Source organism: Pinus tabuliformis, chromosome 1_2 (genome assembly GCF_031772625.1).
Source record: "Pinus tabuliformis cultivar Carrire ecotype Pingquan chromosome 1_2, CPIR1, whole genome shotgun sequence".
In the NCBI taxonomy this organism is placed as follows: domain Eukaryota; kingdom Viridiplantae; phylum Streptophyta; class Pinopsida; order Pinales; family Pinaceae; genus Pinus; species Pinus tabuliformis.
Window position 1 is genome coordinate 721,432,471 of NC_142298.1, and position 72,089 is coordinate 721,504,559.

General features: G+C 38.0%; 1 pseudogene; it reads left to right on the forward strand.

Moving 5' to 3' along the window:
* The first annotated feature begins 20,127 nt into the window (after positions 1-20,127).
* Positions 20,128-52,433, forward strand: LOC149207784 (protease Do-like 7 pseudogene; annotated as a pseudogene).
* The last annotated feature ends 19,656 nt before the right edge of the window (positions 52,434-72,089 follow it).

The window sequence follows — 72,089 nt, forward strand, 5'->3', positions numbered from 1 at the left end:
ATATAAGCTTGCCTAAGGAGGGAGGAATTTGACGTGGAGTGGAGCGATGGCGAAGGCGATGTGTAGGGTTTTGAACAGCGGTCTGGGTGCTGCCACAACGAGGGCCGAGAGCGCTTCAGGGGATGGGGCTTCACGTTGGCAAACGGTTACCATAGCAGAGTGGAAAGAAGAGGGGTTTCTGCTCATGCGAAGGTATGAGGCCACAGTCTGCGGCCCTGAACAAAGAAGTATGTTTAGCGTTTGGCGTTTAGAGGCTAGGATCTGTCCAACCTTTGTTTTTAGCAGTCAAGCGCCTCAACCCTATTCAGATCTGTGCAAATATGTACCTGTGGGGGACGCAGTCATAAGGATCCAAGCGATCTTGGAGCGGGGCCGAGGAAAAGGATACCAGCGAGGCCATGAGGCGAAGGAGGAAGGCCCCTTCTCTGCGTGGATATATGTGGAGGGGTCTCTCTTGCGAAAGGAAGAGATCTTGAACTGCGCCCTCGAACAAAGGAGACTTTGGGGCGTATGGCGCTTAGAGAATAGACCCCGGCAATTCAAGAACGCTCAGAGGAACGGCAGAAGGGGACTGATCGATGCAGATCCGCTCACCCCTTTATTGCATGGATCCAGATATTGCAGTATTGGCTCAGATCTACACGATCTAGCCTATACTCGAGTCCAGATTGACCCCAGGCCTCAGATCGAAGGAAAAAACCATAGATCGTGCAGAGTTTCTGCAGATCTGGACATGACAGGGCCAGATCGGGAGGTATGCTTGCAGCCAGAGCAGGTAAAATCTAACTGTTTTCAGATTCTGATAAAACCCCCTGAGGGGAAATCTCGTCTAGTGTGGGTTCATCCCTACCAAAGTAAGAATACTCAGAGAAACGACAGAGGGGGACTGCTAGATGCAGATCCGCTCTCTCTTTCACCGCATGGATCCAGCTATTGCAGCGTTGGCTTCGATCTACTCGATCAAGCCTTTACCAGAGTATTGTTTGTCCCCAGGCCTCAGATCGAGGGCAAAAATCACAGACCGTCCGGAGTTTCTGCAGATCCGGGCATGCACAAGGAGGTACGAACGAGATCAGGGCTAGATCTGGAGTATAGCATGCCACCAGAGCAGGTAAAAACAAATAGTTTTCAGATTCTGATAAAACCCCCTCAGGGGAAACTTTGTCTAGTATGGGTTCATGCAGGAATTACTGTTATGCAGCTGAAATATCAAATATGGGAAAAAATGGGATACCCTGTTCAGATCCAACATCTGATCAGTGGTAGGCGGTCTCTCCAGGACTGCAGATCGATGGAAAGCTATGAGATCGAACCAGGATCGATCATTATCTTAAATTTTAGACTGAGAGGAGGGGCTCTGCCCCAGGGACAGACAAGCTCCTCAGGAGAAGACAAAGGGAAAAAAGCAGCAGCCCAGGACCTACCAAAGGGATCATACAAAAACATTTTACAGGGCAGCAGGAATTCAGGTTTCTCTCCAGATCAAGGAGGACATATGCCCAGGCCATACATAGTAGATCAGGCAGAGCAAACCCCAGCATTAAACCTAGATACTTCAGGGATTGATGAGTACGTCAGTTCCTATGAAACGAAAGCCCTAATCTGTCGTTTCAACAGCTTTTGGCCTAAACCTATGGATCTGTTCCATTGGATCTTCAACAACTGGACCATGGAATGCGACATTAATTTATGTGCAAAGGGTTTCTTCATAGTAAGATTCACATCCGAGGAGGTTAGAGATACAGTCATCGGTGCCGGACCATGGTTCTGGGGAACATCGGGGCTGTTTGTGACCCCATGGTTCCCAGATTTTGACCCAAATAAAATGACTATAACCAAAATGCCAGTATGGGTTAGACTACACAATCTTCCTTTGCATTTTTGGGACGAACGAGTGCTGGAAGGAATTGGGAACAGCATAGGAAAATACATCAAAACAGATCTGGCAAGGATCGATGAAAGGATCTACACATTGGCACGAATCTGTGTGGAAGTAGATTTAAGTAAGGGGCTGCCTGAAAGTATAAGGTTGATCTACAAACAGCAGAACTGGCTGCAGGTACTAGATTATGAAAACACGGCTTTCAGATGTAGGATCTGTAGACAGACAGGACACTTACAAAGTTCATGTCCAGAAGCCAAGAATAAAAAGAAGCAGCAAGGGAAGCCGAGGAAAGGATGGCACTTTCCTCCTCCAGATTCAGATGACGAAGAATCAGAAGCAGCAGAGGAAGATCTCCCAGCAGAGAAAACAGAGGTAGGCCAAGAAATGGAGAATCAGAAAGAAACCTCATCAGACAACAAGGCAAGGGAGACAAGCATGCAACCTAGTACGGGCGGCATAAAACGACACCACCTCTCGGATACTTCAGATTCAGACAAAGAACCTGGGCCACAGAATTCAGAAACACAGATAGTCATTGCTTCGATCGAGCCCTCTCAAGGAGTGTGGCGAAAGGTCGAAAAGAAAAAGGGGCGAAAAACTTGATGCGGGTGTTTACTCACTGCAGGATTCCAGTTTTTGTCTCACATTCTCTCTCCTCTTCTCTCTTTTCTTATTCTTTGTGCACGTTAGTTTACTAATGTTGCGTGGGGTGCGAAAGCACCCGGGCCCTTGCGGCAGCATACGGATTGCTTCAATGCATTTGTAGCTTTTTTATTTTCTTCTTTGATTAATAGAAAAGCGCGGTATTTTTCCTCGGAAAAAAAAAATAAGTACAATACTTAACAAACTTATTTGAGCACTTTGATTGTATAGACTATACCAGTAAATTTACAATTCCGAAAAAAAAAATTATAAAGTCAAAATAATAGAATTCCTTAAAAGATTTTAAGTATGAGCACTTGTTTTTTATTGCTTTATTATTTTTTATATGTGTGTGTGTTTTAACATTGAAATATTTCAATTAAGATATACATGAAATATTTAATTTGTGCAATACATTTTTTTTGTTATTAATATATTTTTAAATACATATTAGTTATTTTTTTAATCAAGAAAATTGAATATTTTTTTTATTATTAATATTTTATTTTAAGAATTGAATGCATAACACATTTCCTTAAAAAAAATATCAAATTATTTTTTTTTAATCGCTTTCTTATTCTCTATTTATATATACAAAGGTTTGAAGTCCATATTAAAATATATAAGATAATATAGTTAATAGTTTATTTAGATGTGATGTAGAAATATTCATGAGGTAAATATAACTTTATTTAATTATTTTAACTTTTAATTATTTTATTTGGAAACTTCATATAAAATTATATTATTTAGAAAAGAGATTGTAATATTTTATTTATGAATGAGAGTGAAAGTGAAATATATAAATTTTAATTTAGATTATATTTTATTTCTATCTTAAAAGGGACACGTTTCAATTCTAGATTGACCATAAGCTCAACATTACTCTCATATTGGCTTGTAAAATGTGTCTCCTAGTGCAAAAATAAAATTAATTTATGTTGTTATTTATTTTTTATTAAAATATTATAAAAAATATGATTGAACCCCGTCTTTAAAATGTAGTCATAGTTAGTTTCTTAGGACTCTACCAATTCAAACCCTTGGCGTTATGGTCTTAGTTACTTATTATTCCTTTATTTTTATTTTTATATGGATTATTAAATATTTGATTATTTATTTTGTATGAGGCTAAAATGGATCGATTAGCTTGAAAGACTCATTTTATTAATAAGTTTTAGTTGGAAATTTTTGGGTCTATAAACTTCCCAAGCCATTTTAAGGCATCAAATTAACATGTTTAGAAGGGTAGACATTATGATTGTTGTTTATAGCATCTTGACATTGCTTTATACACCACCAATTTTTCACTATGCAAAAATCGTCTTAATAGCTAATATGTGAAAGTTATTCCTCTCACAAATTCACCAACCCTAGTGACCACCATGATACAAGTGGATGCCATATCAATTTCCCTTACTTAGAATTATGTTTAAAGAAATATGTAAAGTTTCAAGAATTTTATAGAGGGTGTAAAAACTTATTTGTAATTAAAGGTTGAGGATGTAAAATCTTTAAATATTAATGACTATTGGGCTCCATTAAATACCACTCAACTAGTAAGAGAAATGCTTCCATAATTTAGCACTGCACATGTTACATAGTTGAGAATAGCATCTATGAGTTGGATATGAGAGCATAGTAGATAAGGAAAATTATTTTGTAGTAGTCACTGATGCTATAGAGTCCTGAGAAACAAGGTAAAGAGTGTCCCTTTCATTCTATTTGCATATCATAATTAAAGGCAATAAAGTAGATCATATGCGTCACCTTCTAGTAGGTTCTTCTCCCATATTGTGTTTCCAAAGATAAATCTTATGCTCATTTGTGTGGAAGGTGTGTTTTTGTAAACATTTTCTTCATTTCAATATTTTAGCTATTTTCAGCAATTTTAATTATATTCTAAAATCTACAACAACAATAATCTAAGGTTTCACAATATTATATAAGATATAATGTGGAAAACTATTTTTTTTGGAGTATCCACAATAATTTATAGATCATATTGGTATTATTGTAAGTTTATTGGTCAAGTCCCATTAGCACAACTAGTTCAGGATGGTCCTCATTAGTAAGGCGACCTAGGATCAAACCTCATGGGAGGTGGCTGTGCCATGCATTAGGGGGAGGAGACATGCTAAAAATATAGTCAAATAAGGGTTGGTGTGGTTCAGACTAAGTGAAATCTCCGGGTGACTTTGATGGCTTAGATGCCCCTGGGTCGCAGCTCCTTAAGTAATAGGGAGGATCACAAAAGAAAATTGTAGTTTTATCCAGGGCATATGTGGAAATCTATAATACCTAGGACTTACATTAAGAAAAGTCATAGAACCATAACCATGTTGGCCAATTGTGTTTATAAATCATTTAGGATGCATAAAAGCGAGATTCTTGATTATAGAAAGGGAAGTCATTGATACCTCCTAAAGGAGGGCTCTCATCATTGAATCTTTAGCAAATACATTTGGAAATTTTTGGGATGTTATTGGATTTAACTCAAGAGTTCCTTCAGATAACAAATCAATAGATAGTGAAGACCCATAAATGGAGTTAAAGGAAGGGCTTGAGAAAATGAGGCCAATATCTAATGCAATCACTCATTCACAACCACTATTTAGAATGGAAGAAGAAATGGACATAAACATTTTTAAAGGTGAGATTAATGCTATTAAGATCAATTATTTGTTAAAAATATCTAAAAATTTGATTTCCAAAATTAAGATGAATGGTAGAAAGTTTCATTTTCTCAAATGAAATTGAACTGCTATGCACTAACATGGTTAAAGGATTAAATTATTTTTTGGAAGTGTTAAAACTATTTACATAGTAAGAAGCATATCTTAAATAATCAAAAAGCACAACATCCACTAAAATTATATTAACCACTAAAATGATATAACCAAATTTAGAGAAAAATTAAAATACAAAATATTAAAAATCTTTTTGCTAAATGTTTTCCTCCCCTATTTAGTGATATAAAATGGGGATAAATCCTTTTAGTGTAGAAAATGATGAAACTATTTAATTAATAGATATAAATGATTTATTTCCCTTAAAATCCTTATAATTTAGAAGACATTAACGAATTCAGTACAATGAAAAGACTAAAAACAAAAATCCTTTATAAGTCAAACACTCCAAACTTATAACTTTTAATAATCTCTACTATATTTTAAACAGAATCTAACAAAAATGAACCCAAAATAATTGACAGTGTTAAAGGATAATTACTAGGAGAATTATAACAAGCATTTCCTGTAATCAACATGCCATACCTGCAATCTGGTTGTTCATGTGTAGGTCATTCATGTGGAGGAGCACATGGGGATGGATGACTTGGGAGCTAAGGTTAAACATGATGAAAATATAAGTAGTTATTACGTTAAAAGCTGAGGGACAAAACAAGCATAAATTCAGAGTCGGCATAGAGTATGGACTTCGGGATGTTTTCGAGATTTGTGTGTAAAATCTAGATTTTTCTTCAATAACTTAACCTACAATGCCAAGGAAACAACTACGAGTATTAGAATTCTAAAATATATATATATATAAATAGAGAATGAAATTTCTCCAATAGAATTCATAAATAATAGAGTTGTTAGTGTTAGCACTCGAGGAAGATTTCCTAGGTCATAGCTTGGAGATCCCTAGAAACATATAAATCTTCAATATTGTTCTATGAACTATTGGAATTGATTGGGCTTTGGATCAAGTTAGATGACCGTTTCAACTGTATTTCACTCAAAACATGCATGAACACCCTTAGCTAGACAAGGCTTTCAACCACTAATGCTCAATAGATTATAGATTCAGTGGATAGATGGAGAATACTGACTGTAGTAGCAGATGCATACATAATCACATATGAATGGCTAGCTACAGAAAGAAAATGAAGCTTACAAATCTAATTTATCAATGTAGAGATAAGATGACAGTTATCTGGCATTCGACACAGAAGAAAACTTGAATAACCCATTCAAGTGCAAGCTTAGAATAGACGGAAAGATGGGGATTGAACATATAATAGCAAAAGAACGTTGTATTACTAGAATGAATATGAGACACTGAGAGGAGAAGAGTCTCCACACTATCCAAAAGTTGAGCCCTTGATACTTCTAACTTTTAGCCATTTATAGGCTTTTTACAATGCTCTCGAACCCTCTAAGGATCGAGAGGTCTTTCTTCCTAACAATAGAGTAACCACATTCTAGTATTTTTGCCATGCTGTTAGGTAGCTCGCTCATGCCATCGATGCTCCATGACCATTTCTGTTGGTTCGACTGTGTTGCGCTATTGTTTTTCCCCTTATGGCAATATATTCCATTATTTCAGCTCACCTGTTGACTGTTAAAAATATGAACAGAGCCAAAACAGAGCTATCAGGTCCTTTCCCAATCACTGTCACATGTCGCAAATGACTTGTCCCTTCGCTTTTTAGAAATACATCAAAACATTGGAAATACATTAAAAAATGGCTCATGACAGACTTCAAATATTATGTATTTTCATTTCCAAGCTCCTTTGGGTCTGGGTTTGATCTCATCAACATTGTTTCTTTGTATTTCGTTAAATAATGAAAATATGCAAAATACATAGGAAAATTCCTTTCGACGGATCTCAAATCTTATACAATATTGGTTATATAGCCATGGGGTCCGGCTAATTGCATCGCATATATATATATATATATATATATATATATATATATATATATATATATATATATATATCCCGCTCCTCTGTGAAGTTCCGATGTAATTAATCACAATTGCATATCGTGATAACCCCAGGCCATTTGGTGAGCGCTCTGTTGTGTTGGCAAAGTGCGATTCTATTAATCAAATCTAGACCTTTGATCGTCCAGATCTAACGGTTGCTATGCATTCATTGTTCAATCCTCCACTGCTCTATTTTCCTCTATTTTCACTTCTCGATGGTGTTTTTCTGCCTTTTGGAGGGTTTTCTCTTGCCATTATTTTGATCTTTTAAATGATTTTTAAAGACTCAAAGAGTGTTTTGGATTTGTTTGGATCAACGCCTCAGGGCTAACACCTTATGGCCAAAGTGGAGCAATAGGAGGCATGGCTGTCGGAGCTAAAATAGGGGACACTTCTGCTAAAATTAGTAGCACTGCACCTCAGGCGCTAACACTGGCTCCTTCTGGGGATGAAAGCCTCCCTGTGAGGTTTCAAGAACTGTACACCACTACCTTTCCAATAACAACAAAAACAAACTTATCTCTTAGTGTTCCATTAGGCATGGAGTTTATTTGCATAAAAACAAAAACTAAAAACCCTATTACAATATTAAGGCCTTAAAGCCTCATATGAAGTAAAATTTCAAAAACTGCCCATTGACTAGGCCATCAAAAACACCTTCCCCCTCCAAATTGTGCAGAATGAAAGTATTGTTCATTTGAACTTGAGCAATGACAAACTGTCTTGTCCATAAGGCATCAAATTTACCATGGTTGCCCTTCTTTTCCTTCGCTGCATCCCATTTGAGAACCCAGTCACCAACCTGAAAACTGTCTACCTTTTCCTTTCTATCAAAGGTTTCTTTGATCTTCTTATGATGAATTCTTTACTTCTCAACCAGTTGTTCTCTAATCTATTGTAATTCAACCAAGTTACTCATTCTCCTCACTATGTCATTCTCTTCATCCTATTCTTCTTGCAAGAAGTTGGCCACAAGGAGAATCAGCTAGATAGGAAAAACAACATCCACGCCATAAACCAGCTTAAATGGAGAATTTCTGATGGAATTCTTGTTAGTAACTCTGTCAGCCCATAGTGCAAACTTCAACTTGGAATCCCAATTCCTTTTTTTTCCTCCAGTAGTTTTTTGTTTATCCTTACAAGAATCTTGTTAGATGATTCTTCCAGGCCATTTCCTTGAGGGTAATATGAGGTAGAATGCACCAATTGAATGCCCATGGATTCACACGTGTCCACCAATTCTTTTGCCCTGAAAGCTATTGCATTATCAGTGACTAGTTTGTTGGGCAACCAAATCTAGTGAAAATACTCTCATTCAAGAACTTCATGATAACCTGATGATTAGCATTTTTATTGGGTATGACCTCAGTCCATTTGGTGAAATAATCAGTGGCTACCAAGATCCATTTGTGATGGCCACTGGAATGTGGATTGGTCCAACCTATGAAGTCCAAGCCCCACTGCTAGAAGGGACCATTGACGTGTACTGGCTTCAAGGGAAGAGATTTTAGTTGTTTTCTTCCTGCAAAACTCTGGCATTTGTCACAAGATTTCACAAAATAAAACACATCAGAGAATAGAGTAGGCCAATAATACTCAGCTCTCAGGATCTTGTGGGCCGTAGTTTTCCAATAATGATGCCCTCCACAAATGCTAGAATGGAACTGGTGTGTGACTTCCACAGATTGTCCTTTCTCTAGACATCTCAAGAGGATCGCTGATGGGTCTTTCCAATAGAGCAGGTTTTCATTAATGCAGAATTTCGTTGATCTGAGATTAATGGCCCAGGCTTGAGTTGAGCTATGGCTTGGACGAATTTCTAGGTTCCACGAAAAATTAACTACACTGGAATATCATTCACAAGTGGCTAGATTTTTAGCCAACGGCTGATTCTCCTCTCGCTCTACTGCTACTTCCTCTGTCCGCTCACCACCTAAATTCCAACCCATGCAATTGATGTCTAACAAAATGCAATTTTCCTCAGCCATAAGCTTAGCCAAGCCCTGCCCTTTGACAAGCTTGGTGGGCTTCACCTCTATGTTGAACTCTATGAATTTTGCAATCCATTTAGCTCTCTTTCCATCAATATCTGGCTTACTTATAACATCCTTTACTGAGCTTGATGGTACATATGCAGCCAGTTTGGAATGCAGAATATAAATTTTGAATGCCTTTAAAGATTTTATGAGAGCATAAGCTTGTTTTTCAATAAGGTCATACCTTAGTTCAGCATCCCTTAGAATTTTTCTGAAAAGGCCACAGGTTATTCTACACCTTCATTGTTTTTCTGTAATAGAACTGCTGCAAGTGTATCATAAGATGCAAAAGAGAAGATATAAAACTCCCTTGTATAATCTGGGCTGATTAGAGTGTGAGCTTCCATGATTGCTTGTTTGATGGCTTCAAAAGAGCTTCTTGCACCTTCTGTCCATTTTATTTTTGATCCTTTCTTTGGCATGGAAGTGATGTGCTTCACTAGCTCTGCGAAGTTTGGAATAAACCTCCTGACAAAGTTAATCTTTCCTAGGAAGGATTGAATTTCCCTTTTTGACCTTGGATTGACAATATCTGAATTTCTTGAACTCTTGCTGGATCGATCTTCACACCTTTAGCAGAAACAACATGTCCCAGAAATTTGCTTTCTTCTACATAAAACTATGACTTCTTTGGGTTGACGGAAATTCCAAACTGTCTGCACTTTAGATGCACCTTCTTCAAATGCTGCCAATGGTCCTTGTGACTGCTGGCAAAGACTGTTATGTGATCAAGGTAAATAGGGACAAACTTGTTCTTCTCTCCCACAATGGCTATTTCCATGTCCCTCTGAAAAGTAGCCCTAGCATTCATCAGTCCAAAAGGCATTTTGGAGTACATGAAAGTGCCCCAAGGAGTAGTGAAGGCGGTCTTTTCCTGATCTTCTCGATGTAAAACAATCTAATTGTAACTTGAAAATCCATCTAAGAAAGAAATGACTCTAGCCCCTGAAACTTTTTGCAGCAAGTGTTCCATCTTAGGCTGGGGGTAGTTGTCTTTTTTAGAGCATTTGTTCAGATTCCTAAATTCAACATAAAGACCAATTTCTCCATTCTTCTTTCTTACTACCACAAGGTTAGCTATCCACTTTTAATACCTTAGGGGAACTATGATCCTGGCATCCAGCAGCTTCTTGATTTCCTTTTCAATCAAAGGCAATAAGAGAGGGCTGATAGGTCTTAATTTCTGCTTAAAAGGGATGGTGTTCTCTAGCGAAATCTTATGCTAAATGATGTTGGCGTCATAGGTCTTAAGATCATTATATTCCCAAGAAAAAATATCAGTAAATTGTTTCATCAGGGTGTAATACTTGGAACTTTGGGAAAAAGACAAGCCAGTCGATAGATTTATGTACTTTGCATGGGCTAGACTCCATACATTATGTCTATCAACAACATACTCATTTTCTTTTTTGGCAGGATTATAAGGTATATCATTATGATCAAACAACTTCTCTAGGGGCACCAATCCTTTGGGTATATAGTTACTAGGTAGATGGACCATGCTTTCCCGGCTAATCTCATCCTTTAGCTTGTATTTGTTGCATTCTTCATTGGTTTCGTTTTCTTCGTCAATGTGAATTTCATAAAATTCATCAATGACTTGTAAAAACCTATTAATTTCATCGTCATATTGAAAAACTTTCAAATATTTGAAATTGTATGGCAGAGATGGTCTATATTTCACCTGAACTCATAAGTCAATTTAGGAGGCAAAGGAGGAACAAATGTGATGGCAGAGACACAGTAAGGGAATAAACAAGCTGGTCGTTCATTCTAGGGATGTAAGAAATGCTAAAACTATTAAAAGAATCCTTGAGTTTCCATACCTCATCTCTGTATGCTTTCGTCCTTGGATGCTTTGCTTGGAAAGCTTTGTTGACCTGCTGAATGATAAGGTATGCATCTCCAAACCTTTGATGCCCATTTCTTTAGCATCGTTTAAGCCCAATATCAAGGCTTTGTACTTTGCTATGTTATTCGTGACCTGAAAAGTAAATTTGAAAGATAAATGAATGCATTCCTGTGTGGGGGATACAAGGACTAAACCTGCCCCTGCAACTTCCTTAGAGAAAGCTCCATTAAAGACATTGTCCCAAATTTGTGGGGCTTCTTCTTCTGCGATCTAGCAAACTGGTTTCTTATGCTGTGTGGAGGCCAAGTGGGATTCTTCAATACGAACAATATAGGCTCCAAAATTAGTGTTGACAGCATAGATGGGATGATTAGTGGGATTCCTTTCATCACTGATGATGTAAGGGAGTTGAGCTTCTCTGTATAATCTTCTACTCTCACCAAAAAAAATTGGGACAGTAGCATAGGATAGGTCATTTTTCAATGTTCCACCTAATCACTTGATCCAACCTCTAGAGAGCAACATGCCAAACTTGCGGGGTTCATATGCTACCACAATCTCCGTCATCATGCTCTTCATGGGCAGCTAAGACAAGGTGATGGCCAGGTCTTTGATTAATCCCAAACATTTCACTTTTCAAGAGTCAAAAGAAAACATGTCATGATAAGACTTGGTAATGTCAAGACCCAACTCATCCATGACAACCTTGGGCATTAAATTATAGCTGGCTCCTGTGTCTAGAAGGCAGTTGTGAAGGATTTTGTCATGAATAGTCAAAGAGACATAGACTGATGGGGAGTTGTCATCAGAATTTTTAATCATTGGGCTGCGAACAACAGCTCGTTTGTTGTCTTGCAGATTTACATAGTCAGTGGAGGCTTGTATGGATTTAGGCTCAAAGGCCTCAAGGATAGATCTCTTGAAAGACTCATTTTTAACTAATTCATTCAGAGGTATAGGTACACTTAGCTTCTGAATTTCTGATTTAAAACTGAAAGGATAAGGAGACTTATCAAGGCCTCTTACCTCGTGAGCTGGAGCTTTGAGGATGATGGGATCAACTGCCGGTTGTTTCTACTTTTTAGCTTGTTGTACTACAGGAACAACAGCTCTTTGAACAAGAGTTTCCTTGGCATTATTCATCTTCGACCTCAGATCATATCTATGCCCATCTTCAGTTTGTAGAACAGCTTCACCATCCCATTCTTGGTTGATCTGGTCATTGAATAATGACTTTTCATAGGCATCTGAGGTAAAAATGGAGGAACTTCCTTTGTCTTCCAGACAATGGATCTCATCATCTTCTTCAAACTTCTCTTCTTCCATGACTACACTTTGGAAAGAGGTCTTCACCCTTTGGTCTTCATTGGCATCTTTGCTTCTTTGCAGAATCTGCAACTTCTCATTAGCTCTTTTATATGGATTTGGATTTCTAGGAGCAAAGGTATTAGGAACTCTTCCTTTCACAAGGTGCTGCTCAACCTTTAATTTGGATATTTTAGAGGCTAATGACTCTATCATATTGGTCATTTTATCTATCTTGGGATCTAAAGATGATGAAGATTCACCCCCCTGTCTCCTTCTATCAACATTCCCCTTGAGGTTCTCTACAGCCATGATGTTTGATTCTTCTTCCAAGGTTGCATCCTGCATATCAAGCAAGGTAGCACACCGTCTCTCCCTCAATAGTAGACAAAAGTTAGAATCAAAGGCACTGACATAGGTGAGTTTAGCAGAGGTAGTGGTGGGTTTTACTTCAGCTGGTATCTTGTTGTACATGCAGTTAAACCTCTTATTAAAATCAGATACAACTCACCATTTTCCCTCTTTAAGTTCCCAAACTCGGTGTGGTAGGAGAGTAGATCCTTCTTATCCCCCAATGCTTTAGGAATGCATCATCTAAAGCCTCAATATTTTCTATAAACCTTGGGGTCAGTTCTCCGAACCATTTTCTAGCCTCTCCATCTAGACTTTGGACAAAGACACTCATCCATACATCATCTTCACTAATGTACAGGTTATCAACATAGCTACATAATGATTCAAGATGTTCCTCAGCTGTAACACCTTCAGTCCCAGTGAACTTAGGTCTATACTTATGATATTCTCCAGTAGGCATGACATTCAAAGGAGTGGACAATACTAGAGGTCCATACCTAGCAGCTATGATTATTTCCATTTTGGTAGGTACCTGTGGTCCTGCCATAGATATGGTGGTTACAAGGGTACTGGAAGTCTGAATGACAGAGGGTTGAGGAGTGACTGATAAGACTAAAGGAGAATGAGGGATAGGAGGACAGGATTCCTTTGGGCTTACAATGAAAGGAGAACCTAAAGACTAAGGAGCTTTATGAGTCTCTGAGATTTTTCTTCATTGTTATTATTAGATGCTATACTCTCAACATGTATTTGTTCTATTACAGGATTTTCTTGAAGAAATATAGAATATTGTTTAGATATCCCTGAACCTGATGCTCCTTTCTACAATGCCTTTCTTTCTTTGAAGATTTTTTCAGGGTCAGGTACTGGGTTAGCTAGTGACTTCTGAGGATTTCTCCTAGTATGCCTCACAAACTGAGCCAACACTATGGAGTGGAGTTGCCAAGTGGTTCATACTCCAGTAGAGATGCCAGATAGATGATTACAACCGAAAAAGTGCCCAGAATATGTCTATCATCAAAGATGGATCTGTGTCATCTCCCAAGGAAGCTGAGCTTCAGTCTCCTCTCCCCGACAATGGCACCAGTCATGTTAGCACTCCAGGAAGATTTCGTAGGTCGTAGCTTGGAGATCCCTGGACACATATAAATCTTCAATATTGTTTTATGAACTATTGGAATGGATTGGGGTTTGGATCAAGTCAAATGACCATTTCAACTCTATTACACTCAAAACATGCATGAACACCCTCGGCTAGATAAGGCTTTCAACCACTAGTGCTCAATAGATTATAGATCAATGGATAGACAGAGAATACTAACTGTACCAGCAGATGCATACATAAACACATATGAATTTCTCGCTATAGAAAGAAAATGAAGCTTACAAATCTATTTTATCAATGCAGAGATAAGATGATAGTTGTCTGGCATTCGACACAGAAGAAGACATGAATAACCCATTCAAATGCAAGCTTAAAACAGAGGGAAAGATGCAGATTGATCATATAATAGTAAAATAATCTTGTATTACTAGAATGGAGATGAGACACTGATATGAGCAGAGTCTCCACGATCTCCAAAAGTTGAACCCCTGATACTTCTAACTTTCAACCATTTATAGGTTTTTTACAATGCTCTCGAACCCTCTGAAGCTCGAGAGGTATTTTTTTTTCTAACAGTAGAGTAACCACATTATGGTAATTTTTCCACAATGTGAGGCAGCTCGTTCGTGCCAGCGATGCTCCAAAATTGCAACTGGTGAGGTAAACAATGGAGCTAGACTGTATACATTTTCTTAATTTATTGAATCTGAATCCTCCTTATTTCTTACACATGTTGATGATAGTAGTAGGCTTTGGCACGAGAGGTTTGGTCACTTAAATTACAGGTATATCAAGCAGCTAAGCAAGAATAAGATGGTGGAAGTCTTGCCAAATATTAGTTTCTTCAAAGGAGTTTGTGAAGGGTGTATCCTTGGCAAACATCTTAGAGAAAAGTTTGACACCGGCAAGACTCACAAAGCATCCTCTCCTCTAGATCTGATCCATAGTGATCTCGTGGGCCCTTTTCCTCATCCTTCCATCAATAAAGCAAGGTATGTGCTTACATTTATTGATGATTTCTCACGGTATACTTGGGTGTATCTTGTCAGGGCCAAATCTGAAGTTTTTGTGCACTTTGAAGATTTCAAAGCACTAGTTGAGACATAGTCAGAGAGAAATATCAAAGCCCTCCGTACAGACAATGGGGGGGAATATGTTAACACGACACTTGGGAACCTTTGCCTTCAGTCCGACATACAGTTGCAATACACAGTTCCATACACTTTGCAGTAGAATGGAGTTGCTAAGAGAAAGAACCGATCTCTTAAAGAGATGAATTCCTGCATGTTGCATGTTAAGTCACTACCTCATAAGCTATGCTGAAGCACTGAATTGTGCTAACTACATCCAGAACAGATCTCCTCATAGATCTATCAAGGATGAGACCCCCTTTGAGGCTTGGAGCGACACTAAACCACAGGTCACCCACTTCCATGTTTTCAGCTCTCAAGCATGGGCCAGGATCCCATTTGAAAAGAGGAAAGATCTTGATCCACAAACCATTGAGTGCATCTTTGTTGGATACCCTAATGGTTTAAAGGGATACTGACTCCTGATTCCCTCTATGGACAAGCTCGTCATTGAGCGAAGTGTCAAATTTAAGGAAAGTCTCTCGCATGCACCTCAATCGCCGCATGCAGACACCTTTTATCAACCTCATGTTTGAGATGATGACTCAATACACTTAGATGCAGATACAAAGCATGCAAATGCCGAGGTATAGCATGCAGATGCAGAGACAGAGTCTTCAGATACAAATCTAGTGCATGCATATGATGATCCACATCCAAGCCCAGATTGGGCTTCCAACAGTGAATCATATTCCCCTGTCATAAATCAGAGAACAAGGAGCTTACGTGAGATATATGCACAAGACCACTGAGCTGCTATAAATGGTCTTGTGGGGGATAATTTTGATCTGCAGAGGACTAGCTCAGAGTTTATTGAGCCCCCTTTTGACCTCATTGCCACTGAACCATCACCATCCTGGCATTGTCATTTGGTTCATTCTTTTGATCCATAGTCTTACGCTGAGGTTGTTGGGCATCCATCTTTGGAGTCTGCCATGGAGGAGGAGTATAACTCCCTCCTCGAGAACCAGACTTGGGATCTGGTCCCCCTTCCTTCAGGCAGGAAACTTGTCCAATGCAAATGGGTCTACAGGACCAAGAGTGCTGCAAATGGGCAAATCACCAGACGGAAAGCAAGGCTAGTAGCCAAAGGCTTCCAACAAGTGCATGGCATTGATTATGATGAGACCTTTTCTCTAGTAGCAAAGATGGATTCCATACACCTTACACTTGCCATTGCAACTACCCAGGGGTGGGAAGTACAGTAGATGAATGTGAAGAATTCCTTTCTTCACGGAGACCTATCTGAGGAGATCTACATGGAGTAGCCACATGTTTTCATTCAGGATTCATCTTTGGTCTACAGACTCAAGAAATCTATCTACGACCTTAAGCATGCCCCGAGAACTTGGCATGTGAAGATGGATTATTTTCTCTTATCACAAAACTTTGAAAGATGTAAGTCTGATTCGAATGTTTACATGATTAGGAAAAATGATTCTCTTCTTATCTTAGTTTTGTATGTGGATGATCTCCTAGTCACCGGCAGCTTGGCTTCAACCATTGCTACAGTCAAGAGGGCCTTGCATGATAAGTTCTTGATGATGGACATGGGTCCATTACACTTCTTCCTTGGTCTTGAGATCATCCAGGATGCCACAGGCATCAAACTCTCTTAGGCTAAGTATGCACGGGATTTCCTCGAGAGATTTTGCATGACTGACTGCAAGTCACCATGGACTCCTTTTCTGTTTAGGGTCCACCTTGAGAATGGAGGTGACACTCCATTAGTTGACTCCACTCTCTACCGATATCTAGTGGGGAGCTTATTGTACCTCACCCACTCTAGACTAGATCTCTCATATGCAGTAGGACCAGTTTCCAGATACATGCAGGATCCGCATGAGCTACACTAGAATGCTGCCAAGCACATCCTTCTATATGTGTAGGGAACCATCACCTTCGGGATTCACTATGCAGCAGGCACTACATTGAATCTCCTTGGTTTCACAGATTCTGATTGGGTGGGAGACAACATTGATCACAAGTCCACCTCTGGATATTCACTCTGTCTAGGATCTAGCCCTATCTGTTGGTCGAGCAAGAAGCAGGCTGCTATTTCTCTCTCTTTAGCTGAGGCCGAGTACAGAGGAGTAGTCAACATCACCATTCAGGCTCTGTGGCTACAGCACTTCCTCACTGAGTTAGGCATCCAGTTCCACCAGCCCATTGTCATCTGGTGTGACAACCAGAGCACTCTCAAATTTTGCAGGGATCCAGTACAGCGGCAGCGGAAGAAGCACATAGAGATCCATATGCACTAAATTAGAGACTTAGTACATGATCGGGTCATTTATTTGCAGTTCTGTCCTTCAGCAGAATAGACTGCAAACATATTCGCAAAGACATTCACTGAGTAGACGTTTCGCTCTTTGTGCGATCCTCTTGGAGTGAAGGACACAGTTGTTTGAGGGGGGGTTTTCCCCATGAGGTTTTCCCTCTTTCCTCAATTTTAGTACATGTTGCAGTATATTTTGGGTGATCTTTGGCCTTAGTTGTCGGGCCCATTTTCTGTTTTTCCCCATAGTGGTGTTCAGGGGGGGTGTTGGAACTATTACACACCTACATGCAGACTCTTAGTTAGAGCATGGGACTACATGCAAGATTCCTTCTACATGATTTACTCCTTGATTTGATCCTTCTTTAACTCCGCAACTAGTTAGTTCTTCTACATGATCTGCTCCTTCTTTCACTCCACAACTGGCCAGTTCTCTCCAGAACTTGTTGTAGGTGTTGAGTCTTCTCATTGATCACCACTATGGTGCATTACCTTGGGATCTTCACCCAGTAATGCTATATAATGAGAATTGTAACCTATTTTCTAATGAATCATTCTTTTGTTCTTTCGATTTTCTTTTAGTTTTTTTGCTCTACAAAGTTGTGTGTTCAACCTTTACTAGCTAGATTCATCTGTGCAGGTTTTCTAACACATTTACAATACCTAATGGATTCCTCATGGCCATGAATTTTCTCCAGAAAGTGTTTTAGATTTACTTTATTCTAGAATTTGTCATTTTTCCTCTGCATTTTACGATATTCAATTGATATTCAAAACTATTGAAGTTTCGTTAGCTCGATGAAGACCGGGATAATTGGAGTGTGTCACTTTATCAATTAATTATATATTTTTTATTTCATGGACGTATGTTTCTTAATATATGTTAAGAACTAATAATCAAGACTACTCCACAGAGTGGTGTGTATATTTGAATGCATAAACCATCTGCTATTTCCATTTGTGGGATTATAAATCTAGATTATGACCGAAATCAGTATAATAAAAATCATATTAATTTGATCATAGATTTTAGAATATAAAGTAAATTAATTAATTATTCGACTTCGTTAATTTTCATCAAATTTATGTAGTGTTGATTGCACTTTGTGGCCCTGGCAATTCGTTGTGAATTAAAATGTTAAAGTATTGATTTGTTTAAAAGGAGACTAAGGTGGGCAAGGTAGGAACCGGAGTCGATCGAAGATTCATAGTGCTGAATATTAAATGGGCACTCTTATTTCTAAATCCAAGTTATTTTAGGTGGCATCATTATTATATAATACATTACATAAATTTAGACTCTTTCCTTGATGAGATCATTAAAATTTAAAGACACCAAAAATTCCATGGATTTTGTGAATTGGACTAAATATGAAACGAGGGGATTTATGAAACAACAAGTTCCTGTTAATGTCAATTGAAAAAAAAGGTCTAGAACTAATGTGTAAGTCAATGTCATCCAACCGACCAAAAATTTTTCAAGCTACCTGTAAATGAGCAAATACTCTCATGTGAACAAACTACTTGGTATACAGAACATCTTGCCATGGGTGCTGGTATAGGGGTTGTTTCAACTACTTTTTTTTCAAGCTACCTGTAAACGAGCAAATACTCTCATGTGAACAAACTACTTGGTATACAGAACATCTTGCCATGGGTGTTGGTATAGGGGTTGTTTCAACTACTTGTTGGTTGAATGTGTTCCTATAGTTTAGAAAGGAAAAAAATAATTATCACAACTGACCATGTCAAGAGATAATAAAGCTTGAAAATTTAAAAATGAGAATCAATAGCTCATGCGATTTCTTACCAAACTTGAACTTACTATGTGCAAGCCCACCCTGCACAAATATCACAAAAATGAGTGTTGAAAACACCATGACACACTTAAATACTTTGAGCTTATTTCATTTATTCCGCTAGGTAGGAAATGACAACAATTGATATAATTTTTTTCTTAAAAATCGATAAGCTCAATTTAAACCAAGACCAAACTTACTTATTTGGGATCACATATTTTGGAAACAAGGGTAAATTGATCTGCAGCAATTGATATAAATTTATTCTTAAAAATTGATCAGTTTAATGTAAATGAAGAAAATACTTACTTATTTGGGATTGCATCTTTCATAAACAAGGTTAAATTGATTTTTCTAATCTCCACTAAGTTTATCTATATCTGTTGACACCTAATCCTTGTGATTGGGTGAATTTATGTAAATAGATAAATTAGAAATATGAACAATCATCGGGAGATGAACTGAACAGTCTCTCCCTCATGTATATAATGAAGACCTACTTGACGGAATACGACACACGAATCATTTTTTGCCTTATGGATTTACTGCCTAGCCTGACATGGTAGCAGAGCCAACTCCTTTTTTTAGCTCTTATGTCCCTTGTAACTCCCTAGTCTGCTCTCCATATAGTTGTGCTGCTCCTCCATATAATTAGTTGTGCCCTCTATCTGCCATATTCCATATATTCAGACCTGCCCCCTCCACAATCACTGCTAGGTCTAGACGCTACATTACCTGCACTCTCTGGACTATCCACATAACGTTTTCTGCCATAATGTGGGACCTTGACTGTCCAATTATTCCAGTGCTCAAACATTTGTGAGTCCTAATCGATTTGTAGGATTTTTAATGTGGATCATAAACATCTCTGTCTGACTATCCTAGTGTGGCCATTGATGGGATCCCTAGAATTATCTTTTACGTCCATGCCCATCTTTATCCCAAAATAAAATCCTTAGTCATTTTCAGTAGTGCTCAAAGGTTAATGAGTCAAGGGGGGGCACCATAATCCCCACAGCAGAAATGGTACTGTTTTCAGGAATTCGACACCTGCTCGGAGGGACGTCGACTATTGGTGGCCTCCCAATTCTGAGAACTGGTAACTCCATGCACTTGTATGATATATAACATTGGCATATAACAATGGTATTTACGTTGGAATTGTGGTATATTAAAGATGTTGCCATTGTATGCCTAGACATTCATGGCATTATATTAACGATAGTCTTATTGAACACTGAAATTTTTTGACATAAAACATTGGTAAAGTTGGTATTTAACGCTGAATTTTTCTTGGCATAAAACGTTGGTAACGTTGGTAATGAATGCTGAAGTTTTCTTGACATAAAAAGTTGGTAACATTGGTATTGAACACTGAATTTTTTTGGCCATACGTTGAAGTTTTCTTTTGGCCAAGCGTGGTATACAAGAAACTGTTCACTGGTTTATGAGGAGCAAGCGTTGAAGCCGTGCATTGAATATATATGGTATTTTGAACTGTTTTTTGGTACGCTGTCCTATAATGTATATGTGAGTTGAGCCCTAATTTGTGCATGTTTTAAAATCACCTTTATGTGTTAAAACTTTTTGAAGGGCTGCATTGGGTGATCTATGTAAAAATAAAAATAAAAATGGGTCAGATATATATATCTTGGGTATTGATATTTGCTGTCAAGTTGATTATGTTGTACAATCATATCAAATGTATATTGTTTCCCATTAAGAGTAAAATTTTGCAGTAGAAGCTTTTTGTTATAAAATGCATTCAATCATATCCATGGTGGGAATAGTTCTCACTAGTAAGGAGAACTATCCTAAATGGTCCTGGATGATAAAACACACCCTCATTTTGGATGAGTTGTGGAAAGGAGTGTGTGTCGGAGATGGGGACAATGAACGAGTACAACCTAGCTTAGATAAAGAGCTCGCCATTTGGGAAAGCAAGAACAACAAAGCTTATTCATTAACCATAGCATCTGTAAATGAAGAGAAGAGTCGCCATATTTCGTCATATTCAACTCCTTTGAAGCCTTACAAAAGCTGAAATAACTCTATGACTCACATTCTGCACTTGAAGTTGTTCCACTCGTGATTAAACTCTTCACTCTTGAACTACAAAATAATGATCGTCTTGCTCTTGCATCTGAAGTAAAGTCTATAACGCATGATATCAAATCCACTAAGGTTGAATTGGATATTCCTCTTATCGCTTTTCTTAAGGCACTTTATCCTACTTACTCCAATTATCTTGAGTCATTGCAAGCAAATGGAAATCTCAAAGATATAACCTTTGACTCTCCTATGAAAAAGTTTTTTGAAAGAGAGAAAGATTTTGGAAAGAAGACAGCCCCTGAATATTTTGAAGAGGATGTGTGCCTTTCTCATAAAGAAAAGCATCCTGCTCAAGATTCTACAAGAGGAAGAGGTGGTCGAAGAGGAAGAGGAAGATATTTCAGAGGCAAGGGGGTCAGACATTCTCAAGGAGAAAAGGCAGATCTTCACTGCATACGCTGCAAAAGAAATGGATCACATGATGCATCTACATGCAAGCTACCATGGGACAAAATTGAGAAGAAAAGAAACCAAGAGAAGGTAAAACTGATGATACAGACAAAGGTAAAGCACCTAAATATGCTCACTATGTTGTGGCACAATGTAACATTGGAGTAAATGAAGATTTATTTAATGCTTCACTTGCTTCTTGGAAAAATGATTTGTTGCTTGATTCAGGAGAAACGAGCCACATGACTCAGAAAATATTTTTTTGAAGATTTCACTAACAATGTCGATGGAGCAGTATACTTTCCAGACCAATCAAAAATCAAGCCATCAGGGCTTCGCACAATCAGGCTTAAACTGCCTGGTCTTCCAGACTTTCTTCTGCATCATGTTATATATCTCCCACAACTCAAGAGAAACTTGCTATCCTTGGTCCACATCTACCAGCAAGGTCACTCCATTCATATGTTTGATTGCAAGCTTGAGGTAAGAAAATCATCTGACAACTCAATTTTCATGAGGGGAATAGAAGAAGAAAGGCTTCTCACGCTGCAACGAACTTCTGCTCGTGCACAACATCTCTCATACAATTCTTATCATGAAGAAGGTACACTACCATCAAGTTTATTATGGCATGCTAGATTTGGACATTTGAACTATGACAGTCTCCGTTTGTTGAAGAAAAATGGTGTTGCTAGTTTGCCAACAATTCCTAGGAAACTTCAGCAATGTGATGCTTGCATTCTAGGAAAGCATAGTGAAGAGTCTTTTCATGATTCAAATTCAAGAGCACATAGAAAACTTGAAATCATTCATTCAGATTTATGTGGTCCAATGTCTGTGCCTTCTGCAAATGGAAATAAATATATCATGACATTTATTGATGATTACACTAGAATGTGTTGGGTTTATTTATTGAAGAACAAATATGATGCTTTTCAAACATTCAAGAATTTTCATAAATGGATTGAAAATGATGCGCAATCTCATAATGGGTCTATTCGCACTGATAATGGAAAAGAATACACATCAAATGAATTTGAAAACTATCTTCGCCAACATGAGATCGAACATCAAACAATTGTGCCTTATAATCCCCAACAGAATGGTGTAGCTGAAAGAATGAATAGAACAATCTTAAATATGGTACGATCCATGCTCTTCTTCAAAAATGTAAAGATAATGTTTTGGGTTGATGTTGTTCTATGTGCTACATATATAAAGAATATATGTCCATCTAATGCTATAAGAAACAAGACTCCATATGAAATGTGGTGTGGACATGTTCCTTCGATAAATCATCTCAGGGTATTTGGTTCAACCTATTATGCCTTGATACCAAAGGTACATAGAAACAAACTTGTTGCTAGAAGTCGTAAGTGTATCTTTCTAGGGTATTCAAACACCTCCAAAGCATACCGCCTCTATGATGAAGTAAATAAGATTTTTTTTGTATCTAGAAATGTAGTTTTTCTTGAATCATCCAAAATTGACAATGTTGTTGAGCGGCAAGTTGATCGCTTGGATAGATTCACAAAAGCAAAATCATTTCAAGAATTTGATAATCAGATTCCACATCTTGAAGGGGGGATTCCTATACTAGATCAACATGTGGAATCTTCTTCTGAGGAACATTCTCCCCCACATGAAACTCCAACAACAGATGATGCTTTAAGTGATTTGATTGATAGAATTGGGAGACTCAATCTTGATTCAGTCCCAACTCAATCAACAGAGCAGCCTGGACCATCTGAGAAAGGTCCCCCAAAGTGGCTAACAAAGACACTTGAAAGTGTTCATCCTGATGAAGTTGGAAAGACAGGAACCAGGAATTCAAACCGACAGAATGGAGGTGATGTAGATGACTCTATTTCACCTGTTGATATGGATGTTTCTTATGATTGTGAATTGAAATTGTCTACAAATTTTGAACCAACTTCCTTCAAATAAGTTGCTTCTCATGATGAATGGAAAGAAGTGATGCAAAAGGAGTATGATGCCCTCATAAAGAATGGCACTTGGAAGATGGTTGACCCTCCATTAGGAATCAAACCAATTGGCTGCAAGTGGGTCTACAAGAACAAGTATAAAGTTGATGGCTCACTTGACAAGCACAAGCTAGGCTTGTGGCCAAAGGTCTTGCACATAAGGAAGGGGTCGATTATGAGGAGACTTTTGCCCCCACAGCAAAATGGGCTACCATCCGGACACTCTTTGGACAAGCAGCTCAGAACGGTTGGAAAGTCCATCAAATGGATGTAAAAATTGCTTTCTTGAATGGATATCTAAAAGAGAATGTTTTTTTGTCCCAGCCTAAAGGATTTTCTGTGAAAGGACATGAACAAAAGTATGCAAACTTGTGAAGTCCTTGTATGGCCTCAAACAAGCACTGCGAGCCTGGTATGAAAAACTAACTGAGAATCTTCTGAAACTCAATTTCAAACATTTTGATCTTGATGATGCAACTTTATTTGTCAAGAAAGTTGGAAAAACAGTTATATATCTTGTGGTATAAGTAGATGATCTTTGGGGGACAGGGAAGAATGAAAGCTACATTGCATCCATAAAGAAGGAATTTGGGAAAAGTTTTGAAATGACTAATTTTGGCTATGTTCATTACTATCTTGGCATTGAAATAACCCAACATCCAAAGTCCATATTACTTTCTCAAAAGAAATACATTGGATATCTGTTGAATAGGTTTGGCATGATAGAGTGCAATCCTCTTACTACTCCAATGGAAAAAAACTTAAAGCTCACATCTATTGAAGGAAAAGAATTTGAGGATGCAACAAAGTATAGATAGCTTGTAGGAAGTTTCAACTACCTAACTACTACCAGACCAGACATTCCGTTTGCTATTGGAATCCTCTCTAGGTTTATGCAAAAGCCTTGTGAGGGACATTGGTCTCCTACAAAAATAATTCTAAGGTACTTGAAGGGAACTCAAGACTTTGGAATCAAGTATACATAGGTGGATGACTTCAGCATGATTGGATACTCTGATTCAAACTTCAATGGAGACAAAGAAACTGGGGTATGAACATCAGGATATGCTATGAGTCATGGATCAGGAGCCATCCCTAAGAGATCATGCAAACACTCAGTTCCAGCAGATTCCACAACAGAAGCAGAATACGTGGCAGCAGATGAAGCAACAAAAGAAATTGTGTGGCTCAGGAAAATTCTTGAATATCTGCAGGTAAAACAAGTACAATCAACTCCACTCATGATTGACAATACCTCTGTAATAAAGTTGGCCAAGAACCCAAAATTCCATGATCGAATGGAGCACATCAATACTAAATATCATCTGATTCGACATCATGTTGAGGCCAAAACAATCCATCTTTATCATTGTTCCACAAATGAGAAAATTGCATACATCTTCACCAAAGCGCTTGGAAGAGAAAAGCTTGAATGATTCAGAATGATGCTTGGACTCACCAACATCCCTTCATATTAAGGGGGGGAACGTTGACACCTAATCCTTGTCATTGGGTGAATTTATTTAAATAGATAAATTAGAAATATGAGTAGTCATTCGGAGATGAATTGAACAGTCTCTCCCTCATGTATATAATGAAGACCTACCTGATGAGTAAGACACACGAATCATTTTTTGCCTTATGGAGTTACTGTCTGGCCTGACAATATCCTTGGATTCTTGAATGTTCCGCATTCTTGGTATTTCCAAGAAAATATCGTATTAACCATACAAAATTATGTACCAAATATCTCTCAAAAATGTCTTCCATGTTAATTTTCCAAAGCAGCGTCTTCTTCAACTAAATGATATAGTAGAAGAGGTATAAACAACATCGCAATGTCATCTTTTTTCCGCTCCCTTGGCGTTAAGTCTTCTAAATCGTTTTAAGGTTGCCCTACCCCAAAATAGAGTGTTAGTCCCCAAGCTCCTCACCCATCGACTGGTTGTTTTATCCCTTGCAAAGCAAATTCGGATGAAATGCGACGCATAATTTATTAAACATAGTCATCTAGTCATCCTATAACATTAGTCAAATTACTAAGCATAAGAATTTGCAGTGGTTGACGGTTCCATAAATGTGTTTATATCATGTAGCGCAAGAAAAATATGGCAAAAGTATTTTTGGAACTTCTGTTTCTAGAAAGTAGAGAATAAAAACTTATTACAATTACAGTGCTTAAGATGTGGATGACATTATATTGTTGGATCCACCAAAAAACATATGCAGAGATTTGTAGCTACACTTTTGTCATTATAGAAAACGCTCAAAATAGTATCAACAACTTGAAGATCAACATCTTATTATTGTGGAAACTTCTTTCAAATTCAATATTGTTGCTCGACTATTGTATATAAAAGCCTAGGCCAATAATGAATGGAGACATTCAAAAAAGTGGAAAGGATTTCATTTACAAATTTGTGAAATAAAAAAGGATTGCATTTAGAAACTTACAAAAGGAAGAAAAGGAAGTAAGGGGGTGAACCACACCACCAATGTAACAAAAAGGAAACAGTTTCCAACCTTATTAAACGACTTACAAAATAGACAAAGAACTACGCAAACACATTCCATGTTATTAGGAAAATTGATGATGACATAAAATACTAAACACAAGTCGATCATGAATTGAAATGAAAGAAAAACTAAGGGAACATAAGAAAACATACAACACTTGTCCCCATTATATCCCTTCTCTGATAACACTTCAAGGGAAAAAATAAAAACCTTTGGGTAACCATATGCACAACAAGATTAGTAGTAGGGCCAATTGAATAAGCACTAAAGCCAAGCTCGATTGCATAATCCACATTATAGAGCTCTTTTTTCCCTTAATAGAAGGGGGGCATGCCAAATGTTTGAAACATTGTATATAGTGAGAATGTTTTCGGCCTACAATAGTACGACAAAATCAAGTCTTGCATATCCAATGACATTCATGGAATCTAAATATATTTCAATGATCCCTTTTGAAACTGTACAAGTATTACTTACGAGAACATGGAAAAAATGTTATATTTTTTTCTTAATATTATTTTCCAAGGCCTGTTCAAAATAATAGTTATATTCAGTTCCAAAACATGTTCATATCAAATGGGCTTAAAACTTATCACAAATAAAATTAAAATAGAAGAAATTGACCTGAGCATTGTTACAAGCTATAATATTGGTTGTCAAACCTAATCCTCGAAGTTCATTGTAACACCCTCCTCCCAAGTCTACCCAAGTAATCAGCCAACTTGGGTAAAAATGTGACGAGAAGTTACTATGATATGATTCATCCTCCTAAGTCACATTAGGAAAGGGAAACCGATGGACACACACCATACAAACCTTCCACATCAATAATAGGACTCCTAGGAAACATCCCAACCTTTTTTGTAACCACCTACTAGGTCCCATTGAGATTTTAGACCACTTAACCCCCAAACGCTCCCATTATATGGGCATCACAACGTCCGAAAGGCTTTGGGTGCTCCCACTTCATGGCATTCCATCGTTTAGGGACTATCTTTATCTGTGTTGTGCTAGCATCCCTAGGATTTGAGCCACTTTTTCAGGCCTAGAACCCAGGTCACTGCCCAAAATTCATTGAAACCTTCAGAAGAGAAATATAACAAAAAATTGATGATGCAAATACAACTACTTAAACAAGCCCTTGATTGGACCCCTACTAGCCATGACAAGAATTTCGTCAATCATATCACAAATATGTAATATATAGGTGTAAATGACAAATTTAAGCATAGGGGTCTCATACTCATCTGAGGATCACTAACAAGCATTAAATCGTTAGCACATTATCTACAATTTCATCCATTAGGACATAAATGCATTTTTCGTTCATTTACAAGTGAAAACATGATGGGAGCCACACATAGCTACTTCCATAATACATGATCATAACCAAAATAATAACCAAAAAAATAACAAGGAAACAACAACCATATAATCTACATATAAACCAATACATTACCCTTAAAATAAAAAAGGAGAAATAACCTCATATTAATGATGCAAAGGCCAACCAGTTGTGGCACTTCCATGAACCACCCAACTATAGACATGGTTGAGCCAAAACTCTCTTCAGCCAGTCACCCCCATGGCATATTCCAACATGAATGTCCAGTCTCATAAAACAATTCAGTCGAAAATCATCCAGGGCTTCTACATGCTAGCAACCTCAACCCATCAAACATTGATTACACCTCACAGCCAGACATCACAAAACCATCATCATATTGGTCCCTACCTAATCCTTTCAGGGCTCCAAAGCATTTGTTCGAACCAAGGCATCTAAGACTAGTAACCCAACCCAACAAGGGCTTCAAAATCATTTTCCCAACTAAGGCTTCTAAGACTGGTAACTCAATGGAAGTTGTCATAGGGATTCCGGAGCGCTTGTCCAACCAGGGCTTCTTGGAACTATTATCTCAACTCAAGCTAAACGAAACATGAGAACGGACTAACAAAAAGAAATGAACCCATGACACCATGGCTATCCAGGAAATGGCAGGGCTAGGAAAATCCACTTTCAATCTAGGTAATCCTCCATGCTAGTGATAGATCATGACCTATAAACCACATGCATATGCCATGCATTCCAAAACTAGTGAGGAAAACATACATGCAACTTGGTACTTCCAAGAAAACGATGTTATAGCTATTGATCTCGATGTCCTCTTGAACTTTACTTCCCTTCCTTTTCCTTCTAGCTCCAAAACTCCAAGTATGCCACACTCCTCCAAGAGTTATCCAAGAAGACTTTTTCGTATCCAAGAGTATGAGACAGAGAGAATAGAGAGAGAGTTCCAAATATCCACGTATGTCCCACTCCTCCAAGAGTGCTCCAAGAAAACTCTAAGTGTCCAAGAGTATGAGAGAGAGAGAGTATAGAGTGAGTTCAAAAACTCCAATTATGCTACACTCATCCAATAGTGCTCTAAGAAAACTCTAAGTGTCCAAAAGTATGAGAGAGAGAGAGAGAATAGTGAGAGCCCAACAAAAGCCCATAAAAATCTTACGAGCTAATCCTTAGAATCCTTTTTATCAATGCGGCCTCTATTTTCTTCATTTTCTATTATTTTCCTTCAATTTCCTACTCACATGCAACCTGTGACCTTTCACCTCCATTTTCTCCTAATGTCCATTACTTTCATAAATAAATGTGCCAAAATTCCATTACCTTTCCAAAGATAGACATTACCTTTTCCAATTTCCTTAGCCATAACAAACCAAATGAACACCCACTAAGATGTTTTTCCCAACATTTAGGTTGGAATGAGTGTCCCATCAATCATGATTACTATTTTTCCTTTATTAACTCTTATTACATGGAATTTTAAACAAGGGTGTTACAAAACCCTCCACCTTGGGGGAACACCATCCTTGATGCTCAGAAACACCTACAACTAACAAGGTTTCTGTAAAAAAACATACTTCCCATGGAGCTTTATGACTTAGCTCGTTGCAATATTTATAATGATCAACTTGCTAAGAAGAAAAACAACACGATGACATAACAAGTATAACATCATAATGAAATGACACCCATACCACTTATTGGAGCTTTTTAACATAGCACATGGAAGTATTTAGATCCACATACATATGTACATATACCAAACATCACCAAAATATCTACCGAAAACATATACCAAAGACATATTTCAAAACAGCTGCTCAACCAACAAATAAGGAAGGATAGATAGCCTGCATATGACCTACCATCTCCCATGTAGTTTCATTGGACCCAAAATTCTTCTATTACACTTTAACCTACTCAATTGCTCAGTTCCATAGCATGAGAGTCTTTCTCTACAATATACACTGAGGCTTCAACTGGAATTCTCCACCTGGCTACACCTACAATACAGACCAATCAATCACATGATCAACATCTTTAACATACTTCTTAATTAATGACACATGGAAAACATGATGGAATTTCATTATTAGAGGCAGTGCAAGTCAATAGACTACTTGCCTGATCCTCTCAATAATAATGAAGGGTCTATGAAACCGGGGTGCAAGGTTGGTACATAATGCAATCTGTAAGAGGATCTTCTTCGGTTTTATACAAAATTACACCTGTTCCCCAACCCAGAACTCCTTGAACAACTTGTTTTGATCTACATATCTCTTCTTCCTATCATCAAATTGTTCTTGATTACCTGCATTTCCTGTTCCATTTCCACCAACACATCTAGGACAATAAACACCCTATTAACTGGATCGTTCCAATTGACGGGAGTATTGTAACATTTCCCATACAATTCCTCAAATAGACTCATCTTCAAAGGTTCATGATACCGATTGTTGTAAGCAAACTCTGTTATTCTCTTAACCTGCAAAATGATACCCAAATACAGAATATGCGAAGAAAAGATACCCTGAACACAGAATAGTAATGATTTTATTATTCAGAGAGTAATGTTCACTTGCCTCTTTAAGGGGGTAGCCTCTAATAGAGTAGCGCTCGATTACAAAATAAGACACGATGCTCCTCGCAGGGAGTCTCTATCCTTTATATATGACTCATACATGCAATACCATGGGCCAATACCGAGGGTTTTATTAATACCATCTATCTAATACTATGGCCCATTTGCAACTAACTGTGGTTCCGTCATTAATTGCAGATTAACCACTTACAATTATTAATATGGGCTTTATTGACTCTTGACTATGACGTGATCCCATTACATAAATAAGGGGGTTAGGGTGGGACCCTAACATGCCCTCCCCCTTAAGACTAGCCTTGTCCTCAAGGCTGAAGCTGCGGAAACTACTGAAGAATAGTGGTTGGTTCCCAAGTTGCATCTTCTAGAGAGGTGTCTTTCCATTTGACAAGGAATTCCTTAATCATGCGGCCACGCAGTTTCTTGTCTCGTGTGTCAAGGACCTGTTCGAGTTGAAGCCAGATGGACACTTCTTTGTCCAATTCAGGTAGACTGGTTTGAATTCTGCAATTGTTCCCAATCACTTTCTTGAGGCATGAGACATGGAAAACTAGATGGATTTTTGCAGTAGGTGGCAAGGCCAACTTGTAGGCCACTTCTCCAATGAGCTGAAGTACTTGATATGGTCCGTAGAATTTGGGAGAGAGTTTCTGACACCCCTTGTCTTTGAGTGATGTTTGCTTATACAGTTGTATCCGTAAAAAGTCCTGATCCCTAATTGAAATTGACGCTCTGAGCGATGCTGGTCAACCTGTTGCTTCATGCGGTTCTGTGCTTGATGAAGATTCTCTCGAAGATGGGCGAGCACGGTTGCGCGGTGTTGTAGGAGTTGATCCACTGCTTGTACTTTTGAGCATCCCTTGAGATACGTAGTAGGTGAAGGCAGGAGTTGACCATATACTACTTCATAGGGAGTCATTTTGGTGGTGGCATGATAGTTGGTGTTATACCACCATTCAGCCAGAGGTAACCACTGTACCAAAAGGTGTTGTTTTTCTGAAGTGAAACACATAAGGTAGGTTTCTAGACATTTGTTGATGACTTCGGTTTGACCATCTGTTTGCGGATGATAGGAAGTACTGAGTTTTAGTTGAGTGCCTTGTATTCTGAAGAGTTCCTGCCAAAAATTACTGGTGAAGATCAGGTCGCGGTCAGACACAATAGAAGTGGGCATGACATGCAATTTGAAGATCTGATCCATGAAAGATTGAGCAACCAAAGTTGGTGTAAACGAGTGGGGTAGGGCGCAGAAATGAGCATACTTCAACAGTCGATCCACAACCACCATGATGACTGACTTGTTCCCTGACTTTGGAAGACCTGTAACGAAATCCATAGAAACCTCCATCCAAATTGATGCCGGAATGGGCAATGGTTGTAATGTGCCTGGTGTGTTGACGGTTTCCCCTTTGTGGCATTGATAGACATCGCATTCTGCTACAAAGGTACGGATGTCCTTTTTCATGCCTATCCAGAAAAATGATCTTCTGGTGCGAGCATACGTCTTCTGAAAGCCCGAATGTACTGCAATGGGAGATGAGTGCAATTATGCCAAAATGCGACTTTTGAGGGTGGACGTTGGTGATATTACGACTCTGTCCTTGTAGTGAGGAATATCATCTTGCCACGAGTAGCCCTTGGTGGAATTTGGATCTACCTGCAATTGAGAAATGAGTTGGGAGAGCCCAAGATGTGAAAACCATTCCCTGCGAGCCTATTCAATCCATTCTAGAATGGGGAGGGAAATTGGTAGCAGAGTACTCTCCTCCTCAAATTGGCAAGATAATGCATCTGCTACACTATTGTCTTTCCCTTTCTCGTAAATGATCTCATAATCATATCCCAGCATTTTGGCGAGCCATTTATTTTGTTGTGGGGAGGATAGGCGTTGCTCGAAAAAATATTTAAGACTGTGATGATTTGTGTGGATTTGGAAACGTCGCCCCACTAAGTAAGGTCGTCAGGTCTCGACGGTAGGTAAGATGGCCATCATTTCCTTCTCGTAGGTAGATTGGCCTAGATTCCTCCCACTGAGTTGTTGGCTTGTGAGGGCCAGCGATCGTCCTTCCCGCATTAAGACCACCCCAATACCTGTACCTGAAGCATCACATTCAATGACAAAAGATTTGGTGAAGTCAGGTAGTGATAAGACTGAAGTGGAACACATGGCATTTTTTAGAGCTGTAAAGGCCTGTTGTGCTTCCTCATTCCAGAAGAATGAATTTTTCTTTAGGAGTTGGGTGAGGGGCTTTGATATGCGACCATAATTGCGGACAAATTTACGATAATAGCCAGTGAGACCCAAAAATCCTCTCAAGCTCTTCAAGGTCTTAGGTTGAGGCCATTCCTGCATTGCTTGGATCCTTTTGGGGCCCACCTTGACACCTTCACACCCCACAATGTGGCCCAAATAATCTACTTTTGCCATGCCAAATGAACACTTGGACATCTTGACAAATAATTTATGCTTGCGGAGCAGTTGCAAGAGTAGATCTACATGCTGAAGATGTGCAGCCCAAGTGCAACTATAGATGAGGATGTCATCGAAGAAGACAAGGAAAAATTTCCTGAGATATGGTTTGAGAATGTGGTTCATAAGGCTCTGAAAAGTAGAGGGGGCATTACAAAAACCAAATGGCATGACCAGGAATTCATAATGGCCTTCATGAGTTCGGAAAGCAGTCTTGGGAATGTTGACTTCCTTCATGCGAATTTGGTGGTAGCATGAGCGAAGATCGAGCTTAGTGACTAATTGAGCCCCATTGAGTTCATCCAGCAAATCATCAACCACCGGGATGGGAAATTTATCTTTGACTGTCAACTTATTGAGGGCCCTGAAGTGAGGACACATCAGCCACTCCCCATCTTTCTTGAGCACCATGACCACTGGGGATGAATAAGGACTAATGTTGGGACGAATGACACCTACTTCCAAGAGTTCCTTGATGATTTTTTCTATTTCATTCTTTTGGGTGAACGGATATCTGTATGGGCGCAAATTTGGGGGTTGGGCCCCTGGAACCAAGGTGATGCTATGATCATGTTCCCCTCCCGAGGGTGGAAGCTCATGAGGCTTATCAAAGACCGACATATGGTTATTTAAAATCTGTTGCATCTCAGGATGAATTGGCAGAGGCTTGGTTTCGACTACCTGGATGGAATTAAATTGAGCTACAACTCCATGATTGCCCTTTTTTAACAATTTTTCCATCCTATGCGAGCTGATGATAGAGGGGGCTCCCACCTGGAGTCCACGGAGGGTATGTGTATAGTTGTTCTAGTTAAAAATCATATATAACTCCTGGAAATCCATTGTGATTGGCCCAAGAGCGTGGAGCCATTCAGTGCCGAGGACAATGTCGCAACCCCCCATGTGTATGGAAAACATGTGGGTTTTCAACTGACAATCCCCCATTTGAAGTTTGACATTTTCATAGCGGCCTTCACATTTCATTGTGCCTCCATCTGCAATTTAAACTTGGAAGTTAGAAACTGCTCGTACAAAACAATGCACTGCTTCTACGACTTTTTTATGGATGAAATTATGTGTACTTCCACTATCAATGAAGACTAATACTGGGCGATGTTTAATAAAACCTGTGATTTTGAGAGTTTGAGGGGAAGAAATTCCTGCCAAAGCATGCAACGGAATAACTGGTTCGTCAGCGACATTGTCCTTTTGGTTGTCTTCTTCTAGCGGCTCATGTTCCTCCAATGGTGGATCTTCCTCTCTTGAGCTGCAGTCAGTGGCATCAATTTGAAAAAATTTGGGCTCTTTCGGCCATTTCCGCAGGTGACACCTTTTGGACCTTAAGTGTTTGAGTCGTGTTGTGAGCCTGTGGGGGGCAACCCTTAGCGGAGAAATTTAGGCGACTGTATTGGGCTGCTAATGCATGTTCCACGTTACGAGCTACCTTGCAAGCCTCCGCTCATGTGGGAGGGTGGTGCAGTAGGACATAGGATTTGATAGCTTCTTTAAGACCGCTGATAAAACATTCCATGTAGAACACATCTGAGAGACCCCAAGTGCGGAAAGCTAAGGCTTCAAAATATGTAATATATTCATCCACTGTACCAGTCTGTCAGAGCTTAGTAAGACGAGCCAAAAAAGATGATTGCTGGTCAAAGCGGTCTTGAAGAGCTTTGGTGAATTTGGGCCAAGTCCTAAAAGGTCCAGTGCAACGTTGATGTCATTCCCACCATTGCCACCTTTCATTGTCCAAGTACATGCTCCCCAACATAAGCTGAGTCTCATCATCGAAGATGTGATTCAGTTTGAAATACTGCTCCATTTGTGCAATCCATGCCGACGGGTGAGAACCGTCAAATTTATGCATATCCAACTTGGGAGGTCGCCGACTGGGTTGTTGGTGGGTGTGCCAGACGTGAGGAGAGTGGCTAGACTCACCCTCATTGTGTTCATTGCCATTATACGCCTCCTCGTGGGCTTGCTCCTTGCCCTTCTGGACTATTTTCTCGAACATGATACATAGTCCGCTAAGCTGAATGTGGAGGGATTGCACTGATTCTTCAAGTTTGTCCATCCTTTCATTGGCCATCGCTTGAGCTCTAGTTTCTACCATACACCAACCTGATTTTTTTGAAAATTGGGACCGCCTAATAAAATTTCACTAAGAAGTGAATGGTACCACCGTGCTCATCTCGTCGTCCTGATTCTGATGGGCTAGATCACCAATAAGCGCCCCGAAAGATTTTTTTATTTTTTTTTATTTTTTTTTTATTTTTATTTTTATTTTTTTTCTGAAAACTCCTAACGGAGTTTTACTCCTTACTTATCAATACTGCAATGGCCAAATCCTCAAAATGTCAATGCGGTCAAAAGTCCTGCGAAAATTATACCCCGGTATAGGAACCCTTCACAACGACTCATATCTGGTGGATCTGAGAGATCTGAATGGCAGATCTGATAGCTTTGGGTGGCAGAACAGACTGCTTCTACGGATCTGATGGATCTAATAGATCGGAATGGCTGATCTGCGAACTCGAGACTACGGGACTGATGTCTGTTGCTGCTGCACCCCTTTGCACAAGCGGATCTAGAAGAGATGATGTGTGATCCCCCGATAGAAAAGGGAACTATGGTCTTGAGGAGTGTCAGGTGCTACAGATCGCAATATACATAAGGGTCTGGCAGTAGTACTTGGCCCAATGTTTCAGGGCTCTAACTAAGGAGGATCGACCGTACCCTTAGCTGTACAACCCGACTACCCTATCGTACGGGCGAGTAATCTCTCAAAGTGTTGTTCTCGGTGTACTGTAGCCGCAAGACGGCCGACGGTTTATCTATGGCGAGGTTTCAAGGGAGCCTAGGGGGCTTCCAATATACCCAGAGGGTACGTGGAAGACAATCCGTGCGCGGTTCTGTCTAATGCGCTACTACTCGGGGGGGTACCCACAGGGGTTACAAAGGAGTCCAACAGACGTGACCACCTCTTGTATTTCTTGCGTGCATGCCTCCCCAAATCCGCAAGTTTATGCGCTCAACGACAGATCCCGTGGTTTAAAGATGTCGGAACACGTCTCTAGCCAAAAAAAAATTTGCTAAGAAATATAGATCCCACCGGCCCTGGAAAGTGCTCTGATACCACTTGTTATGCTCTTAACTTGCAAAATGATACCCAAATACAGAATATGTAAATAAAAGATACCCCGAACACAGAATAGCAATGATTTTATTATTCAGAGAGTAATGTTCACTTGCCTCTTCGAGGGGGCAACCTCCAATAGAGCAGAGCTCGATTACAAAATAAGACATGATTCTCCTCGCAGTGAGTCTCTATCCTTTATATATGACTCATACATGCAATACCACGGGCCAATACCGTGGGTTTTATTAATGCCATCTATCTAATACTACGGCCCATTTGCAACTAACTGTGGTTCCGTCATTAATTGCGGATTAACGACTTACAATTATTAATATGGGCTTTATTGACTCTTGACTATAACATGATCCCATTACATAAATAAATTGGTTAGGGTGGGACCCTAACAAACTCTACTAGTATAAGGTAATATTCCCACTTCCACGGCTCATGCATCACATACATCCTCAACATGTCATGCAATATCTTATTGACACTCTCTACCTGTACATATGTCTGCAGATGATAAGTTGTATTGAAGGCCAACGTTGTGTCCAAACCTGCAAACAATTCCTTCCAAAACTTGGAAGTGAATTTCACATCATTGTCTAACACAATATCCTTCATAACTCCATACAATTTGACCACGTCCCATATGACACCTTTGCTACATTGGTAGCTAAGAATGTGTACATATTTGGAATGAAGTGCGCAACCTTTTTCAACCTATCCACCACTACCATGATGGAATCATGTTGTCTCACTAGCCTCGGCAACCCTGTCATAAAATCCATGGAAGTAACCTCCCATTTCCATTCCGAAATCACAATCTACTATAGTACTCCACCTGGATGCTTACAGTCTTCCTTCACCCACTGAAAATAAAAATACCTAGCCACAAGCTTCGTTACATCCTTCTTCATATTCAACCAATATTAAAATTTATTCACTGCAGTTAATGTCTTATGATAGCCTCGGTGACCTGAATATGGTTTCGCATGAAACTCCCTCTCGATCACCTTCTTGAGCTGTCTATTATTTGGCACATATATCTTTTCTCTAAATCTAACCAATCCATCTACTGTGAGATGATAGTCCACATCCTATGCACCTGCATCTATACCTATACCTCTGCCACTACCTATATCATAACCTGTACCTGTACCTATACTACCAAATGTACCTACACCTGTACTTGTACTACCACCTATACCTGTACCTATGCCACTATTTGAACTCTATTACAACCGGTGCAAAATATCCATATGCCTAACATCCTGTTGACCTACCTTCAATATCCTATCCTCTAGGTCTTCCCGATAGGATCTCATAGCTGCTAAGTTATTTACTTGTATCCGTCTGCTAAGAGAATCTACCGCCCCATTCTATTTAACTTTGATATACCTGATATCAAAATCAAACTCATTGATCGTGGCCAACCGTCTAGCCTACATACCATTTAGATACAGTTGGTAAAATAGATATCACAAACCACTCTAATCACTCATTAATACAAACCTCCTACCAAGAAGATAGTGCCTCAAAAACTTCAATGCATGTATGATAAGTGCCAACTCGAGGTAGTTCTTATCATTCTCATTTACTTTTCATGACTCATAGCATACCACCTCTCCATCCTGGATAAGGACTTCACCAAGTATTCTCTTGCAATCATTTGTGCATAATACAAACTCTTTGTCAAGATTTGCAATCTTTAACATTGGTCCATGTGTCAACAACTGCTTGAGCTGGTTAAAACTAGCCCCAAACTCCTTTTTCCATTCAAACTTCTTATCTTTCCTTTATAACGATGTAATAAACTAAGAAATATGTGAGAATTTCCTGATGAACTTCTTGTAGTAACCTTCCAATCCTATGAACGATCTCACCTTAACTACATTTTTGGGAGCTTTCCACTTCATGATAACTCTTATCTTCTCTGGGTCGACTACTATAAAATACTTAGAAACTACATGTCCCAAGTAGTGTACCGTAGTCTGAAAGAAATTGCACTTGTTGAGCTTAACATACAACTGATTCTCTCTCAACAATCTCAACACTACTCCTAATGCTCAGCATGCTCTTTTTAATTTTTCGTATATACTAATATATCATCAATGAACACAATAACAAACATGTCTAAGCACAGATGCAATACACTAGTCATCAAGCACATAAAGGTAGCTAGAAAAGTAGTTAAACTAAATGAAATGACAACAAGCTCATAATGCCCATATGTGGTCGAGAAAGTTGTCTTATAGATGTCCTTTTCTTTAATGCGTACCTGATGATATCCAAATCAAAGATCAATATTCGAGAACATTGTTGCTCCATTCAACCGATTGAACAAGTCATTAATACTTGGTAACAAATACCTATTCTTGATGGTCACATTGTTCAACTTCCTGTATTCAATGAATATCATGGGAGTACCATCTTTCTTCTTCACAAACAATATCGATGTGCCCCATGGTGATAGACTTCTCCTAATGTATCCCTTGTCCAACATTTCCTTCAACTACAACTTCAACTCTATCAACTCAGGTCTAATCATCTTGTAAGGTGCTTTTGATGTTGGAGCTGCCCCTGACACAACCTTAATAGAAAAATCTAGTTCCCTGTGACGTGGAAACTCTGAAATATTTGCGAGAAACACATCTTCAAACTATTGTAGAACTGAGTACCTTCTCAGAAAATATTCATCCTCAACTTCCTTACCTTTTTCACTACATATATGTACAGAAAATAACACACACCCTTTTATACAACTGCACTTTTCCTACATAACTGTCACCATACTAACTGATGTCACTTTATTCTTGCCTCACAAAACCCTTTGTTCCCCATTGTCATCAAAGCACTAAATTGTTTTTTCATAACAATCCACCTTGTTTCAATAAAGGCACAACCAATCCAGTCCTAACAACATACTGTATGATCCCAATGGTAGTATATTCAAATGTGTTGAGGTAGGCATACCATTCAAATTAAATGCACAAGCTCTTACCCAATGGTGAACTTGCTTCTTTGCACCTGTAGCTAGCTACACTAACAAAGACTCTACATACATTGCACTTATCCACTAGGTTAGGACTAACATAACTATAATTACATCTAGGGTATATCAAAATAAAAACAACTTGATCAAAAATATTACCATCCATCGCAATGATAGATTCCTGATGGCCTCCATGTTTGTTATCCTGTGATGCATAGATACGAGGAACTCTTTGAAGAACATCCCGAATAGTATTTGACTCTTTTGCACTATATATCTAAGGCCTACTAGCCTGATTCTACAGAAAATCTCTCTTGTGATGATCTTTTCCATAAATCCGACACTCTATAGGCTTCCAGCCTGCATCTTTGTTCTGCTCGTCATGTGAAAATCCCTGCCCTTTGTCAGATGCATTGAACTTATTCAACGGCATTGCATTCTCTTTATTACTTGTACCCTAAGTTCATGATCACTTCTTGTCCCATTTTCCCTTCCTCTTTTGGCACTATAATTTTTTTTATGTACATTGCATTTTATATTGGTAGTGATTCTGATGCTGATTCAAAAAGTGGTAATTCTACACCATGCCATTTTTTAAAAGGTATTTTTTTTTCTTTACTTTTTAATTTTCTAATGTATGCAATGTAAATAATTATTTGGTAAATTTAATAATTTTTGAAGTGGTATTCTTCTTAATATTTTCTTGTTTTTATTTTATTTTATTTTGTAGTGAGGGTTTTATTGTTTTGCATATTTAAAGAAGAAGGTCGATTTTGAATTTTCGATATTCTACATATTTATACATCGTTAATTAATTTTTTAATCCGCTTGAAATAATTGTCTCTAAAAAACAATATTTATTAACAATTGACATAAAAATAACCATTTTTAACATAAATATAACTAAAAATCTACACATTTTGATAATGTTTTGCTAGAAATGACATGTCAAAATCACAATTTTTATGGGAAATTTTTAACTAAAAATGGATAAATAATAGTTTTTTTTATGAATTTCATGTCAAAAAATAATAATAATCACACTTTTTTCAAAAAATAATGATTAACTTAAAAATTAATGCGAAAATCACATAATACAAATATGAGTGTATATTCTTCTCATAAAATGTCAAAGTCAAAACATTACAAGTATAAGTAATTAATAGTTACAAAAAATGAGCTTGATTTCCAAGCTTAAATTTAATCAACAATGTCACGTAATCCAAACTCTTCGTCCTCTAGAGTTTCATCACTGTCCTCTTCCACAATATTTTTTGCTTCATTTTTCTCATTTTCCTCTTCTAATGCATCTTTGATGTCTGCAAATCTCCCTATGTTTGCCTTTTCAATCATTTCGTGTAATCGTGGCTGTGGTTCCTTTGTCTTTTTTGCCACACGTGATTCACTAAAGTCCCATTTCTTCAACCCAATTTCTTGCATTGCATCTGGAAGAAATTGAAGAGCATTAATTCTTTGCTGAATGTAATTGCATTATATTGTATCTTTTTCAATTGTGATGCAATTTCTTCCTTTTTCAAGGCAAGATGCTAGTGTTGTACCTAATTACCAAGCACAAAATAAATAATGAAGTAAATTAGTAAAATGACATATTTATTAAGAAATAACATATTGAAATTCAATTCCATATAATAAAACTTACATGAGGCAGAAAATAAATCCAGAACCCAATCTCCTTCACTTCAACATATGTCTATAACATAGTTAATCAATAATTGTGATTTTTTATATATGTTAACTATTTATCCTTTTGCTTCTTTGTCTTCATATGTTATTTTTCTCACAATAACATCATAAGTCAGTATTTGGCTATGACTCTTTCCATTTACTTGATTAAAAATCTTAGACATATAGCTATCATCTTTTGCCCAACTGTCAATATGGATGAACTCACAATCATTTATAAATAGTTGATCTTCATGATTAAGAAAATTTGAATTTTGCCTGTAACTTGAAATAGTAAATGTTGAATTAACTTGTACATAAATGAATTTTTCAACATTAATCAAATATACATTTTAAACGTCTTACCATGTAAGTTGCATCCTTGAATTTGTTTTCCCCTTGAAACTTGACAATAACATTGCCAATTATGTGTGTGAATGAAATGTCACAAATATCCATAATGGTGATGACGTGACTTCTAGAAATCCTGCAACCACTTTACTAAGAGATTGATAAGTATAATGGTCACTATCATAGTCAATGTTTGGAATATTGAAACCATGGAGAGTATCTGCAATAACTAGGGCATAATCTGTTATGAAACCAGCTCAGAAAAATATAGAAAATATAGATCAACACCTTATAATTCAACCTCTTCGAGGGGGAAACCTCCTTTACATTACACAAATGAACAATTATTTGATGATACAAATGAAAAGACCTCCTTTCTATATATAGGAGTCTAAGGGGTTATAATATAATCAGAGCTGACTTAACAATAATAATGTAAGGGCACAATAATAAAAATAGTGGGCTTTTACGGGGCACAATAGTAACAAAATGGGCACTACATGGGTACATAAATATAATAAGGGGGTTGTACTAATAACAATAAGGAGTTACACTAGTATTATGGAGGCCTAACATGCTCCTCTCCTTCAAAAAGAGTTGTCCTCAACGCTTGAGTAGTTCTTGATGCTTCTGTATAAAAATCTTGTCTTCCCATGTGGAATATTCAGCGGGTAAGCTCTTCCACTCGATGTTGTTAGGTTCTTGTTTGTGTGATTACTCCTCGTTCCAATATGATTTTTCCTTCCTCTTCAAGTTTTGACAATATTGTTTGAATAGGGATATTCTATATGAATGAGTGGCCATACTTCTTTGTCCTTCTTCCATTCATCCCTTGCTTCGTTTATCCAATATGGTTGGATAATAGAAACCACAAAACAATGCTTCCACATTGTCATCCTTTCCTGAGAGTGCATCTGCAACAAAATTTTTCTTCCCTTTTCTATAGATGATGTCAAAGTCATAACCCAACATATTTGTCACGCATTTTTCTTGTTCTTCTAAAGATAATAGATGTTCTAAAAAGTATTTAAGACTATCATGATCCATTTTTACCTTGAAGTGTCTTCCCATTCGGTAAGGTCACCATTTCTTAAGTGAATATAGTATTGCCAACATTTCCTTCTCATAAATAGCTTACTTGAGATGTAGCAATAAAACTACCCAATCACCTACATTAAAACGTTTTTCACTACGATGTTTATCTACGTATTGTTTCATTCGATTTTGCACTGAAGTGGCGTTATCCTTTAAAAGTTGGAGAAATTGTTGTTGATGCTCGATGTGATCTTTCATTTCTTGAACCTTTTTCTTCTTGATATGTCCTTCTATCTTTAGAGTTTGAGGAGTGTTAATTTTTTCCAATCCTTTACAAGATATGGTTGGATTCATTTCTTCATGCTCGGTGTGATCTTTCACTTCTTGGAGATTTTTCTTCTTGATATGCCCTTCTATCTTGATAGTTTGAGTAGTGGTAATTCTAACCAATAAATTACAAGATATGGTTGGATTCATTTCTTCTTTCTCGATGATATCTTTCACTTCTTACACCTTTTTCTTCTCGATATGTCCTTTTATCTTGAGAGTTTGAGGAGTGGTAATTCTTGCCAATGCTTTACAGGCTATGGTCTGATTCATTTCTTCTTTCTCTGGGGTTGGGTCCTGGCGTATATCCTCTTCTTTTGATGTTTCTTGATCCTTTTCTTCCTCCTCTTCATACTCTATGTAAAATAATTTTTTCTTAACGCAATTATGACCTTTAGTGCATTTGCTATCACAATTGTAACAAAGCCCTTTTTCTCTTTATTCTTCCAATTGTTGTGGTGTAATCGTTGTAGGTTATGGAAGGCTAGGAGAAACAACACTTCCATCTTTATAGTTGCGAGGGGTAGACTTCCTTGTTGTCATAATTTTACTTTCCACTATGTAACAAAGCCCTTTTACTCTTTCCAATTGTTGTGGTGTTGCTCTAAAGAAGGTGTTTCTCATTGTATCCTCATAATGTGCTATCATTTCCTCCGTGAAAATTGACCACGTAACAAGTTTTTTACGACAACAAAGCCCTTTATACCATAAAAGTTGATCTGGTTCTAAATATTAAGGTTCAATACATACCTTTTGTAACAGTGGTACACCATGTAGATCAAAATATTGCTCCATATGAGGTATCCAATTTACCGGATCCTTTCCATCAAACTTACTCATCTTGTTTTTTCTTGATTTTAGGAGCTTGACCTTGAAATGACTATAACTCTGTACTTTCATATATTTAAATTCTAAAATTGCGATCTGCAGTAGCCCTCTATGTCCTCTTTTGAATTCCACTAGTCTAATCCAAATTGGATTCTCCAAGGACGAGTTACACCAAATCTCCCATAATGACCTGATTATAGACTAGTTCAGTAAAGCGAACTTGCACGACGTGACACGTGTCACTTTTTTGACCTTTAGATCTAAAAAATGCACACAAGAAACTACAATCTGTCCTCTTTCCGTAAATTCTTACAAAATTTCAATCCGATGCTCAGAGAGAAAGTTATAACGATTTTCCCCAGGTCACCTATTTGGAATGTAATTCGGGGGTTTGCAAAAATCCTAACTTCCTCAGACTATATCTCCAAAAATATAGCGATACAGGATCTAAAATTCAGAGACGAGGTTCAGACTGTTTTCTTCTCAAATGGGTTTTTTTCTTAGCTTCTGAAACTTCACAGAAAAAAGTTATAGCAAAAATGCCACGATGACCTATTTGGAGCAACGAAACCCTAGAATCCAAAGCTTTGATACCAAATGTTATGAAACCGGCTCACAAAAAGATAGAAAAGATAGATCAATGCTTATAATTCAGCCTCTTTGAGGGGGAAACCTCCTTTACATCACACAAATGAACAATTCGTTGATGATACAAATGAAAAGACCTCCTTCCTATATATAGGAGTCTAAAGGGTCATAATATAATCAGAGCGAACATAACAATAATAATGTAAGGGCACAATAATAACAATATTTCGCTTCTATGGGGCGCAATAGTAACAATATGGGCACTACATGGGTACATCAATATAATAAGGGCATTGTACTAATAACAATAATTGGTTACACTAGTAGTATAGGGGCCTAACATAATCCTTTTTAGGTATGAGTTTAGTAATGTCTTCACAATCGCCTTGTATTACCTGATATTGAATAGTGTCTAACCCATTCCAAATGAAATGAGTAAGAGTTGGATCAAGTTCAACATTCTTAATACGTTGCTTCTTCAGTCTTTCCATCATTATTTTTTCAATAAAGGTTCTTGTTGGGCACACTCATGACCATATTGATCAGATGTTCAGTCGTTTTTCAATCACATTGAGGAGGAAGGGAGTTGGGAGCTTGCAATCATTAGTTGAATGTATTAAGAAATCATACATACCAGAGCCTACTTTTGATTTCTTGGAAGAAATTGTTGACATGCGAAGGTTTATTCTAGGATCGCATGGTGAGGGGAAATGCATTGAACAACTTAATGACATTAGCTTCCAAGATCAATTTCATATCAAAAAAGTTGATGGGAAAACACTAATATGGGACAAGAAGTATTCAACTACTGTAGAATGGGCACCACCATCAAGTTTGGAGTTTTTGAAGTTCATTCTAGGTCATCCAATATTTGCATCAAAACTATTGTTATTACAATCAGTTGGTGAAGTTCATAATGCATGCGTAGAAGAAATTAAAAAATGTGTTAGATATACATACGAGTACTTTGACATTGCTGATTTAGTTTGGTGGGATTCATTTCTCAATAATCAAAGTGATATCATTTCAACAACAACAAATGAATATATACCTTTGAAAAATCCATTTATTCGGCCATAAAATGTGTCGAATGAACATGAAGAAATAAACATTGTTGAACAACAACAATCTCAACGTATCATTAATTCTTCACAAGCAAAGGAACGAGAGATGTATATTGGTTCTAGAAGATCTCATGCACAATGTGAAGCCATGGAAGACCTTTACAGTGGTTCATTACAGGATATTAAGGAGGGTTGCATGATCGCAGTGCTAGCAGATGGAGATCCCAATGGCTATCCATTCTAGGTTGCTAAAGTTATAAAGGTCTTTACAAAAAATGACGATGTTACAAGTGTTGATGTACATTGGTATGCCACAAATACACACCCATTCAATGGTGTGTATAAGCCAGAGGTGGTAGTTGACAAAAAAAATGGCGGGAAGAGAAAAAGAAAGGGTACAAATATGAATTTCCACTGCAAAGACATATTAAAATTGGAGGATGTTGACATACTTGTTTATGACTTCAATTTAACAAAGAGAGGAACTCTTTGCTTCAAGATGATAGAGATTCTGAAAAGGTTGTTACCAGAAGGAACATCGTTGAGATGGGAGTTTGCTGAAACCAATGATAGATCTAGAAGAATTTTGAAACATGTAATGGTGGGCATGCAAGTGGACTTAGATGGGGCTCTAGTTGATGAAAGAGAATAATATGGAACATCTTCGTCAGCATCTAGTCACTCATTAGAAGATGTGAATTCTAATGGTGTGCAAGAAAATATGAGTGATTTTGAATAATTGTATAAGACATTTTATATAACTTATGTTTGCATTGTATCTTGAAATAAAGATTTTTATTTCCATATGGTGTTAAATGAGAATTTATGAGTCATTTTTATTTTATTGGATTATATGTCTTAATTATGATAATTTTTATTGTTTAGAATATCTAAAATGCAACAATAAATTAGAGATATAATGTATGCTTCATTCAATATACAAATAATGACATTTGAATTTACTTATTCATGTAATTTTTTCATAATGTCATGGCTTTTTAATTTTAGGTTGAAAAAATTCCAATTTCTTTTGTATCTAGCATGTAATGGTTGAAAACATGTTTAATTTATACTTAGGAAAGAAAAATGTTATTCTACCAAAAACATTAGTGTTTCTTTTCCTCATAAACAACTTTTTTTGGCACATAAAAATTTGGTTTTACTAGCATTTTTAAAAATTTTGAGAATTGACCCTAAAAAAAAATCATCATTCCAGTATCATTACTTTTTCGTTTTCAAGGTGTTTTTTGCACGAAAATTTTGTTCTCACTGCCATTTTTGAAACATGTTCAAAATTGACCTAAAAAAAATCATCGTTCGAGTATACACACTTTTCATTTTTAGCACTATTTTTGATGTTTTTCCAGGGTTTTTTGGCCGGAGATCCCATTTTGAGTTTATAGTTCCCGTTTCAAAGTTTACATTGTTTTCTCCAAACTTAGTGCAGAAACATGTTGCACCTTGACCTCCTTCCTTTGCTTATGAGTAGGCAAAGTACAAGTCTGTGATTTTCTAATCAGCAGAACCTCAACACAGAAGGGAACAATAATTTTTTTATTTCCATTCAAGAAATCTTGCCCCAATATCATGTCAAAAATGTTCATCTCCATCACCGTGAAGTCCAACCGACCTTGCCAGTCTTTAATCTACACAGGCACTTCGTATGCCAAACCCGCCACTTTAGCTCTTGAGTTCACTGCCTTGACTTCCACATTCGATGGGAAAATCTTTAGTCCAACTTCTCTTGCTAATTGTGTCGTCATGAAGTTATGTGTGGGCTCCGTGTCCACCAGTGCTTGGATGGTCTCGCCATGAACCACCAAGTGTACGAAACCCAAACTATGAATCCATTATTTCTCCATAACTTTAGACTGCATACTTTCTGGGTCTTTGCAATCAGCTTTGATACCACTTGTCACAACCCATATTCTTTTTTCGTAAATTGGCTTTCGTGAGGCATTGGCCAAACACATAACTTTTCCTTTCATTAACATGTTTCCTAAATTATGCCTAACATTCACTTCATTAACCATATTAATCATTTAATGTGTGGAATACATTAAATAACATTCACAAGCAGAAGACACTTAAAACATATGCAAGTAATATTTTTATTATCAAATCTGTTTTTACATTCCCCGAGAGGAAAACCTTCAGCTAGCGTTATACAGGTTTTCATCGTTCAGCTGTCGTGAAACTCGACCTTTAGCCGCTGCACTGTTTAGATTTACCTAAACAACTCCATTTACACCTTGAACGTTACCTTCGTTTACGCCTGCACGACTCGTCGTGCAACCTAACCCGTCGCAACACTTCACCGTGTCAAACATTCACTTGGTAGGCCCTCACTCCATGAGTTTACCTGACCGCACCTCTGAATGGTCTTTCAAATGTTGGGTGCCCACCCCCTACTGCGACCTCACACGACAATTCATTCGGCGTGTGCCCGAATGCCCTACCGCGACTTGAAATGACTTCTCGTAACCGCGATCTCGCCTCGCAAGTGCACATGCCTACGTCAGCTTGCCCACAACTCGTCTCCATGTTCAGCTTTTAGTCCTTCCCGTCATGTGGGCTTATCCACCAACCAACCCTTTTCTACCGCACATCTAGTATATGTGGAGCTCGCCTTACTTGTTGTCTCCATTCTCCAACTATTTGCTGAGTTCTTATATGCTTTGTCCGATGTGTGCGGGCATTTGGCCGACCCACCAAATTCATATAGCTTGCGTTAGTTTGCCTATGTAACATGTTAGCTCGCCCATTTTGTTAAGTCGGCTCATGGGTGGGGCACGCCCTCGTGGGACTGCTCACCCACTATAAGTTTGCTCGCCAGCTCGTCGTCCACACCTTGCTCTACCAACTCGCCGAGTCGCTCTCAGTGCATCGCCCACGTCCATGTCTCGCCCTCGCTCGCTCGGTGGGCACGCCCGTGTCGCCCAACTATCACAACAACCTGCGGGTGTTACACCCCCTATCTCTCTCTCTCCTTTTCCCTCCCTTAAATTTGATCCCATTGTATTGTGTTTAAAAAAGTATCTAAATTTTAAAAACTCATTTTTTTTTAAATATGAAACCTATATTTTGGATCAATCATGTCAAAAAAAATACAATAATGAAAAAATTAAAAGAATCATGTACTATATTTCTTCTATTATTTTTAGTCACCTTGCTTTCTCTCATCACTTGATCCTTAGTTAAGATATATTTATGGTGGTTCTTAATAATATTATTCATATTATATAAATTTCACTTCATTATATACTAGCATAGATCCATCTTAAAGACAAATCTAGTATAAGCCGAGAGAGATCCAATTCCTTCACGTGCAATTTTTTTATGAGTTTGACATTATTTAAATGTTTTGTATAGTTATTTAATTTTTTTATAGATATTTTGGTTGACGCGAGAAAAATGCAAAATTTCAATGGGGAACACCCTTACGCATCATACTAAGCTATAGAATGAGCCTCTAAGCTCAATAAAAGTATTCTCCTTTTTAATTTTGTTAAACATTGATTTAATTTCTATGGGAATATTTTTAGTAGTGGTGAGGATAGATAATGTGGTATTGATAAGCCATGTTATTGTGACAAAGTCTATTTTCAATTTAATAATATCCATGGTAAAGTGGGGGTGAAAATCCACGGTTGAGAATCTTATCATATTGTTATAAAATATTTTGATTGTAAAATAAGTTATGTTTTTTGTTCATGTGGTTTTGATTATCCATGGTATTGGCCCATGGTATTGTAATAAATTATATTCACAAGTTCATAATATCAATGGCAAAGCATGGGTGAATATCCATGGTTAAGAATCTTGTCATATTGTTATAAAATATTTTTATTGTAAAATAAGTTATGTTTTTTGTGCATGTGGTTTTGATTATCCATTGTATTGGCCCATGGTATTGTAATAAACTATATTTACAAGTTAATATTGGAGTTGTCTTTAGTCTGACCTTTTAGAGATGCGAGTGCCGAAATCCAGTGGAAAAATTGTAGAGAAATTCTATTGTGCAAGGGTTACCCATCAAACTTGTGATTTCAATGAATTTGTGCAGAATTTTAGAGAAGTGAGATTGGAAAATTCACACGAAAATCTTCCAAAAAGTCACACTAAAGACAACTCGGTTAATATTACCATGGTGGAAGTGAAAATCATTGATTAAAAATCTTACCATAATGTTATAAAATATTTTGATTGTGAAATAAGTTATGGTTTTTGGCATTTGGTATTGATAATCCATGGTATTGGCCCATGGTATTGTAACAAAATCTATATTCGAACACGAGGGTTTATATTACTTTTAACTTTTTATTTATTACTTTTTGTTTATTACCTTTAAACTTTTATTAATAATTAAACAAACAATTAAATATTTACACTCATCCTCAATATCACTTTTAAAATTTAACTTTTTCTTATTTTTTAATTGAGCCGACATTTAAAATGGTTTAAATGTACTTATATTACACCTACACATGTACCCTATCCACCCTATAATAACTAGAATGCCCTTCCACCCCCATAAAAATTAAATATTAAAAAAAAATTAAATCGTTAATAATTAAAATTTATATTAAATGTGATAAATTTACTTAATATTTTTCCCAAAAAGTGCGACCCTACTTTCATTATAATTGACAAAGTTATTTGTACATATAACCCTCACCCGGAAGACATTCACGCATTCTTTCTTCACATCACTAGAGAATCTGCCGGTGAAGAAACCATACAGTACGCAATTACGTGTCTTACAGTCGTGGACTTAAATCTCAAGAAAATTCTTGACCATGGAAGTTGTTGGAGCAGACATGCAGAGTGTTGCAACGGCAGAGAAATGGGGCAAGGCATTAAGTAAGGTTTTTAAGGGCGTGGTGGTGTTAACAGTCACTGCCACTCGTGATTTCGATACTGAGAGCGCCGGTGTCTTTAAAGCTACCGGTTTCATTGTAGATAAGCAACGCGGGCTCATCCTCACGAACCGCCATGTCGTCTGTCCCGGACCTGTTGTGGCCGAGGCTACGTTTCTCAATAACGAGGAGATTCCAGTTTATCCTCTGTATCGTGACCCTGTTCATGATTTTGGATTTTTCCGTTTTGATCCCGCAGCAGTTCGGTTTATGGAAATTGAGGAAATCCCTCTTGCACCAGAGGCTGCAGCTACTGGATTGGAGATCCGGGTGGTGGGTAATGACAGTGGTGACAAGCTTTCGGTTTCTGCAGGAACCCTAGCCCGACTGGACCGACCGGCCCCTGTTTACTCGCCGATTAAGTACAATGACTTCAATACATTTTATATGCAGGCAGCTTCAGGGACAAAAGGAGGCTCAAGCGGGTCGCCGGTAATAAATTGCGAGGCACAAGCAGTTGGATTAAATGCGGGTGGTAGACAAGAAGGTTCTTCTGCATATTATCTTCCATTGGATCGAGTGGTAAGGGCTTTGCAAATTTTACAGAGGTGCAAGGATGAGTCAGACACTCGAATGCATGCAGTCCATATACCTCGAGGGACACTCCAGATGACTCTTCTTCACAAAGGATTCGATGAGGCACGTAGGTTAGGGCTTCAAGGCGAGACTGAAGAATTAGTGAGAAAGGTTTTTCCCGAAGAGACGGGAATTCTGGTTATAGATTCTGTGGTGCCAGGAGGTCCTGCTGACAATCATTTAGAGCCAGGGGATTTACTTGTCAGTGTGAATGATGAGACTGTCACTCATTTCTTGAAGTTGGAGACAATTTTCGATGATAATGTTGGAAAGCCGATAAATTTACATTTTGAGAGGGGTGGTGTTCCTATAAAGATTACTTTGGAGGTCCAGGACTTACATTCTATAACTCCAAACAATTTTTTCGAACTAAGTGGTGGCATAATTCATCCTTTATCCTACCAACAGGCTAGGAATTTCTCCTTCAACTGTGGTCTAGTGTATGTTGCACAACCAGGGTACATGTTGTCAAACGCAGGTGTTCCTTCTCATGCTATCATTAAAAAATTTACAGGGAAGGAAACTACAAGGGTCGAACAATTTATATCTATTTTGTCAGAATTACATCGAGGTTCACGGGTTCCTCTAGAATTTGTGAAACATCGAGATCGTCATCGCACGATGGTTGTCCTTGTAACTATTGACAGGCATGATTGGTACGGAAAACCTCAACTATACACTCGAAATGATGAGAGTGGATTTTGGAAAAGGACGCCTGCAATCTTGCAAATCCCATTTTCAGCAGATGAACAAGTTGGCGGAACGGAAGTGGATTAAAAAAAACTCATTACCAGTCCAGGATTGAAAAGTATTGTTAGCAATGTAAGCGGTGGGGGTGATATGCCACAGTTCCATTCTTTTCTTTCAGACTCTATCAGTATTGACGGAAGCAAGGCGAAGAGGAGACGGCTGAATGATCAAGATGAGCCGGGTACAACTCTGGAAATTCAAACCCCATCTTTAGAGGAAGCCATAAAACCAAGCCTTGTCATGGTTGGTGTAGATATACCACCATTATCAGTGCTTGATTGTGTGCTGAATAAACCTCTTCCTCAAACCGGGGTGGTGGTCTATCATTCTAAAACCATAGGAATAGTGGCGATTGACAGGAATACAGTTCCCACATCTGTGGTGGATGTCATGTTATCATTTGCTGCATACCAAGCGGAAATCCCAGGGCAGGTTATTTTTCTGCACCCTATACACAATTATGCATTAGTGGCATATGATCCTGTCGCACTAGGTCCATCCGGTGCTGCAGCTGTAGATGCAGCTGTTCTTCTTCCTGAACCTGCTTTGCTTAAAGGTGATGTTGTGCATCTTGTTGGTTTGAGAAAGAGCTTAGAACTTGCATCGCGCAAGTGCATTGTCACAAGCCCACAAGTTTCATTGAATATTGCTGCAACTGATATTCCCCGTTATAGAGCAATGAACATGGACGTAATCGAATTAGAGGCACATTTAGGGAATTTATTTGCTGGTGTATTAGTCGACGATCATGGAAGGCTTCGGGCATTATGGGCTGGCTTCTACAGTCCCGACAGATATAATAATCCTTTTGTCAGTGGAATTCCAATTTATGCTGTCAGCCAGATTTTAGAGAGGATTATTCACGGATCTGCAGGTTTACCTTTGCTTGTTAACGGAATGAAAATCTCTTTGCCCATTGTCCGCATTTTAGAGGTTGAACTTTGTGCAACCTTACTTTCAAAGGCGCGCAGCTTTGGGTTAAGTGACAAATGGATTAGTGATTTAGCAAACAAAGATCCTCTGAGACAGCAGGTGCTGCAGGTCAAATGTTGTTTTGCCGGATCACGAGCAGCAGGTACGCTGGAGACTGGTGACATGCTGTTGGCCATAGATGGGAACCTGGTTACCAATTATCGGGATGTTGAGAATGCTTGCCAGCTGGTTGAAGAGAGCAAGGATGAGCAAGGTGATCTAAGACTTACAATTTTCCGGCAGGGTAAGGAGATTGAAGTTCTTGTGGGCATAGATATAAGAAGTGGGCTTCAAATCACGCACATCGTAAGTTGGTGCGGCTATATTGTACAGGAGACAAACTCAGCTGTCCGCTCGTTGGGATTTTGGCCTCCTGAAGGTAACGGTGTATACCTGTTGGGATATAATTTGGGATGCCCCGCTGATAGATATACAGATAAAACTGAGGATTGGATTGTTCAAGTAAATGATAAACCGACGCCTGATTTGCAGACTTTTGTAAATGTAATAAAAGAGTTGGAAGACGGTGACTTTGTTCGTGTTAAGATATTGAATTTAGATGGAAAACGTCATGTTTTTTCTTTGAAGCAAGACTTGCATTACTGGCCGACGTGGGAACTTAAATTTGACAAAGAAACGGCAACATGGATTCGAACAACCATTAAATCGATCTCTAAGAGCTAAGAGCATGAGCTCTTAGAGAATCTCATGTCCCAAATAGAATGACCAAATTTTCATACACGGAGATGCAAAGAGCATTATGAACTGGATCACGGATTTTACACTTTTGAGTCTTTCCTATATTTTTTAACTGGATGGGTGTATTAATTTTTTTTAGATAATTGTCAGCCCATTACATTCAGAATATATAAAGAACAGAATAGAGCCATAATTCTTTTTCAACTGGATGCGGTGTATTGAAATGTTGATAAATAATGGGCAGCGCATTACATTCACTCATATATAAAGAACAGAACAGAACCAGTAACAGATCTTCTTTTAAAAAGGGGCATCTAGTAAGATCTAGCTGATTATGACTTAGCTATATATGCAGATATATCAACTCCATAGAGGAAATCTTTTTTTTTATAATTTTTTATGGTTTTTTAATGATATGACACACTTATGTATGCTGGATCCATAATCTTTTGATAGGTTTATATGATTTTGTATAACTGGAGGTGAGGATTATGAATATATTTGTGTCTCAGATATAACATAGATGATAGTACAAAGATACTAATTGTTATAGACTGAAAATCTGAAAACAGATCACTTTGTTTGGAAAACTTTAATGAATGTATTCTTTTATTATTAATGAAAGGAATTTTTTTGGACTGCACCTCTGATGTTTAGTAGTCAACTATGTATATTTGTTTCCCCACTTTTAAAATCATGGAGCTACGTCATTATTTCCTTTGTCAACTATATATTTTTGTTCCCTACTTTTGAAAATATGCAGTTACGTCCTGGTTCGTCACTGCTGTTTTTTTTAATGCTTCTGTATTATGCATATAAAACGGATGGTACAATTGGCGTAGTTTTTCAGTCTGTAATGCAAAAATAAAATTAAGGAAAAAAAGAAAAAACACATTCTTTATCTTCTTTTCCTTACATCAATATTGCCATATCTTCTATTTTCTAAACTTCCATAATCTAAGAGCTATTAGCTATACTCCAATGGCAAAAAAAACCAAAAAAAAAATAATTCTTTACAATAATTTATGTTCCTTGCATTTCGAAATAATAACCCGTCATTATGTCTCCTAGCTCTTTGAAAATTTTATGCTGCCTGAAAATTTAATGCTGCCCGACATTTGTCATAGCTCCTTGCTCATATACTGAAAAGAGAAATTTCTCAGGTGCCTTTCTATTCTTTTTTTGGATAATAAATCTGCAGTCTATTTCTGCTCCGTATATACGTTATTGAAATAGATGTGGTAGAATGTGCTTACAAATGTCTTTATGTGCTTTATCCAATTGGTTAATATAGGAGGATTGAAACTGTTATGTCATTTGACCCAGTCTATGATTCGTTTTCAATACCATAGATCTCTATGTGCTCCAATCCCAACCATTTCTCTGCAATCAATACTCCACATAGTGCAACAATCTCTACTTTGCTATTTGTGCCTTGACCCCATTCCCACCAAAAGTGATAGTATTTACTAGGATTTATAGCATGTATGCGCTGCAATCACATTTCCTCCTACAACGTGCACCATCGAAGAAACCCACAAAATATTTTTGCTAGTGTCTCTTATGATAATTTTGGGTTTACTACCATTTTTTGCTAGTCCAAACTCCTAGAAGTATGCAGCAATTTTAATGACATCCTCCCTTACTGTCACATATTTATTCTCAAATATAAGTGCATTCTTACTATGCCAAAGAAACCAAATAAGATGCAATGGAAGAAATTTGTATCTATTATGAATTTTGAACCACTTCCTAAAACAACACCTCAATAATGAGAAATGTTGTTTTGAATTCAAATATTTTGTTTCGAATTTTTATTGTATCCTACCAAATTTGAATCCGAATTCAAATTCCAACTTGATAACTATGTATTTTACCATTTGGTGCCCCTTTTTGAGGCAACCCTCCATGTCATTTAATCCTCCTGGTCATTAAGTGAGATACCTACACTTCTCAGATTAGCAATATATGCATCCCATTCAAAAGCATCCACCCCAAGCAGCTAAATATCCCCCTCACAAGTCCATGATCTTCGGTCAATACAGAGTTCATCATTTAAGAAAATCTATTTAAGAAAGATAATATCTTTATCATGCGGGAATTGAGAGATTGGGTAAGATAATGAGTGGTTTCCACCAAACCTTTTATAGCGTCCAATCGAATCTTGATTTTGGAACCATCCCCTACCTCCCAACAAACAAATCCCATTGGCCATTGTATGTTTTTCATCATACTTTTCCATATATATGATGAAATTGTCTTCCTCTTTGCCCTCCAAGAAACTCATGCCATTATATGTTTTTCATCATACTTTTCCATATATATGATGAAATTGTCTTCCTCTTTGCCCCTTGAGAAATTCATGCAGTGAAAGATTGCCCATACATATAGTTGTCTTTAATGACTAGAGAACATATTCTAGTCCCCGTAGCTGCCCTCCACATGTTCTTTATGGTTAGTGTTATGTTAAAAAAAAAGGATCAACGATTCCCCATCCACCTTCCTCCATGGGCCTAGCAAGCCCTCCACATGTTCTTTATGCTTAGTGTTATGTTAAAGGAAAAAGGATCAATGATTCCCCATCCACCTTCCTCCATGGGCCTAGCAATGAGAGACCATTTGACCAAAGATACTTCCTGTGAGGTAATGTTCCAACCCAAATAAAATGCCCCATGATGGATTGTAACTTTTTAATTACCTCCCTTGGCAATAGAAAAAGGTGGATTCACTATACCACTATATTTTGTAGAACAAATTCTAACATGATCATTCTACCTCCCATAGTCAGCCAACGTTGTTTCCAGTAATCTAGCTTCTTGTGAGCCTGTCAACTAACCAATCCCAATATTTGGTGCAATTGTTGTTAGTCTTTAGGTTGAAACCTAGGTATGGGGGACCCTCATCAATATGTTTGATACCAACTCCAGATAGTAAATTGATGTCCTTAACCACTGTACCTGCAATTCCATTATGAGTGAGAATTGACTTTGGTCCATTCATCCATAGACTCGATGCCCTTCCAAAGGATGAAATGATGTTATGAATAGCATTCCATTCAAAAATGATAGCATGTCCACTGAAAAGGAGGTCATCAACCAACATCAAGTAGGTGATCTCAATTCGTCTAAATACTCTAGAGATTGATCAATGAACTCTAGCACCCGTACTTTTCCACCCAGGTTATCACTAACCATGAGCAACGACATTGGAGATAGAGAACATCCCTACTTCAAACCCCAATGGGCCGAGAAGAAACGGGAAAGGAGTCCATTTATGATGACAATAAAATCCATGGTCTTTATGCAAGCCATAATCCAACCAATTTTAGGTGAGGACATACCTGCTTTGATGAAAATCAATTTAAGAAATTCCCAGTCAATACAATCATATGCCTTGGTCAAATCCACCTTGAGAAGGAAAGAATTTAGATTCTTGGATTTAATGGAGTGCATAATCTCCTAAGTAATACCAATTGCATCTTAAATCTATGTACCCTCCATTGTTTTTAGTTTAGATATCAATTTATACATGGTGTTGCAGAGTGTTGTCGGCTTAAAATTTGCAAATGATTGGGGATTTTCCATCTTTGTGGTGACACCTTATTGGAAACGAACTCTTACCTCTGTTGCACTCAGGTACACTAATTTGGCTCCTCTGTCCAACTCATATGATAACATGTGCATCATTGTCTTCAGTGCGTCTAGACTAGCAACATACTAATGCATAGTGTTTGCGCTGGTGGCTATGTGCATCAACTTATCAAAGTACGTGGTAGATCCAGTCAGATTTGATTCTTTGTCTTTGCCTCAGTGAGCGTCCCAATAGATGGGATCACATGCGCATGCACAACAACATCCATGCTTCTGAACACCCATGCATGTGAAGCCTGTAAACTGTTGATGAGCTAAGGGAGTTCCTCATAGTTTCGAATCTGACTCCAGATGCATGCCTTCAGCTCTACAGCCTTGGGCTTCATTAACTTGGGAAAGTGTAATGGGGCTTCTTTGTATCTCATTGTCCATGTCTACATGCGGTTGACGATAGTGTCCAAATTTGAAAAGATGCATCCTCTCCTAGCATAATGTTGATGCCAACCGTTGAGATGTAGAACTGAATTATGCATGGTGCCAAATATTAAATACAACATTTGCATGACTATCTCGAGAGACAATACCTCATTCAATATTTCTCTCTTCAACTTTGCTCTGGAGGATGCTCTAACATGTTCTCCTCCCTACTTGGTTTTCCATAACTCCTTATCCATTTGCTTGTTCTCTGCTATCAAGAAGTGAACACTCAAGCTGGTAGCTTCGGCATATGCTCTGGTAGCATCAACCAATGTTGCTAGATGCTTTCGCACATCAGATAAGATCACTCATTCTTTAGGCTGTGTGGGAGATGCACAAACATCTGAAGTAGTCACTCTACATGATTGTACAACTCAATGTTGTGACTCGTCGAATGATATATTGCGCATCTCTACTTTTGGATTGTCTTTGAGGATCTCAATATCTCCTTGATCACTCAGGACTTGCTTTACATCTGAACCTAGCGAATTCAGTGGGTTGACCGCTTGGTTGTGGGGTGTGAGGTTAATATCTTGTTCTAACTCTGGCTACTCCATCACCATATCCATCTGCTCAAGTATCTTTTCAATCTCTTAAGTGAAGTCCTACTCCTATGACTCCTCACCATGTCTGCTTTGTGTCAGTTGCTCTAATGAGTCTACAACCTGTATGGGTGTAGTTTCATCACTCTGTGCATGCTTCACCTCTTGTTATGTCTATCGCTATTGTGCTTCCTTCTCCTTTCTACACAACTCTTATTCTTTCCAAAGTTGGTGCTTCAACTCTTGCAACGGCTTCACTATTTCCTCCATCCTCTGTTTATCTCTCTACCTTTGCATGTTCCTCCTGTCACCCTATCGCCTCTTCGCCTCCATCTCCAAAGATGCTTTCTCCACAAGTGGGCCTACGTTGAATTTGTAGCTTTGTTATACCTCTGCACTATCAACAATGTTTCTCTTGCCTTTGTCATGCTCAAGTATGTTATCCCCTGTTGTTGCTGATGATAGTGCTCTCCTAGATGCTACTTCGCTAACCATTCCACAGTTATGCCGACCAATTCATTGAGCTTGGAGAAGTTGTGGCAATATCACCATGGGTCTTCCTTGGCTTAATGACACATCCCTTGGAGACAAAAAATTGCACTCTCGCACAGTGGTCCTTTACGAAGAAATGTGGGTTGTATGGATTGAAGAGTCTCGGACCGAAAGTAAATCTTTTGAACTCTTCTATCTTGGCATCACCATTCTTGAGATTATGTATCTCGTACAACCCGATCCGTAATGGAAGAGTAGGCTAGGATGCCTTCCTCTTCCAATGCAGTCAAGCTGACAGTCATATCAAGATGTGGTATGACACTTCTTGCATGACAAGCTTGTCCATGGAAAACTTTGTTTAAACATGCAGAGGCTTCTTCACATTGTACATCCATATGAAGGTGCCAAGACATGATGCATACCAATCCTCTATATCGATCAATGCCTCCATTACTGCCTGTGACATGCAAGGTGGATCCTACTCTAATATCATCTTGAACACTAGGGTAACAAAATAGTCTAACAGTTGTGTGATGACTCTGCAGAAGCTGCATTCGGAAAAGTACAGAGCTTTTCATTTATTTTCATGCCCAACACTAGCCTGGCAATTGTTCAGGGGCACAGATTGCATCCAAAATGTATGCAGACATGTATATCACTACTTGCTAACCCTTGGGTGGTTGTCGGGCTCCTGTTACATGCTGCTTCATCGTGTGAGCCAACATGTTGGACCAGTTGCATGGTTTTCTTTCACTGGCCAGTTGGTCCAACACGATCACCCAACACTGCAGGGAAGATATTAGTGCTCTTTTGGGCATAACAGCGACATGCAAAGATGAGCAAGTACTGATATGCCTTTCATAGTATATTCGTCTTGTAAACCTAGTTGGGTGTCATCCTGAACTATCTGGATCTTTCACCCAGCTCTTCAAGATATCCCTAGAGTTTGCATTATTGTTGGGTTTGCTAAAGAGCATCTCTATTATGATCACCAATTTCAATAAGTGTTACATCTATTAATAGTCTTGTGCCGTGAAGGTAGAAATATCTATCCCACTGACACTACTTAACATCATCGTCTTGGGATCAATGTGTGAGATGATCCAATGTATCATGTCCATGCATGGAAATGCGGGATCACAACATACAATCTCATATAAGGCAGACTTGTGAATATACACATAAACCCTGTAGTCTTCAAGATCTTTCCCAAATGTTCCTAAGAATGTATCATTGATATCTTGCCATTTTAACTTGATTTCTTTATCTATGAGCAACTTGGTGTCTTTGTAAATCAGAAAAATCATAGACACTTGCTCAACTACATCTCCACTTGCACTTCCGCCGGTGTCCTTCAACCCTACTCTCTTGGGGGCCATTGAACCTAAACTGCTAAGAGATGGATGAACACGTGATATGCATGGAGACATGGTGACATTCATGGCAAGCTATATTTTAGTTGAAAACCAAATAAAACTTGACGATTGAATGAAACATATGTGGGAGACAGATGGAATGGATTGCACAATTTTCACGAGGACGCTAGGAAACTGACTGCTGAAACTGTGAAAAAGATAGTCTAAACTGTCTAAAGGCTGGTTGGCTACTGGAATTGGGCAATGCACAATCTAGGATAAGTTGTTGGGGGCTGAAATTACACAATGCACAATTTCAGTTAGCAAGGCATGCAAGTCCTGGAAGGGCTGCATTATGCAATTTTCCGTCCCGCCAAAGCATTGCCTCTAAGAATTCCATAGGGCAAGCCTAGATTATAGTGTCTAGCCAGTTTTTCATATTTTCTAGGAGGAAGGTAGAGCCTTCCCTCTTAGAAATGCACAATGTTGTTCCGGCAAGGAAAGGCATGGGAAAAGGTTGCTCAAACCCGCTGATAGGCGAATGAAAACATGTGAATCTTCAAATGATGGGCCAAGGTTGCTCAAACCTACTGCTAGGCAACTGAAAACATGTGAATCTTCGAATGCATGGAGAAACTAAGTGTAAGAAAGAGTGAATGATCATTCATGCAAACAACAAATGTAAGATTAATAAAATGGGAAAACATGCGTACGTGTGAGACATGTCGTCGTATCAACAACCGTCAGTGCAAAAACAATGTCATGCATGTGGCAATAGTGAGATGCAAAAAAAAAGTGAAATGGTGCTTATAGAGTCTAAGATGCATGAAAATGACAACAAACATTCACATAAGTCAAGTAGACAGCACTCACACAAGACAAAGCACAAAAAGGGATAGAAATGTTGCAAAAGATATGTAAAGCGAACTTACCCAGAAATAGTTAAGCAGAATGGGCCAAAGACCCCTAGATGTGTTGGGGGATATAAGAGCTCCAATATCGATGAATGAGCTCTACAATTTCGAATAAATAAGTTTGAGGCTCATGATGCGCATGCCAAAAATCTAGGAAAAAACGACACTTGGAGGGAAGTTTCTAAAATGGTCTTTGCATGTAACCTACAATTGCTAAAATCTAGGGATGCTTTTTGCATGTTTATTTTTTCTATTTCGGGAAAAGAAACCCATGCATGCAAATCAAGTTTGTTGGGTCCCGGAGGGAACCGTCAACCTAAAGGAACATGCAACAGCCTGAAGCCTTGAAGGAAAATTTTTACAGTTTCTGGGTTGAGCTGGGCTAGATGTCCTTGAGGGCTTGTGCAATTTCTAGGGTCAGCAGGTGACTGTCTCCCAAAATTATGCAATTTCTAGGCTGAGGCCTAGTGCCGGGCCATATTGCATAATTTCCTGTGGGAAGCCTATGTGACTATTCTGTACAATTTTGGAGCTCAGTGGGTTGCTGAAGAGATTTGTGTAATTACTGGAGGGAAGGCTAGTTCGCCTCTAGAATTGCGCAATTTCTGTTGGAAAGGTTGGTTCCCCTGTAGAATTGCGAAATTTTCTGGGGGAGCTATTGAGCTAGCAAATAACCTAATTTCGGGAAGGAAGCCTATGGAGGGATTGAAGCAAACTGACATGCACATGTTGTCAAGCCATTGAAAATTAGCTAAAGCCTATGTACTTAACAGTGAAAGGCATGCTGCTAAGGATGGCTGATATGGAGGCTCCAAAACGAATCTAAAGAAAAAATTTGGGGGATAGTTGTAGCCGCTACAATAGTGTTATAAATGTACTAAACTCGATTAATATGAGATATGTGAAATATACCCTTGCATTATGATAACTACGGGAGGCGTTGGAAACATAGTTTTGATCCATTTTGAGGAAGATTTCTGGATCTAGCTTTGGTTGTTCACCCAAGATTTCATGATGACTTGTGAAGTCTCAAGCATGGGAGAGACATTGGGCCTTTATTTTGAGGTCTTTACTACTATCATAAGTGTGATTTTTTCCCTTTATACTCGCTCTTAGAGCATATTATCATTCTTCTTTTGTCACAATCACTTGCATTATGGTCATCACATGCTGATGAGGCGTGATGTTGTTAAATTCAACATGTTTACTTTATTTTTAATGAGTTATTTGAGCTATATCTTTGTTCTTCTATTGTGAGTGTTGAATCATGTAACCTAGAAAATATCTAATAACCCAAAGCATTAATTGTCATACCTATGCAGCCCTAGGGTGAAATATACCACATGGCTTTTGTTGCTAGGTGAGTTGAGATGGATAAATGTTGGTGTTTCAAGATGTCTCCAAGGTGGCTTGAGATGGCTCCCATGTTAGACAAGGAAGGCACCAACTCACAGTTAGTGCTCCAGCCAAATGCAAAGTGCAACTGCATACAACATAGTAACAATTGAATATTCAGCCAACTTCAAGGTTTTGGAAAGTGGCATGCATATTTTTATGCATGCCCTGTCATGAAAATATCATATGCCAACATACAAGTATTTACCCATGTCAGCGAGAGTTGTATTTGTTAATTGGATTATGCTCTACTCTTTTGATGGACTGCAATTAGTTTACAAGTCCATGTCGTTAGGAGTTATTCATGCTTCAATACACCCTCCCCTATATTATATATCCTCTATCAAAATCAAAGGTTAAAGGTCAATATTAGTCAAGGAAACAATCAATCTATGTATTGTAGAGTTGTTCAAATCATCCAATATGTTAGTTTATATTTTAGTTTGATGACCAAACATATGTGGATCCATGTTGTTGAATGTGTTTATAATTATAATGTGAATCTATGTATTCCCTTTTTAATATAAATGATGTTATTCTATGTTTTATTTCTTAATAAACTACTTATACTATAGTTTTCCTTTGTAGCACAAATTAGTCGGTAGGGCCCTCTACTTGGTTTGTGTTGCAAATTCATTTATTTCTTAGTTAGGTTAGCTAATTAGACATATTTGTATTTGTATTAATGTTCTACAAATCAATATTTTAATTCACTATCATTTTAGTTGTTGAACTTTCATATGTCCTTGATTGCAAAAGTGTGGATTCCCTATGGAGGTTAGGCACTAAAGGTTGAATAACAATAAGTGCTTTTTAAAGAATTACAAAATTATTTCATACATTTAATGAAGACAATGTTTTATATTCAGAGCTCATAAATTTCTCTTCTAAACATAAGTAGGGTTACCAACAAACCTTTATCATTTTATTGTCTTCCTAATTGAACTTTATGTTTCAATTGTAAAGTGTGGATTACCGTACAAAAGTTAGGAATTAAAGGTTGAAGAACGAAAGTACTTCTTAAGGAATCATAGAAGCATTTAATATCTCTAATGCTAAACAACGGAATATGATTGAAGTATGCAAAGTGCTTTTGAAAACATAATCATAGTGATAAAAAAACATTTGTAGCCTTTCAATTTATAGAATGATTAAGTTTTATTTCTACTGGGCTATCAAGAAGTGATAGGTATCAAATCTCTTGAGCTGTGAATCTCTTTTAGAGCACAATATAAAAAAATTCATTGTAAAAATTGCATTTTTGAATGCATAAATGGATTCAATGTCTTGAAAACCTTCATGAGCAATTGGCTTGTATAGAATGCACAACTTAAACTTCCAATTCCAATAAATATTTTCTATATTTCAAATGACTAAAAACTATACCTAAAAAGGGACCAAAATGAGAATAATGAGAGAGTAAGAACTGTAGTTAAAATGTTTATTAATAATTATTTTATTAATTTATTATGATTGAATTTTATTTCAAGAGGGCTATGAAGAACCAAGAGAGATCAAATCTTTTGAGGTGCAAATCTCTTTTAAAGAGCACTTGGATTGTGTAGAATACACAACTTAAACTTATAATTCCAATAAATCTTTTCTAGATTTGAAATGACTAAAAACTATACCTGAAAACACACAAAAATTTAAATAATGAGAAAGTAAGCGTACTTAAAATGTTTTAATAATGATTTCCTTTTATTGAAATATTTTAATTATAACCAAATTTATATTTTTGTGTCGGGTATTAATTTTACATTAAGAATTGAAATAATTACACATTTTCTTTAATTTCATATATATATATATATATATATATATATATATATATATATATATATATATATATAGGTAAATTACATGTAATACAGATCTCTCTCTCTCTCTCTCTCTCTCTATATATATATATATATATATATATCCACATTAATATCTAAAAATATTATATATGATTGAGAGCAAGAATAAACCTTTTTTTATAGTTTTTAATAAAAATTAATTAAATAGATATATTTATTTTTATTTTTAATTATATTTATATGATTTGTATTTCATATCTATGGCTTTAACTTCACATAATAATGATACTATATAATAATAATATATATTTCAAAACTCTTAATAAATATACAAGAATTTCATATTTATAATATTCTTTTTCTAAAAAGATTCTCTGTATAAAACTTAACTTACATATATTATAATAAAGAATTATATAAAACCACAGAACATATTAAATACAAAATATAGTATCATATGTATTTAATAAATCAAAAGATAAGAATAATTTTATATAAAAAAATATAATAAAAATAGCATTATAAAGAAACATTTTAATTTTGAATCTATCAAGTATACATAAAGAATAAATTTGTGGAAATGTAAATTTTTCATCAAATTTTATACTCAAAAGTAAATTTAATCTCTCTAAACACTTCATAAATATTGAATTAAGATAGATCTTCTTGAAAATCTTATAAATAATATATAATAAAATCATAAATTAACTGGCTTTCAAATAAAAAAAATCTATCAAGTAAATAAAAATGTGTCAAAACGATTTAAAAATATTGAATTGAAAATGAATTTACTAAAAATCTCAAATTAAAATGAATTTAGTTTATATTTATATATAAACCAAAAATAAATTAGGACAATATACAACCCATCTTACCACAAATTTCCAGGTGTTATAAGACCAAATATGTGGGGAAAATAATCAAAACTTAATGTTATGACATCACAGAGAAATTTATAAATTATCATAAAAATGCAGACCCAAAAATTAAACAATGAAAGGTGTTGAACTCTAATCATGAGAAACTATGCTTATGACTAATTCAAGTTACTCACAGAACTAAAAATAAAATTTTCAACCAATTTTAGGTTATTAACTCATGAATCTGTACTTTGAACTTGTACTTTATTTCAACCTCTACTTGAATAGAGAAATTTATAAATTGTCATAATCATGTAGATCAAAAAATAAACAATGTAGGTTTTTTCACTCTAATAATTTGAAACTTATGGCTAAAATTCAAGTCACTCACAAAACTAGATTTGAAATATTCAAGGAATTCATGGTTTTCATGTAACGCTCCTAGTAAAGAGATAATGTTAAGTAAGACAGTAAATTTAACTGTGAACTAAAGTTCTGTTCGGCAAAATTATAATAACTATGTTGCTACAGTTGTTAATTAATTATGATAATTAATTGTGCTACTACTGTTTAATTAAGTATGTGATTAATTGTTGTTAGTAGCTATTGAGGTAGTTGAAACAAAAGAAAAACCTAACTACCTTCATGTGACGGTTGAGACCCCAGAGCAAAAGGGGAAAAAAGAGGAATGCCAAGTCTGGTAGGGATCAGATGGCAGTAAAACAGAGAAATGTTATGTCTGGTAGAGATCAGATGGCATGTGCTTGGAAGTTAGAAGCTTCCTGAACCGCTACGTCTGGTTAGGACCAGATAGCGTGACTCTGGTATAGCCAGAGAGTTGCAGACAGTGAAGATCTGCAGAAGTGCTTGGGGGTGGAAGATCGAGAAGGATCTTCCTAAGGTCGGGTGGTTGACAAGCGCTACGAAGAGGTTTGCTTCTGCTCAGGTATGGCTTGCTAAAGAACTAAAGAATTTGTTTATAAACTGTGGAATCATTTAAGGTCTATGACAGGCAAGTGATGGTAGTGGGAAAAATGATTTGATAATTTTAAGAATTAGTCTCTGCGCAACTGGCAGAGATGGAATTAGATTTTTCAATTAAAAAAAAAAAGCGAATCCATGCCGAAATAAAACCCCTGTAGCATAAGCGGTAAAGAAACAGGAAACTGATCATTGTGCAAAGCCATCTTCTATAGCCTAGGTAGTAATCAACCAAAAGAATTCAATACTGTGCATAATCATTGAGTTTACATATCGAACCTAGAACAACAATATAGTGCCCAGAGACACCCAGGCTTACTACTGAGAAAATACAAGCTATTCGAATCAATCATGGAACAATGCATATTTCTTAGAGCAACAATCAATTACCAAGTACACAACACCAGCATTTAACAGAATATTTAAGTATGCAGAGAGAAACGATAACGGAAATACTCATGTTCTCGAGGAACAGAGGAGGGGTCGTGCCCACCTTGCATACGTATTAAACAATAACAGGTATCCCTGAGCCTGAAAAGAACCGCCGAAGCCATGTTTGAATCATTATATAGCCAGCAAGGGCTTTCATTGCCAAGCCGACGTCTCATGACAAACTAACAGTAGAAGCAATCATACATTGAAAACGAACAAGGATACATGTTTAAAAATTTATATTCACAATAAAAGTCACAGAGAGGGCAAGTACGCCCAGTATACACTGAGTAAAAGTACTGGAACCCAGGTAAGGCTTTCATATGAACCAGTAATATTTCTTTTAAAAAAAAAAACTAAATTCAAAACAGTATCATAGAGGAAAAACCCAGTAAATAAACCGGTAACATTCGACCGTCTGCAACGACTAACAGTCCATAATAATGAAACAAAATTATACAGTACAAGTCGGGCATTCAGCGCCTTTCAACTGAGGTTTCCGCCTGAATGCTGGCGAAGAGACCAAGTTAAATTACAAACAACAAAATAGGGGAAAACGTAAATTTCTTCATGGAAGGAAACCCCTGTACATGGCGAAGGGTTTCCGTTGCATATGCAAACTCTGACATCCTGTCAAGATGGACAATGGCTCAGTTCGTTACCACAAATACACCCTACGAGCCTTACAATAGATGCATAAACTCTTACCCGGAGCCTGGGATGGTGGAGAAGCGGAGCAGGCTCTTCGATGCCATCGACTTTAGCAATCGAACCCTTCACCTGAAAACACCATCATAACTTGAACTGTGAGATTTAAAAGCCTGCGGAAGAATATGAACACAAAACAAAAAGAGTCGTAACCATGAAATATAGGGGATCAGTTACCTTAACTGGCGTTGGGAGACAGAGATTTCCTACTGCGTACCAGACCGCCTCGAGGGAAGGAGTGTTGTGCAAGGCGAAGCGCCATAGAGCTGTGAGCGACAGGAGGTCACTCCAACAATGAAACAAGCTAAAGGATTAACCACGCATAAAGACCATTAAATCTTACCACCGCCTCATGGCTCGACGACAGCCCTTGATCTGGGCGGGTTCGTCTCCGCCGTGGGATCGAACCTAGATTAACCGGGAAAAAGCTGCCAAGTGGTAAGTTCGAGGTAGTGTCAGTCCGCATGAGTCCTGGAGCATTGAGCACGCGGAGAGCACATGGTGCCTACTGGCCGGCCGTTCATCGTGCCAGATGGACGATGTGGAGCAGGCCAGTTGGGGCAAGTATCAGTGTCGGACGTGACTCACGGCATCATTTAATCCCGGCAGTATAAACCAGCACTCAAATGGAAATTGCCATAAATTCATTCATACCCTGTAGTACCCGCTCATATAACATTTTGTACAAATAAATGTAATGTCAACCGCATGATTAATCCAAGACAGAGCAAGAGTCAACTAATGTTTATTCGCCATTGTATCATGGTTATGTATCGTGGTTAGTACAGCGAATCTCATTATCAATTCTTGTATGAGTGGGTATGAGTATAAAGATATTTAAGTATTCCTTATTACATTGATTGGCTAGTAATGAGATATATAAACATTATTGCATTCGAAGGACTAATAAACATGTATACATATTTATACTGTGGTAAAAAAAAAATAAAAAAAAATCGGTAGTGTAGTGTTACAAGTGGTATCAGAGCCTAGGTTACAACTCTGTGACCTCGGGTTAATTTTAATGGAGACAGCAATGCATAAGTAACTCCCTAACAAGCAAGCAAGGGGTATTTCGAAATATAAAAATTACATCTGTTGAAATGAGCTAATTTTGTTCAGGTGACAGCAGAATGAGGAGAACAAGTAGCGCTCCTCATGGAAATATGAATCGACCAGACAACGTTACTCACCCTCAGGGGAATCCTGAGATATGGGTACAACTGGGAGAGGAAGGCCGCAACACTGATTTGACTATATTGGAGACAGTCCAGGAACTGAAGAACGAAATGGCCCGTTTGCGTGAGGACAACGCAAGACTAAACATGGAACAAGAGAGGATCCTGAAAAGTTTATCCGATAAACAAAACCAACAGCAGTCTCATCCTAGGCCTGAGCAGACACGAGTATCAGATGAACAAGGCTATCACACCGAACAGGAGGAAACAGAGGAAAGGGCGGAGGTTCGAGGAGAGAAGTCTGTTAACGCTTCTGAATATCAAACTCCAAAGAGACAGCGGATAGAACTGCAAGGGGAGTTTCGGAAGATTAAACCACCACATTTTGATGGGGAATCGGAGGAAGCTGCAGAGGCTTGGCTAATCAACATGAACAAGTATTTCCAAGTTTACGAGTATGATCACCATCTTAAGGCACGACTGGCCATCTTCCAGCTGCAGGCCAAGGCTACATTATGGTGGGAAGAAGTCAAGATGGTGTGGGGGGTGAGTGAGCAAGATGTGACTTGGGATACTTTTCAAAGATATTTCAAGGAAAAGTACCTGACAGAATGCTTCTATGATGAAAAATCACGAGAATTCCATGATCTGCGGCATGAGCAACAGACCATAGATGAATTCATAAGTAAATTTACATCTCTGCTTCGCTATGTACCGTACATTCGGGAGGAAAAGGCTAAGGTGCAACGGTTTGTTAGCAGCCTACCCCAGGCAATGCGGGAAAGAATCGAATTTGATAATCCGAAGATGATGGACGAAGCAATACGGAAAGCTAGAATATGTTATCAGCAGAATAAACAAAAAGGAGAAAATTCTGGGAAGCGCTGGGCAGATAAAAAGGGCAGCAGAATGACTGTAGGAGTTAAGGGAACTCGCAGCAATTTCCACAAGGGATTCTCAAAAGGGGCCAGCAATAGAAACCCATCAAGGAATCAGATCAGATTTAAGCCACCTACTGAATCTAAATACAGTGAACAGTCGGGTAGAGCTGATAATGAGGGCTCAGCTAGGCCATCGGTTCAGTGCTGGGGTTGTGGCGGACCACATTATATTAAAAATTGCCCTCACCGGAAGGAAAGCGATCAGGTGTCCCAGATTTACGAAGCCTCCACAGTGGGAGACGTGGCTCGGTCCATACCCAGAATAAATGCCACCCTTGAGGATCGACAAGCTGATTACCAACCAACAATGATAGAATTTGAAGGTAAGATCCTTGATCGAACTGTTTCCATTTTAGTAGACCCAGGAGCTACTTTAAGCTACATAAGTCCCAAAGTTGTGGAAAATTGTAGTTTGCAAGCTATTAAGTTTAAGAATCCATGGTTAGTACAGCTTGCCACCGGGGCCAAAAGACGAGTGCTGGCTAAGGTCAGCAACTGCCCATTAAGGTTAGCCGGTCAGACAGTAATGACAGAATTGAATGTACTCCCTCTCGGTTCGTATGATGTGTTGATAGGGATGGATTGGCTGGAAAGGCGGTGGTCTATAATAAACTGCAAGACAAAAACAATTTCTTATCGAGATGAACTGGGAAAAGAAAAGGAAATTCAAGGTATCCTGAAACCAGTGCAGATCCGGCCAATTACGGCCTCACAGCTAGCTAAAAGTATCCGGAAGAAATGTCAAATATATGCAGTACAAGTAGGATATGCTAGATCTGAAGATAAAATTGCGGCTGTGGAAAGCATACCAGTAGTGCGAGATTTTACAGATGTATTTCCTGAAGAAATACCAGGGTTGCCGCCCAAAAGAGATTTGGATTTCACCATAGAATTGGTACCGGTGCAGCCCCAGTATCCCGAGCACCATACCGGATGAGTGTGCCGGAATTAACTGAATTAAAGATGCAGCTGCAAGAGTTGTTAGACAAGAAGTATATCCGTCCCAGCGTATCTCCTTGGGGAGCCCCTGTATTGTTTGTTAGGAAAAAGGACGGAACTCTCCGTATGTGCATAGATTATAGACAGCTGAATAAATTGACAGTTAAAAACAAATATCCACTACCCCGCATTGATGAACTGTTTGATCAGGTGAAGGGGGCGACAATCTTCTCAAAGATCGATTTGAGGTCAGGCTATCATCAAATCAGAATTAAGGATGAGGACATAGCCAAAACAGCTTTTCGAACCCGTTACGGGCACTACGAGTTTGTGGTACTGCCTTTCGGGTTGACCAATGCACCTGCGACATTTATGTGCTTGATGAATAGTGTATTTCATCAGTACCTAGACAAATTCGTGTTAATCTTTATTGATGATATACTTATATACTCCCAGAATATTAAAGAGCATGAGGAGCATCTCAGATTAGTGTTACAGACACTACGGGAACATCAGCTATATGGTAAATTTAGCAAATGTGATTTTTATAAAGAGCAGATCCAGTATTTGGGGCATATCATCACTAAAGAAGGCATAGCTGTGGACCCTGAAAAGATCAAAACCATAATGGAATGGCCAATACCAAAGGACGTGGCAGATATCAGGTCTTTCATGGGGCTGGCTGGATATTACCGGCGGTTTGTGGAAGGTTTCTCCAGGGTTGCATATCCTATCACCTCTTTGCAAAAGAAAGGAAAAATATTCAAGTGGACAACAGATTGTCAACGGAGCTTCGAACAACTCAAAAACCTGCTCACCACTGCACCTGTGATGAGTGTTGCAAACCTAGAAAAGGAGTATGTAGTCTGCACAGATGCAAGAAAAGAGGGTGTAGGAGGGGCGCTAATGCAGGAAGGGAAGGTGATCGCATATGAATCCAGAAAATTGAAAGAGCATGAGCAGAAGTATTCTGCCTATGATCTGGAACTAACTGCTGTAGTTCATGCACTGAAAATGTGGCGCCATTATTTGGTGGGAAGAAAATTCTTATTGATGACCGATCACCATAGCTTAACTAGCTACTTTAGTCAACCAACTTTAAACGCTAGGCAAGCTAGGTGGGTAGACTTTTTGGGGAGTTTCGATTTTGAAATTAAGCACCTGAAAGGAAAAGAAAACAGGGTGGCCGATGCACTGAGTCGAAAAGTGCATTGCATTTATGAAATTGGTATTAGTGAAGGACAATCCACCCTTGGCAAAGAAATTGAAGAGGCCGCTGAACAAGATCGAATCTACCTACAAAAGAAGCAACTGGTGCAGAATTTAAATACCCACATAATACAACAAGGTTATGAATTGAATGCAGCCGGAATTCTGTGTTACCAGAAAAGAATTTATGTACCCAATCAGAGCGATATTAAGGAAAAGATTCTGGATGAATATCATAAAATCCCTTATGCGGGACATCCGTGCTATCAAAAATTAATCACCTCGCTTTGGAAGGAATATCATTAGCCAGGCATGAAAAGGGACGTGGTAGAATATCTGGCGCGATGCTTAGAATGTCAACAGGTTAAGGCTGAACATCAACACCCTGCGGGTTTACTACAGCCATTACCTATACCAGAATGGAAGTGGGAGATTATCACCATGGACTTCATTACGGGGTTACCAAAGTCCAAGAGGAATAATGACTCTATTATGGTTGTAGTAGACAAACTCAGTAAGTCAGCTCACTTCATACCAGTTCAATCTACATATCGTGCAGCTCAAAATCGCAAATGTTTTCATGCAGAACATATTTAAGCTCCATGGGCTGCCAAAAACTATAATATCCGATCGCGATGTTAAATTCACATCAGCCTTTTGGAAGACCTTGTTTGAAGGTCTGGGGACTCAATTGAATTTTAGCACCGCTTATCATCCGCAAACTGACGGGCAGACTGAGCGGGTGAATCAGGTGGTGGAGGACATGCTGAGGTCATATGTGATGCAACAACCCACTCGATGGGAGGAGTACTTACACCTTGTGGAGTTTTCTTATAACAATGGATATCATGCATCCTTGCGGATGAGTCCATTCGAAGTAATTTACGGTCGAAAATGCCGTACGCCATCTAGTTGGGGTGGACCAGAAGACAGACTCATGCTGGGTCCTGAAATGTTGGAAGAGATGGAAGCTATGGTCAAGAGAGTCTGGGCTGATTTAAAAATAGCTCAGGACAGACAAAAAAATTTTGCAGATCGGAAAAGAACCTTTAAAGAATACCAGGTGGGTGAACATGTATATGTCAGAATTTAGTCAAGGAGAAGTACTTTACAATGGAATGCTTGTGCCAAATTGGCACCCCGCTTTTGTGGACCCTTCCAGATTTTAGCACGAGTGGGGCTGGTAGCTTATCAGCTACCCCTACCTAGCCATATCAGGGTCCATAATGTTTTCCATGTGTCTGTTTTAAAGAAATATGTTTATGACCCTAGACACATAATAAGTTGGCAGGACATTCAGGTAAGAAGATGCTGTAAGATAAACATAAACCAAGATGGAATGTTAGGAAACTGCTAATCTGAATATTGTGTGTTTCAGGTGGAACCGGAAGGAGAAATCCTAGTCGATCCAGTGAACATACTAGATAGGAGAAGGGTCGAGCTGCGAGAAAAAGTCATCAACCAGGTTAAAGTGCAATGGCAGCACTTTGGGCCAGATGAGGCCACCTGGGAGGATGAGCAGAGTATGAAAGAAGCTTATCCCGGATTGTTTCTGGGTGAACAACAACATTGGGACGATGTTGAACTTCAGGAGGGGGAGATGTAATGCTCCTAGTAAAGCGATAATGTTAAGTAAGACAGTAAATTTAACTGTGAACTAAAGTTCTGTTCGGTAAAATTATAATAACTATGTTGCTACTGCTGTTAATTATTATGATAATTAATTGTGCTACTACTGTTTAATTAAGTATGTGATTAATTGTTGTTAGTAGCTATTGAGGTAGTTGAAACAAAAGAAAAACCTAACTACCTTCATGTGACGGTTG